The following is a 72,089-nucleotide window of genomic DNA, read 5'->3' on the forward strand; positions in this document are numbered from 1 at the left end:
AAAAAAAAACAGGAAACAGGAATTTTATTGCGTAAAAAAAAAGAAACTGCAACCTCACATGTCTTCATACGACTCAAAAAAACACCGCATCTTTTTGCTTCTCGTCATTGAGATTGGGTGAAACCTGTACGGCTTCAGTTGCTCTACCGTGGTCCGTTGTAAAGGCAGCAGCTGTTGCGCGTCCCGTTCTTCGATTACGAGAAAAGATAACGCCTGCACGGAATCTTGGGGTGCATGCGCTTCGTATCGTTTAAGCACATTGACGTGGAACATTTTTTTTAGCGTGGCCCAACTCAAACCAATAATTTTCCCGTTCTTCTTTCGTGATACCACAAAGGGACATATCCATTGCGAGATAATTATGGCTAGTGGTAAAGAAATGGGAGCTCGATTCCTAATTTTTAAATACCATTCTTACTGCTCCTGTTATAATATTTCTTTTGATACCGTTAAGCACGCATCAGATTTTGATGTGCTACCCGAACAGTTTGTTTTATACGTTCTCTTAGGTCGAGTACATAACCGTACACCGTATTCTATTATTCTTCCAGCTCTTGCATGGTCCAGAGCTCTCCGAAAACTGCGAGCGGTCCTCGTACGTGTAATGCAAAAAGTACCTTAGTAGGGAAAACCCCAAACTCGCCTGCGGTACCTCCCTGTAGGCGAACAGCAGTGGAGCGAGATATTGATCTCAAGTTTTGGGCTGCCCCTGGCTAAGCTTCTCCACCATCCCATTGCACATGAGTTATTAAGGAGTCGTGCGGAGGTGTTTCACTCACTCATTAAACGCTCCCTTCGTTTCAGAAGTGATACAGGAGCCCTGGTCATAAAGGATTTCTCTTCATTAAGCTATCCTTGAAAACATCACGAAATCTTCCACGGTTGCTGAATCCATCTTACGCAGAGCCATGGCGTCGGGATACCGGGTAGTGAAGTCGAGGAGAGTGCCAATAAATCTATACCCTCTCACCGATTTGGGCGACAGCGGCCCGACAATATCGACAGCGGTGCGTCGAAATGACGTCTCGATAAGAAGCTTGCTTCTCAGTGGAGATTTACCTACTTTGCCTCTCAGGAATGTCATTTAGCAGGTGCCGCAATGCCTTAAATATCTCTTAATCGCTCATTGCACTCCTGGGCAATACAATTTTTCATGAATTCAATCTTTAGTCGTCTTAACGCCTTGACACTCCACCCGCGGCCTATTATGGGCAAGGTTTAACACATGCTATCTGCAAAACTTTGGAAGTACCAGCTGTCGAACTTCTCTGGCTGAGGCGAGATGATAGTAGTGGTACTGCAAACCATTGTTGACCGAATACGAGTGAGCATTACTGCTCTTGCCATAGAATACCTTTACAACTTTAATCCAACACACCTTGATTTGAGAGCCCGTCTCGGCTGATTCGAAAACCGCCGCCGGACACTCACTGGTAAAATTGGGTGCAAGCGTCCCCTACCTTGCGCCTGGCTCTCACAGAGATGTGCGCTTGGAAGAGGTTCCGCAAACCGCTACTTTCATTCAGGTGCGAAATAGTAACGAACACTTCAGTTTGCAAGGGTGGTTCGATTTACCGTGTTTCTCTGGGTTCAAAACTGAAAACGAGTCGTGTCTTGCACATGTGAAAACTCAGATAAAGCATTTACGTTTCAGGTCAGAAACACTCTAAACCAGCGTGCCAAAAGACGTAAAGGTTCACTGTCACTGATGAAGTTTACTTCGGAAAGAATCACAGCAGTCGTGGGCAAGTCCGGATTTCTGGCTGTCTGACTGCAAAATAAGGGGCTCGGTCTGGGTGATTTCATGTAAGCCCGGGGATTCTGTTTGTTGAGCCGTAACTCTTCTTAAACCGAAGCGTGGCCTTGTGGTAGAGCATCCGCCCCGCATCCGGGAGGTACCAGGTTCGATCCCTGGTGCAGCCGGATACCCACCGGTTTTCAATGAGTACATGCTTTTCTCCTGCCTGCCTGTATGGCTTTTTGGAGTGAGCTTGGGAAAGGGGTCATAGGTCCCAAATAGTTGTGCCGATGGGTTTCGTCATCGGACAATATTAAGTCCTCCTCGCGCGGCAAAAGCCCATTATGTGGCCCTTTTTTTCATGTCAGCAGCCACCCTGCGTGCCTTCCACAGACACGCTCGTTAGAGCTTTCCCACTAGGCACTGAGTTCCGAACCCCGTGCAAAAACGGTGGCTCGAACCACCTCTAGAAGCGGCGGTGCTCGAAACTAGTGCACAGTGACGTAGGCGAGACCTCGTCCTAGCGTGCACCCCTGTGGACGCCGGGCGCGGGCCGAGGGACGCTTGTACACATTCTTACCGTTGGGTGTCCAGCATTGGTTTTCGTACCAACCAACTCCCCCAGCCGAGACGGGCGCCCAAGTCACTAGGCCATGACTGCGGCAACACTGGTGCATCATCATCATCATCAGCCTGACTATACTCACTGCAGGGCGAAGGCCTCTCCCATATTTCTCCAATTAACACGGTTCAGTGCTAGCTGCATCCACCTGACCCCTGCGAACTTCTTAATTTCATCCGCCTACCTAACTTTCTGCCGCCCCCTGCTACGCTTTCCTTCCCTTGGAATCCAGTTTGTTACCTTAAGCGACCATCGGTTATCCTCTCTTCGCACTACAAGTCCTGCCCATGTCCATTTCTTCTTCTTAATTTCCACTAGAATGTCAGTAATTTGAGTTATTTCTCTGACCCACTCTGCACGCTTCCTATCTCTTAATGTTACCCCTATCATTTTTCTTTCAGTAGCCCTCTAGTTGTCCTCAACTGAAGTAAAAGCCTCTTGGTTAGCCTCCACGTTCCATCCCCATAGGTGAGTACAGGTTAGATGCAACTGTTCTATACTTTCCTCTTGAGTGATACTGGTGAACTGCCTTGGATATCTTGGATAACTGTTATGTTGCAAAGGCGACCTTGGATCCGAAGTGAAATCACTCGGTCGTTTTCGGGGTTGTATCCTAGCACTGCTTTTCCCATTTTTCTGTTTACTATGAGAGCGACCCCAATCCTGGACTCGTGCCCACAATAAAAGACATAATGGTCGCCGGAATGAAATTCTCCCATTCCGGTTCACTTGCGCTCGCAGATACCCAAGGTATCAATGTTCAATCTGTCCATTTCTCGCTTGACGCCATCCAGTTTACCTTGCATCATAAATTTTACATTCCATTTTGCTATGTGATATATCTCCTTGCACCATCGGACTTTCCGGTCGCTTCCCAATACATCCACAACTGAGCGTCCTTTTGGCCCAGCCGCTTCATTCGTCCTGGAGCAACTAGGAATCGTCCTTTGTTCATCCCCAGTAACATGTGGGATGCCTTCCAACCTGGGGGCTCATCTTCCGGCGCCCTATCATTAATGCTATTGTGACTGGCCATAGGGTTTTCTTGGCAGGAAATACTGGAGTGGGTTGCCATTACCTTCTCCAGTGAATCACATTTGGTTACAACTCTATGCCGTGACCTGGCTATCTTGGGTGACCCTACACAGCAAAGCTCACGACTTCATCGAGTTTCGCAAGCCCCTCCGCCACTACAAGGCAGTGATCCATGAAGGGGCATAGCCACGGATGAAATCAAGGTAGTATCCGGCGAGCCCTAATAATGAATGATATTGCATCTTGGTCTTCAGGAACGGCACGTTTACGAGCTTTTCTTCCACCGTTTCCGACGGCCGGGTTGTCCCTTCTCCATGCTGGTGACCAAGAAAAGAGATGTTAATGGCCCCCATCTGACACTTCTGCGGTTTGATTGCGAAGCTAGCGTGGCGTATCCTGTTAAACAACGTGTTTAAAGTCGGATTACGCTTCTCTCCGGAAGATATCGCTGAGGGAACATCGTCGATGTAATGAATATTATTTTCTATTTCCTGCAACAAAATGCGCATGAGACATGTAAAGATAGCCGATGCTGTCCTAATGCCGAAGGTCATGTGGATGAAATGATCACCGAAATGGGTCGAAAGTACTGTTTTCGGTCTTAAGTCTTTATCTAATGGTAGTTGACAGTAGCCTTTAGCCAGGGCAAATTTGGAACGTACACTTTAGTATCCACCTCGCTAAATATTACATCAATTCTTGTACTGGTCCTGCATCTGGCAAGAGGACATCATCGATACGTCTAAAGTCGATGCAAGTGCGATAGGGATTGTCTTTCTTGTTGATCGAAACTAGGGGCGAATTACAGGGAGATGTTCTACGCTCGACGACTATCTTTTCGACTATCTATCTTTTTTTCAACCACGTCCTTCATGGCAAAAGGCAACGGGTACTGCGGGATACTCACGACTTCCGAAGTGGCAAGCTGCACTCAACGAGAATAGTCTTACCAGGAATCCCAGAAAATATCAATCAATTCATTTTATTTTTCCAGAAAACAAGTTGGATGGTGTCCTGGGCTGAAAGCTCCTCAAGAAGCTTGACTAAGGTCAAAGAGATCACTACGTGGCAGTAGCACACAAAAAGAAAACACAGCAGCTGGATATAGCACCAAAAATCGTTATATAGTTGGTTGATAAACAGTCGAAAAGTAGATATTTACATTGGACATTTAAAGGAAAGAACAAAAGTAAAACAATTTACTAATTACATCCTAAAACTGTAAACACGAAAGAGTTCAAAACACGAGATTCACATCCGGGATGAGAAAATAAAAAGAAAGTAGTGAAACAAATTCAGTAGCTTCATCGTAGAAAATGAGTTGTTTGATCTAAAAAAAATAAAAACGGCGGACAGGAATTTTATTGCTCTAAAAGCAAAGACCTTAGATGTCTTCATACTGATCAATAAAACTCCGTATCTCTTTGCTTCTCGTCATTGAGTTTGGGTGAAACCTGTACGGCATCAGTTGCTCTACCGTGGTCTGTTGTAAAGGTAGGCAGTTGTTGTGCGTCACGTTCTTCAATTACGACAAAAGATAACGCCTGCACTGAATCTTGTGGTGCATGCTCTTCGTATCGTTTAAGCATATTGATGTTGAACAGTTTTTTAGCGTGGCCCAACTCAATCCAATAATTTTTCTAGTTCTTTCGTGAGACCACAAAGGGACATTTCCACTGCATTACGAGATAATTACGGCTAGTCGTAAAAGAATGGGGGCTCGATTTCTAATTTTAAAATGCCGTTCTTTCTGCACCTGTCACAATATTTCTTTTGATACGGTTGAGCACTCATGAGATTTATGTGCTGCCCGAATAGTTTGTTCCATACGTTCTCTAGGTCGATTACATAACCGTACACCGTATTCTATTCTTCTCCCAGCTCTTCCATGGACCAAAGCTCTCTGAAAGCGGCAAGTGGTCCTCGTACGAGTCATACAAAAATTATCTTATGTAGGGAAAACCCCAAACTCGCCTGCGGTACCTCCCTGTAGGCGAACAGCAGTGGAGCGAGATATTGATCCCAAGTTTTGGGCTGCTCCTGACTAAGCTTCTCCACCATCCCATTGCACATGAGTTGTTAAGTAGTCGTGCGGAGGTGTTTCACTCACTCATTAAACTCTCTCATCAATTCAGAAGTGATACACGAGCCCTGGTTATAAAGGATTTCTCTTCATTAAGCTATCCTTGAAAACATCACGAAATCTTCTTCCACGGTTGCTGAATCCATCTTACGCAGAGCCATGGCGTCGGGATACCGGGTAGTGAAGTCGAGGAGAGTGCCAATAAATCTATACCCTCTCACCGATGTGGGCGACAGCGGCCCGACAATATCGACAGCGGTGCGTCGAAATGACGTCTCGATAAGAAGCTTGCTTCTCAGTGGAGATTTACCTACTTTGCCTCTCAGGAATGTCCTTTAGCAGGTGCCGCAATGCCTTAAATATCTCTTAATCGCTCATTGCACTCCTGGGCAATACAATTTTTCATGAATTCAATCTGTAGTCGTCTTAACGCCTTGACACTCCACCCGCGGCCTATTATGGGCAAGGTTTAACACATGCTATCTGCAAAACTTTGGAAATACTAGCTGTCGAACTTCTCTGGCTGAGGCGAGATGATAGTAGTGGTACTGCAATCCATTGTTGACCGAATACGAGTGAGCATTACTGCTCTTGCCATAGAATACCTTTATAACTTTAATCCCACCCGCCTTTGAGAGCCCGTCTCCGCTGCGGGGGGTGGTTCATTCGAAAACCGCCGCTGGACACCCACCAGTAAAAATGGGGGCAAGCCTGCCCGGCCTTGCGCCCGGCTCTCACAGAGATGTGCGCTTGGAAGAGGTTCCGCAAACAGCTGCTTTCATTCTGGTGCGACATAGTTAGGAACACTTCAGTCTGCAAGAGTGCTTCGATTTACCGTGTTTCACTGGGTTCAAAACTGAAAACGAGTCGTGTCTTGCACATATGAAAACTCAGATAAAGCATTTACGTTTCAGGTCAGAAACACTCTAAACCAGCGTGCCAAAAGACGTAAAGGTTCACTGTCACTGATGAAGTTTACTTCGGAAAGAATCACAGCAGTCGTGGGCAAGTCCGGATTTCTGGCTGTCTGACTGCGAAAAAAGGGGCTCGGCCTGGGTGATTCCATGTAAGCCCGGGGATTCCGTTTGGTGAGCCGTAACTCTTCTTAAACCGAAGCGTGGCCTTGTAGTAGAGCATCCGCCCCGCATCCGGGAGGTACCAGGTTCGATCCCTGGTGCCGCCGGATACCCACCGGTTTTCAATGAGTACATGCTTTTCCCCTGCCTGCTGTATGGCTCTTTGGAGTGAGCTGGGGAAAGGGGTCATAGGTACCAAATAGTTGTGCCGATGGGTCAGTGATCCGTTTCGTCATCGGACAATATTATGTCCTTCTCGCGCGGCAAAAGCCTATTATGTGGCCCTTTTTTTCATGTCAGCAGCCACCGTGCGTGCGTTCCACAGACACGCTCGTTAGAGCTTTCCCACTCGGCACTGAGTTCCGAACCCCGTGCAAAAACGGTGGCTCGAACCGCCTCTAGAAGAGACGATGCTCGAAACTAGTGCACAGTGAGGTAAGCGAGGCCTCGTCCTAGCGTGCACCCCTGTGGACGCCGGGCGCGGGCCGAGGGACGCTTGAACACATTTTTACCGTTGGGTGTCCAGCATTCGTTTTCGTACCAACCAACTCCCGCAGCCGAGACGGGTGCCCAAGTCACTAGGCCATGACTACGGAAACACGTAAACATGCCTTCAATGATCCATCCTCCCTTTGCTCTTTTTCTAGTATTGCCTTAAGGAATCGCATACGGCGTGCATGTAAAGCAGTCTTTCTAATTCTTAGCCCGGAAACTTCCTTTCTGGCCAACACCATTTGTATGCTTTGATCTTTTCGATTTAATGTGCCCACGTCGCCCTTCTCTGCGCTTGGAAATGATTTTCTTCAGATGTCTTCTAATCCGCTATCTGGATCTAACGGCTCACGGGCCTCCGGTATATATTCAATTATCACGTCGTACAATGACGTGTTCATGCATTTCGCAAGGACCGTGCCAGTAAAGTAAGGAGAAGCGATATACACTTCTGCTTCGGGAACTTCCATACTGCTACCTTCAACCAGGAACCCCGTGGATGTGGTGCCAGTGAGAGCTTCAGGAACTAGGGTTTTCCGCACAACCGCCGTATTGCTCTCCGTGTAGCATAAAACAGGTACCGGAAGATTTTAGAGCTCTCGCTATAGCAAAGCCATGCTTTGTGCTTTTGTAGACCTTTTGAGGACAAATCCGAACACAAGCTTCTCCTCATATGGTTCCAGCCTGCCTTCTGTTACGGATGCCCTCTTACGCGCAATAATCTCCGGCTGACTACAAAAGGACGACTGCTTCTGGTTTTCGTGCTTACGTGAACAGGAACTCATATCATGCCCTGCCTGTCTGCAATAACAGCAAAAAAGCTGTTTCGTCCTAGAAGGGCAATCAGCATCCTTATGGCCAGGTCGGTAGCACATGATGCACCTTCCTTGCTACGGTCGGGAACACCCTTCTCTCTTGGGATGCCCATTTCGATAAACTCTTTAAACGAAAACAAGTTCTTTTGCCGCTGAGCTTCTAGAATATTGCCTGCCGCCTTAGCCATTTATTCTAGCGTCTTACACTCTCTTTCCCGAAAGAAAGTCGCCAGACGACTATGCGAGATTTTCTGAACTGTTCGGCCACTACCAAATCACGTAAATCATTATACATCGTATACGTACCTGACATCACTGATCGATCGAAAATACTGAGCAAACGCGCCGCATTTTGTTTTCCAGTTTCTTTTTCAAGTGGTTCATTTTCAAAAATCCTTTCGCGAAAGTCTTCTGCTGCAAACCTGAAATGCTGGAGCAGGGCTAGCCTTGCCTTATCATAATCCATTGACTCTGTAGAGACAGTCGACTGAACACACTGAGACCCTCCCCAGTCAGCCACATACTCAGTGCTGTAGTCCATTTTCCCTTAGGCCAGGTTTGCACTTCTCCAATTCGCTCAAAACGTTTGAGGTGTACACCCAAGTCATCCTTGCGATCATCGAGAGGCGGTATCAACTTGTGTGGGCTAAACGGTGCTGAGGATCCCGCTGTGGGATTTCGAATGCCTTTACCAGATTCTGCGAGCCTTAACAGAAGCTGCAATCTATGCTCTTCCGTCTATGGTAGACTCAGCTTCGCCTCTGCTTGCAACCTCATATGTTGACGTACGGCATTCCGCGCAGCGCGTTCCAGCTGCAGTCTACGCTCCTCAGCTTGCTTGCAACTTCGCATGCTCACGTTCAGCGGCCTGTATAGCGCATTCAGCCTTTGCTTGCGAATTCGCATGCTCTGTTCGGCAGTCGGCGCGCCGGGTTCCTTCTCCTGCTTAGCGGGAACGCACAAACGCAGCTCGGTATCTCTGAACCGCAACTCTTTACACAACTTAATTAAATACTACAGTGTGCTCACTGTATTGCGTTTTCCTTACACAACCCTGAATTAAATATAGAAAGCTTCGTCCTTTCGCGGCCACCAAATTGTCGCGTATTAAGTAACACGTCCCCGAATGCAAAGCGGGGTGGGTGCTATAGCGAGCAGGTTCGATCAAGATCACAGTCAAATGAAAGAAAAGGAAACGAAGCCGGTTTCATAAATTAAAATTAGAACGCCAATACGAAACCACACTTAAAGCAAAACACACACAAAACACGCACAACACAAGTTAAATGAGAACGTTCACCTATGCGGAATGTCCAAGAAAAGGCAGGGCTCTCTTGTAGCCAGGGCAGACGCGGTTATGTGAGCTGCATGTCGGCGGCGGCGCAGCGTTCTGGAGTGCTCTCCGAAAAGCCAGGTGGACGCAAGAGCACAAAGGGGACCAAAAGGTGACACCACTGAATTTGCGTTGGTAGCCCCAGGAAGTTTGCAGCTGATAGCGAAACTAATATCCGAGACCAGCGCCAGATCCGTCGATGGCGCCCCGTCCCGCTGCAGGCTTAATAGGCGAGCTTGCCACTGGTGATCGACGAGAGGCAAGCTAGCAGAACAGAATAGACATCCTTCCTCTGTTAATCTCTACATTTGAATGCCACGCCTTGGTGTTCCTCTCTTTCTTGATACCTTGGTTTCCCGGCACGTCTCCTCTCCGCTCCTCGTCCACGACACGCACTTCGTCGTTCTCGCCACTCGTACGTGCGCTCACCCAACGTTGGTCCGGCACGTGAATCGCTCCGCCTTCGGCGCACAAACAAATCCAGCCTTTCATCCCACAACACTTCACCAATATGCCGCACATTAAAAGAGCTCATCACAAACAAAATGTATTATCTAGAATCATGATGAAGAAAAAGAACGCCGATTAACCACTCCAGTGCTTCACTGAACGCGTCGTTAGTTAAGAAGCCTTTTGTTTTTCGTGTGCGTCCGGAAGCCAATTATTTTACTTTTAAAAGGAAGTGGAGTTGCGCTATAGGAATTCACAATGCTTTTGGAAAGTTTGAAGTTGTGCGTTTCGCATCCCACCAGGCCTTGATGTATCTTCTGCACGAAGGTAGAAACGTCTTCGGGGCTTTTTTTCAGTACAATATTCACACTGAAGCAGTGATTGAACGTGTTTCCGACTAACGTCAAAGGCTTGCTGGTGGTATCCGAAAAAAAACAACCTTTCCTTATTCACGTTGGTTGTCAGTAATGACCCGAATCGAAGAGGTTTGCGCAAAGACGTCAACAGAAAATCCTAGCAACTTTCCTATTTTGCTTTTTCGACGAACTTTCTGACGACGCACCAGGCAGTGTAGAATATTAGTATCGTGTCACTTATTTTTGCTGTTATAGTGCAGTGGTCGAATTCATATAGCACTCAACGTTTCGTGCGCTCCTTGCAGGTTTCCAAAGTTAGTTTATCCATCTTTTCTGCCGTCTCAACATCTGTCCTCTGCATTGCCGACAGAGAGCAAGATGCTCAGTACATCAGAATACACGTTACTAGACTCGAGACTGTTCTAGATATATATTAATTTCATCATATTGATAGACAGTAGAAGTTGGATGGGCGTCGAATGATCACTGTTGCCAAACATCTAACGCAAAACTCGAAACAACCGTTCCAAAATGTCTTGAGGAACTGCCATCATTATAAGCACCTTAATCGCATTTCAACCGTCAGCTACTCAACGGGCCTGTGCATTTATAGCTGGACTTGTAGTTTGGTGGCAAACAAATGATATAGCGCATAGTGCTAGTCGGAAGCTGTTCCAGTTGACACGGAGTGCTGAAGGTGATTTTAAGCATTTTATATGTGTGCTTTGAAATTACATTCCTCAGTGTTTTCGCAAATATGCATCCTGAACATAGATCTGGTTGTATATTGTAGCGATTTCAAATTGAATATATGAAAAAAAAAATGAATTTCCGACTCCACAAAACAATGTTTTGTCCTAGGCAGCAATATTTTCTTTAGATCGGGTTACTTGTCAGGAAGTCTAATAATACTTTCAGGCGTTTATGCCATAAAATACCAATCAAACTTTCCTAAATATGTTCACTTCGTATGTGTTGTAAGAACTGTGCGGAAGCTAGAATTCGTCTGCAAACATTCATCATTACCTGTCATCCTGAGCTGTGCAGAAGAGGATGCCCAGCCGACTATTCCTGCCTAGCCGAAAAACAACCATTATTTGGGATTGTTGTGCCCATTTACCTTCCAGAGATCTCCGACCTGAACCCTTCCTTGGCACGTGGAGCGACGACTCAGACATCCAAGCACGTGCCGGCGCATGGGTCTGTATTGACTGGGGTAGTTCATGGCCTCAGAGGAACGTGCAGAACACCACCTTCCCTACACACGCCTGTGCTTTGCACAGTATAGTTTCGCTTGACCTGACTTAAGCCTCCATCTGTGACTTCTTTTCTCGCAGCTCATCTTGATGTCACTGTTATTTACCCTAATTTTCTTTATTGCTGGATTCGAGAAAAGAAGTTTTCAGGACACATATTTTTGTTGATCAAATACATGAATAAAGGGGCAACAGCAAAATGCGTGCCAAGAGGCCTGACAGAGACCTGCGCTCCTCGAAGGCCTTCACAGCTCCCGTCCTGTCTCTTTCCTGTGTTTCTTCCTTTGCGCGCTTTGCGTTTAAAGTTCATGCATCACCTATTGTGCCATAATATCACACACTCCTTCACACATATGTAGTCAAAATGCTTATCATGAATAGCTAATTCATTTTTCTTTATTTCTGTGCTTTGTGTGGTGATGCAACTTAATGTAGTTAATTTTTCACTCAAGTGTATTATTGAGCGACTATAAAAATAACAGATTTTTCCCGTAGTGCATAAAGAGTTTATTAAATTGCGCTGGTAATCTAGGCCTCACCTGTAAAGGGCTGGCTGTCACTGCTCGTGTGCGGTTTGTGACGCTTAGTCTTGCGGCGCTTTACTTGAAAATTTTCATTACGTGGTCCACTGGAAGTGCTTGGCCAGACGAAGCCCATTATTTTTATGTGATGTTTCAAATCTACACAACCTGTTTGTACCCCACTCGCAAAACCTAAAAGACCGTGTTAAAAATGCCACAAAATATTTTGCAGATTTATTGTGACAATGGCATTGTGTAGATTGCTTCTTTCGCAAATTGCTTTTTGTCTGTAGGAGATTTCTATGACAAGTACACATAATTCCATTGCTAAACAAAATCTTTGTCCTGACAACATGTTCCCTGTCAGAAAGCACACAAGAGTTCTGTGGTGACAACTGGAAGTTTTCTTCGGTGTTGTTTTCGAAAAAGACCTGGTAAATGGTATTGTCCGCTAGGAGGCGGCTTAGTTTTCGTATGGTTCTTCTAAAAGCAAAAGTCATCCATACGTACCACTCGTAAGGCAACAGCGACTGTTGCCTCGAGACGCTAGAAGGCGGGTCTTTTAGATGCCAATTTCGAAACACATGGTTTAGATGCGATAGTATTGGAGAATCATCTGAATGATCCCTCCAACACTATTCGCCTACAACCTAGTGCGAGTGAAATATCAAAAATGCAATTAATAATAAATTTTTAACGAAAACCATCGGGCTAATAACCACAACTACAAATAAAGCAGAACAAATAGTCTGGTGAAGGTTTTTCCCTTTCGATTTTTTAGATAAATATGTCTTATTCCGTTCTCCGCATTCTGCTGAGATGCAGTCAGAATTAAGCCTTGTTGCTATCCTTCAATAGTATATGATGTTTAGTTAGGGTAAAGACAGAAGCGTAGAAAAACGTGAAATTTATTTAATCTCTTTTTTTGCCGAATTTACTTCCACACAGTGCTTCCTCTGACGATGTCGGTACCTTGTGTCTTCAGTCATAGTGCTCTCATAGCCCGCACGGCGCGCAGTGCTTTCTTTACGGCTGTTATGCGGTCATAACGATGGCCGCACTGTCCCGAGTCCTCTGCTTCGTACTCCAAGCCGAAGAATGCCCAGCCGATGTTTTGTGTTGTCGCGTTCATAACTCGCCTCACCTTGTATACCTAGAGGTAAAAAAAAAGCACATACTCAAAGGCTTCTCGTGACTTTTTGAAAGTTCTCAACCCCTTTGATACTTTATTCGCCCGACTTATCGGCTGACGTAGTAATTTTTAGTCTCTGAGCCCAAGTGTAAATTATAGTGATGTTGCAGTTTTCATGTATAAGCTTGTGTTACGAACTCTATAAGGTGCACATGCTCGCATTATCTGGAAGCTCTCCTCAGATTCCCTTATAATAAAGATCTCAGCACCATAAAGCAGTGAGAACTGCGACCTATACAACAGCGAATGCTATGCGTGTATTTTGAGACTTCGCCCAGAAATATGCATATCCCCCTAGAGAAGATAATCACAATTTGTACTACTTGAGGCTAATGTTTATAAGGTTTGACTTCACAGAGTTACTCAGAGAATTATTAGGGACGCCATAGTTGGCGGTTCTTAACAACGCTGACAACTAGGAGCCATTTAACGTGCACCGACATCACACAGTACACATCAAACTTGCTTTTCGCTTTCAAGGAAACACGGCCTCGGCATTCAGAATAGACCTGGGGTCCCAGGGTACGTCTTTTGGGAGTTATTGGCGCGCACCATGTACAGCTAGAAAACAGGTTCGGCATTGAACAATGGAGCTGCTGGGCATTACCAAACAACCAACAATAAACTTTGATAGTTGTCAAGGAGATGATAAACAGTCAAGACTTTGGACGAAACGGTCCGCAATGTTTTGACCGGTCTATTTCTTTCAGCTAATATGACTGCACAAATGACCAATGCAAGACTTAGCTCACCGAAACGAGCTGTTCAATGCACAGAATATGTCTGTAAGTAGTAGTGAATCTCATGCAATGCTCATTTGGCCAGTACACGCTCAATTATATTGGAATATTTGCTTCGTATAACAGCTGTTAGGGGAGGTTTTCAGATATTCTTGTTTTTCGAGAAAACATTTGCACGTCCCCATCATCATCATCAGCCGGGCTATATATACTGCAGGGCGAAGGCCTCTCCCATGTTCCTCCAATTAAACCTGTCCTGAGCTAGCTGCATCCACGTCACTCTTGGGAACTTCTAAACCTCATCCGCCCGCCTAACTTTCTGCCGTACCCTGCTGCACTTTGCTTTCCTTAGAAACCATGTTTACATATGGAGAATATTTTCCCTTAGCGAGGAGAAATGTCATAGCTTACGAAGCAACCGGAAATATGGATACAAATTTTTTACTCAAAATTTTTACATTCATTACAAGTTTTCGCACACGTATTCAAACACGACTGTTTCAGGTTTAGAGAAAACACGGAACTATGCAATACAGCGCAAATAAAATTCTCGACTTGCAAGCCCTGTGCTTAGATAGTCATGTTTTCATTATAGCACCTTTCAAGTGATGTCGGATGGTTGGAAATTGGGCACTTGTATAGTGTTGCACCGCCAGATCTCAGGAGCAGAAACATTCAGACGTACAGCGACATTATTACGGGGGTACGGGGAGGGGGGGAGATGTGGGGAGGTAGACATTGTTTTGGCTTTAGCTTTTTACTTGTTGCCGATATTGCTATTCTGAATGGCTCTGCATTAAAGCGCTCCACTGAGGAAGCAAAAAAAAACACATAGTCCTGAGCTTTATTAGGCCATCTGGGTTGAACTAGACATTTCGGCGAGGAGATAATTAGAAAAGCCTTCTTATAATAACACGGATGAATACTGACCTTGTTTTGAAGTATTTCGACGTCTTCATAAACGTACACGCCGGCCATAGACTCCTCTTTGGCAAAGTACATGTCACTGATATTGTGGTACCTCCTGGGCTGACTGCACATCTATCAACCAGTGCAAAGAAACGGGAAATATCAGAGCAGTCATTCGCAAAAACAACAAGTTTGGAAGCATTTCAGTTATACAATCATTTTTAATGCTACAGACTCTCTCTCTACGATACTGCTTACTTTATTGTCAGAAAGGAGCTCCATATCAGGCGCATAGATAAGATTCCATATCTGCTGCGTTGTTGGCAGGATGTGCAAGCAAACATAATTCTTGGGCCCTGTGAGAGTGGTATGCTCTACCAGCGCCTCCTTGATATTTACAACGCCTTTTGAATATGGCCGATTTGACCGTTCGCGGTCCTCCTAAATTCCTACTCTCCTTGTTAGCTAGTGCTCGGTTCTGATCTACCTTTGTGGGGAAGACTACCTACGGTGGGTGTAGGTAATAACGTCCCTGAAGTCCCACTCCCCAGAAAAACATCCCCGGTAGGAAAGGACACTGAAAATGCGACCACTATTAAGAAACTTCCCCAAGATAAGAATTCGACCTAGAAATGAATTGTTTCGGAATTCACATAGCAAAAATGCCAATTTTGTTCCATGTTTTCTTAGCTTTGACATAAATGTAATCATCATTTGGCACCTGGGCCTTCTAGGTGCCTGAAGTGTTTACATGCAATGCGGAAAAGCATGGTAAAAAAGCTATGAACCTTTTATACGGTGCATAGATCCGAGCTCTGCAGCTCGTTCAGCAGTCACTAAGAGAGGTCTAATCGGCTCGGTAATATTATCCCCTGGGAGAGGTACAAGCGTTTCAGAATGTGGTAGCCTTGGGGAACCACCCAGAATAGAAGGCTTCTCTGGAGCTACCTCGAAGGCCTTCCTGTGGCAAGTTAGACCCTTTATTTTGATGATAGTGTACAATCCTTGCTGCGCTTCTGCTGGTGATGGAGGTGCTGTATTGGGAAAGGAAGGACGAGGCTTAACAGTCGTTGACCATTGTCAGCCTAACGCATTAGTCCAAGCTGGCAGTTAAATAAAGTCGGTGGTCAGCTGGCATTTTCCACGCAAATATGGCAAATACAATGTGCTGTCACATGTTACAATTTTCTTCATTTCTGTTTTTATGAACGTCCTGCATCCGTTGCATCTTCGGTCACATCCAAGCCGGTAGGTGGATCCGCTGTGGTGTACATCATTGAAGCTCGCCACGGACAACACAGTCTCCGCTTGGTGATATTATTTCCTATTTCGCGAATAGGGGCTTTGTTTCTGGGGACATTTCTTGCGCGGCCATTTTTTCGAGAGAGATTTACTATGGGGACATTATTTTCGGGATTTTTCTTACCGGAACCCACCTAGGGTGCCTCGATGCCAACGCACCACCGTTCAGGGTTCAGACAATCTACCATACAAAGTACACAGAATAAGCCGCTCAAGCGTTTGTAACGATGTCATTCATGCTCTCGGCGCACTTTAGAGGGGTTTGACTTGAACAACCCTTTTTTTCAGTACCGCACTGCGTATCGTGTTACTCTTAATAGCATTTTTAAACCCCAATTGCTACTGCGACCACTCCAACCGGCAGCTGTAATTCAAAATTGCTTCACCACAAGCAAGAGACAGAGTGGGCCGGTCAAAGGTTCAGAACAGCAGCGCTGGCATCGAGACAACCTAGAGATACCAACTGTGCGGTTTCACTGGGCGGAAAGTGGGAAAAGCATTGTTTCTTCAAGTTTTTTTCTTTCTTCGCGTTGGCGGAGCTCTACATTCCGCATTCGCTTCTCTTCCTAACCTAGAAGCGTTCCATCGCCAACTCATCACATTATATCACTGAGCCTTTATTTTGCCTTATTTGTCTTATATATACATTTTTATTAAATTTGTTGCAGCTGTGAAAATTTTTGATGGGTTTTATTTACTTGTGTTTGCCTATGTAATCTCTCCGGTTTTTTTTTCCTTACCTTTTTTTTTAAGCGCCATTCGGGGCACTGTGTGCCGCTTGCTTTTTATTGTGCTTAATCTGTGTGTGTACGATTGTGCTTTAATCTGTGTCGCGTATTTCTTTTTCTTAATGATATAATAATTTCCGCGTCGTACATTTTTGTTTGTTCATATATTAATTACTTTTGTATTTTTTGCCTGTTTCCTTACATTTTATGTATATATTGCACTGTATAGATTTTATGTCCCCCTTACACAATGCCTAATGGGCCTGTAAGGTATTTTCAAATAAATAAATAAATGAATAATCAGCGCGTTGCCTGTCAGGACCTGCTACAGAGCGTCATGTTCATGACGCTGCTTATAGAGCATCTACAGCAAGCGTCGGTTTTAAAAGTAGGCACAGATATTAGGGTGCAGCGGCATTAGCATCGCTATGAAAGGTTGAGTTGGTGGCGGCTTGTTGAGATCATGTTTGTCTTTTAGCGGAAATATTTCTGGAGTGGCACTAAAACTGCTCGGCGGAAATATGAAATCGGAGGATAAAGGTTGTCAGTAATAATCTAAGCTGTATTTCTTTTCGATTAGTCAAGTTTAGTAAGAAATTAGGACATGAAATAAAAAGGCAAGGTATACCTTCCTGAGCACACAATTTACCTGATAACAATAACTTTGCATGTCGAACCTCTATACTTTTTCTTGGATAAGCTTGCATCTTTACGACAAAGGTTTTTTTATGTGCGCGCCCGGATCCGCGGTTGTTCAAAGAAACAGAAAGTGGGCATTGTTCTCGAATACACGGCGATGTAGCTGATGGAAAATGTACTTACTGGCTGCCTATTATGAGTCTCGTGACATCTCGCGTGTAACTTCAGCGCTAAGAGGACTCGATTGTAGTGTTTTCGCATTATTTGGCGCATATTATATGCAAAGAAAGAACACACGAGAAAGAAGCTTTTCTGGGCGAAGCGAACAAACGCAACTACTTAGAATGCAAGAAATAGTAATAACCTAAGAAAACATCTCATAGAACGCCTCAATTCTGCCAGCCCCGATGTTCACTTCATAAGGAGAGCGAACGCCGACTCAGCTCTGCAAATCACGAGCATTGCTCCCGCTCTGGCCAATTAGCGAGTGAAAAAATTTCCTATGGTTTAGCTTCGATCAAACCTGGTGACGTGCAGTAGCTTCATGCGATTACGCCTAGCAAATCTTTGTTTCTCGGCTTGTTGACCTATCGCTGTTCCTTTGGACTTTGTCAGGTGTGGCCAGCCTCCAATGCTCTGCTCCACTTCCCCGCTTCGTATACAGCTGGCGGCGTGACCTCACGGCTAAAGCGTCGCCAGGACAAGTCGCGCTCAGTGGGTGTGCAAACCACCCTGTACCTATTAACCTTGCACGTAATCATTGATATTTGGCCTTGAACAGACATGTGACGTTTTTCTGGTTCTGATGCAGTGTTACTTTGACCTTGTAAGTAAGTTTGTAAGTTTTGTAAGTTTTACCTTGGTTCTGATGCAGTGTTACTTTGACCTTGTAAGTAAGTTTGTAAGTTTTGTAAGTTTGACCTTGGATAACTTTTAAGGTCATTCTGACACGACGACCTGACTTACTCCTGGAAGTGAAGTTACCGCTACAAAAGAAGCGTACCATGTATGAAGTAAGAGCTACAGCAGAAGAGGTACGAAACAAGTCTCACAAGCTTGGTGTGCGATTGGGAGCGAGCTATCATCGGGGCCCGTACTCCGAGCTTGGGTTTCATCCAAAGTCTCCCTGACCATGGGTCATATGAATCGTCAAAAGCCGGAACCAGAAATTGCAGCAGCTATCGGGCCCAGCGTCCTGGCGATTTCCCGTTCCTGCGTTTCCACTTAGAAATTTCTCTGGGATCGGAAGGGTCTAACTCTTCTAAGCAACTTGAGAGGAAATCACGAGAGGTAAACTTCCCACCCTTCAATGCTGCCAATATATATTGCCGCGTAGAAGACGACGCCAGAGATGATGACTGAGACCACAAGCGCGAGGCTGGAAGAGAAGGAAGTTTGAGCGCAAGACTCGTCCTGGTCGACCATAAAACTCGTCCTATCATTGGGCCCTCCTTGGCGTTCTATCGATACGTGACACTGGTGGAGCTCACTGGGGTATGCACAGCAGTCCTTCCGGCAGTCCACAGCGAATCCCAGACATCGACACGACTGTCCATTGCGCTAGCCGCAGCCTTCTAGGCCTAGCCCCGGAGTACAACCATCTGCCGAGCGACTCTTCAAACGCCCGAGTTTCTCAGGTCTCCCAAACCATGGCACATCCCAACACTACGCCGGTGACTCTCCAGAACACCAAGGTGCCAGAGTGCTTTCGCGGGGAAGCGTTTGAAGATGTGGAGGACTGGCTCGACCAATTTGAGCGAGTGGCCAAGATCAACCAGTGCAGCGCAGACCAGAAGCTTTGCAATCTTTATTTTGCCCTTCAGAATAATCCTAGAATGTGGCTTGAAAAGCACGAGGCCAGCTTATCCACATGGAATGACTTCCGTTGCCAGCTGGTCGACACTTTTGAGAGAACTGACCGACGAGACAATGCGCTGCGCCTGCTTGAAGGGCGCGTTCAAAAGCCGAATGAGAGCGTGGCTATGTTTGCGGAAGACCTGACTGTTTCGCGGTGCCGACCCTGATATGAGTGAGCCAAGGAAGTTATGGCATCTCAGGCATGGTGTCAAAGAGCAGGTGTTTGCGGGCTTGGTACGCAACCCACCTAAAACTGTGTGTGAGTTCATTAAGTACACTACGGCTATAGAGCGAGCCCTCCAAGACCGGTGCCGCCAGTACAACCGACCCGGTAACTGTGCTCCGACGACTGCGGCATCCCTGAATGCAACCGATAGGACCACTCTTCGAGACCTCATTAGAGAAATTGTCCTTGAGGAGCTGCAGCAGATTACGGCTACGAAGAGTCAGTCGTCAGAGGCCCTCGTGGAAGCTGTCTGGGATGAAATTCGGTATGCCTTATCACGGTCTACACAGTGCAGTGAGTCTCATTAAGTCGACAACACGGCAGCCATTTCCGAAAAATACCGCGTTCTACAACCGGTCAGCTTCACGGCCAACATTCCTGTAACTTACCACGAGCCGCATCCCGAGAGCTATGCCGCAGTCCTTCGTCGCGCGCCTCCAGACCACGCCCCACCGAGCTCACCAAGCCGTCAGGAGACGCGTTTCTTCCAGGTGCCTCAGCGGGCGCCTTCCAGGCGCTCTACACCACGCCGAACTGACAGGTGGCGCAGTTATGACAGCCGACCACTCTATTTTTTCGGCGGACAACCTGGCCACGTGTATCGGTACTGCCGCTACTGCGAAGAGGGGCAGGCCTTTCCGCCTGTTTCTGCTCGCCGCCGCTTCGACGCTGACACTGCCCAAACCGAGGACGACCCTACGGTCAGCAGGGAAACCAAATCCCCGGGCTTCCGCCGCCGCTCCTTCCCATCACCACAGCGTTATTCTTGGCCGATGCGTCGTAGCAATGCTGACGTTAGCGGACGGCGGTCCCCGAGCCCTCGCCGGGGAAACTAACCACCGCAACCTCGCGATGGGAGGTTGCAACCAGTCGAAAAGAGTCAAAACCCTCACCACCACCCCAACTGCCGACAAACCGTACTTCCGACGCCGCCGCAAATACCGAAAGAGACGAGTAACCCAGATGAAGTTGTCAGTGCTGACCTCGCCGTTTCTATTGACGGGCTGGAGGTACATGCTCTGGTGGATACCGGGGCGGATTGTTCAAATATTAGCCAGAAACTGGCTGATACGCTGCGCAAAGTAAAAACCCGAATGGACTGGGCCAGTAATTGGACGGGCTGGGGGTCAGCTACTGGCACCGACAGGGAAGTGCACTGCCCGGATAAGAATAGAAAACGCGGTGTTTGTTGGCAGCTTCGTTATTCTCCCTGACTGTTGTAAAGACCTTACAAAGACCTTATGTTGGGCATAGACTTTCTGCGTCTTCATGGGGCTGTAATCAGCCTTCGGGACACCGTCGTTGCCTTCACCAAGAATCACGGAGACTTTGGTTATGCGGAAGTACCCCTGATGCCCTTACGAGTCGCCAATGAGACGGTGACATTACCTCCGCGATCAGGCTCTATTGTTCAAGTGAAGTGCGACGTGGCGCATACCGGCGATGGTATTGCCGAAAGGGCAGTCACCCTGGTACTGAGCCGAGGTGTTTCTATAGCTCGAGGGCTAGTCAACTTTACCAATGGACAGACCGAAGTGCTACTGACAAACTTCAGCGATGAGCGTCAATAAATTCCGAAAGGCACTACTGTGGCCTTTCTCGACAGCCTCCTAAACGCGCCGCACTGCTTCTCATTGCAACAGGAAGGATCAGTGTGCAAGATGCTCGTAACCATAATCGATGTGGGTCCAAATTTGTCTTCTTCAGAACGGGACCGCCTTTTGGATCTCATAGATCAATTTCGAGACTGCTTTGCTTCGGAATCGCGGATCGGTCAACCGCCTTTGACAAAACATCGAATCATCACGGATGACTCGATTCGCCCGATTCGACAAAATCCTTACCGTGTCGCTCTGAAAGAACCTGAAGCCATTCAGCGCCAGGTGGCCAAAATGCTTAGAGACGACGTTATGCAGCCGTCACAAAGCCCCTGGGCTTCCCCCGTGGTACTTGTTAAAAAGAACGACGGCAGCTTACGATTTTGCAGACTACCGCAAGCACAACCAGGTGACTAAACAAGACGTGTACCCTCTTCCTCGCATCGACGACTCCCTTGATCGCCTGCAAAATGGATGTTACTTCTCATCAATGGACTTGAAAAGTGGATATTGGCAGATAGAAGTAGATGAGAGGGATCGGGAGAAGACAGCGTTCGTCACTTCCGACGGATTCTATGAGTTTAAGGTCCTTCCATTCAGTTTATTCTCGGCACCAGCAACATTTCAGAGGCAGATGGACACTGTGCTCTCGGGACGCAAGTGGCAAACATGTCTGGTTTATCTTTACGACGTGATGGTGTTTTCGGCCACATTTGAAGAGCATCTACGCCGTTTGCTAGCTGTGTTTCAGGCCATACGATCTGCAGGCCTCACGCTAAAACCCGAGAAGTGCCACTTTGGTTACGAGGAGCTGCAGTTCTTAAGTCACGTCGTTAGCCAAGAAGGTCTCCGGCCTGATCCTGAAATACTCTTCGCAGTCGCCAGGTTCCCAACGCCTACGGACAAAAATAGATTGCGGCGCTTCCTGGGTCTTTGCGCCTATTACCGCCGGTTTGTTGCTGCCCTTTCACGAATTTCCAGGCCATTAACTTTACTGACCCGTGACAACGCTGTCTTTCGCTGGGGTGAAGAACAGCAACACGCTTTTAATGAGCTGCAAGGCGTCTGAAGACACCACCTGTTCTGGCGCACTTTGATGACGACGCCCCTACACTGCTTCATACGGATGCCAGCAACGTGGGCTCAGGTGCTGTGCTGGTGTAGCGCCAGGATGGTGTAGAAAAAGCAATTGCTTACGTCAGCAGGACCCTATCTAAAGCAGGAGCGAACTACTCGCCAACCGAAAAAGAATGCCTTACAGTAGTATGGGCGGTTATGAAGTTCCGCCGTTATTTGTACGCTCGCCCATTTGAAGTCATTGGCGACCATCACTCTCTCTGTTGGCTGACGAACCTAAAAAGGACCCTTCAGGGAGACTCGCGCGTTGGAGCCTTCGATTACAAGAATTCGACATGGCAGTTATTTACAAATCTGGAAAGAAGCACACGGATGCTGATTGCCATTCGCGAGCGCCGGTCGAACCTTCCGCTATCACCGATGAAGACACTGCGTTTTTAGTTGTCATAGATGACGTAACGCATTCCCAACAGCAGCGAAAAGACCAGGAATTGCTCCCTCTTATTGATTTCTTGGAAAAGCGAACTACGGTTGTGCCTAAGATTTTCGCCCGAGTAATCTCTTCATTCTTTATTCGCAACAACGTACTTTACAGTTGCATCTTATCTGTACTCACCTATGGGGCTGAAACGTGGAGGCGAACCAATAGAGTTCTACTTAAGTTGAGGACAACCCAGAGGGCTATGGAACGAAAAATGGTAGCGGTAACATTAAGAGATAGGAAGCCTGCAGAGTGGGTCAGAGAAATAACTCAAGTTACCAACATTCTAGTGGAAATTAAGAAGAAGAAATGGGCATGGGCAGGACATGTAGGGCGAAGAGAGGACAACCGATGGTCGCTTAGGGTAACAAACTGGATCCCAAAGGAAGGAAAGCAAAGCAGGGGGCGGCAGAAAGTTAGGTGGGCGGATGAGGTTAAGAAGTTTGCAGGGGTCATGTGGATGCAGCTAGCACAGAACCGGGTTAAGTGGAGAAATATGGGAGAGGCCTTTGCCCTGCAGTGGGTATAGTCAAGCTTATGATGATGACATAGCAAGAAGAAATTCCGCCCTGGGAGAAACATTCATCTACTCTTCGTCCCATCTGCTCTCCGCAGTGAAGATTTGCAAGCGTGTCACGACGAGCCAACCGCCGGTCACCTAGGCTACACCCGCACTTTGGCTAGAGTACAGCACGGATACTACTGGCCAAAGCTGCCGGCGACAGTGAAACACTATGTACGTACGTGCATAGACTGCCAGCGCTGTAAATCCCTCCCTGTAAATCCAGCTGCACAAGAATGCTAAATTGGGCGAGTTGGTGCATTCGCATTTTAGGAAACGTAGCGCAAAGAAGACAAGGACAAAAAAAGAAGGAAACACGCACGAGCGCTTACTCACAACTGATTTTTTATTAGAAAAGCTAACAGAATATATAGAATACAAAAAATTATCAAATACATGTAATAAAGTGGTGAAATTGACAAAAATTGACAAAAATGTGGAGAAAGGCAAGTCTGCAAAGATACACACGTGAAAAAACTACTTGACCACTGATTCTAGGTATGTAATCTCTACTTTTGTTAAGTTAATAGAAGCTTCGCTAACACACTTATCCCCTCCTTTCACGATATGATATGCCTCTATAATTTCTCGTGTACGTTGATTGCGCGATGTGCCAAGAATGATAGTTTTATCGAAAATTGGGCGGCATTTACACTTCGTGCAATGTTTAGGTAAATTATCTTGTGTCCTTTTTTTGTCCTTGTCTTCTTTGCGCTACGTTTCCTAAAATGCAATCCAGCTGGCCTACTCCACCCTCCTCGAATGCCAACAACACCTTTTAAGCAAATCGACATGGACCTCCTGGCACCATTTTCGACGGCCACAGCCGGACATAAAGGGATAATTGTCGCCACCGATTATCTAACCCGCTAGGCGGAGACCAAGGCTCTTCCTAGGGGTACCATCGCCGAAGCAGCTAGGTTCTTCGTTGAGAACATTGTCCTGAGGCATGGCGCTCCGGCACTCATTATAACTGACCGAGGAACTGCATATTTACGGCCGAACTTTTGGAGACCGTTCTTCGCCTCAGTGGTACCAGTCACCGTAAAACTACAGGCTATCACCCCTAAACCAACGGGTTGACGGAACGCCTCAATAAGACCATCGCAGACATGCTTTGCGTGTACGTTGACGTGAACCACAAGAATTGGGATGAACTTCTCCCCTACGTGACGTTCGGCTACAATACGACACGCCAAGACACCACTCGTATGACACCACGGGCGACCAGTAACAACTATGCTGGATGCAATGTTGCTCCCGAATGCCGACATCGATGGTCTCGATCAGGACGCCGAGGAATTCGCTCAGCGTGCAGAGGAAGCTCGCCAACTAGCGCGTGTATGGATCAAAAATCAGCAAGAGCATGATGCACGACGCTACAATCATAGACACCGACATGTCATGTACGAACCTGGCGAAAAACTTAGGCTCAGAACGCGTATTCACTGCCGTGGACTCCCCTCAAAACTATTGCAACGATACTTCGGGCCCTATGTTGTTCAGCGGCGTTTAACCGACGTCACTTATGAAGTGGTACCAGACGGGGTGTCGACCTCAAAGCGACGCCAGCAACAAGCCGACGTCGTCCACGTTGTACATATCAAGCCGTACAACTTGGACTGACCTTGACCTCCTACTTCCTTTCATGCTCATCGGGACGATGCTTCCTGAGGAGGGGGGCAAATGCCGCATAGAAGACGACGCCAAAGATGATGACTGAGACCACAAACGCGAGGCTGGAAGAGAAAGAAGTTTAAGCGCAAGACTCGTCCTGGTCGACCATAAAACTAGTCCTATCTTTGGGCCCTCCTTGGCGTTCTATCGATACTTGTCAATATATGTTGTGAGCACTGTCTGGCGCTTCATCTTCCACATGGCTGAACGTGCTGCTTCATCTTCATCCTGCTCCCTCTTGTAGATACCCATCGTCATCGCGGAGTGTGGTTGGCCGCTGTATGCGACCAAGGCTTCCGGTCTCCAAAAAAACCTGATCCCCCAAGTCCGGCCTTCGCGTTACCTTACACGTGGTGGCGGTGCGCCTTGATTTTCCCGCTTCTTCGTCACCTGCATCCACCTGGAGCTCCGTTCTAGCCGCCGTTTGACCCCGACCACCGTCGTCATGACTCAAGAGGGCCACTCCGCTGTTCTGGCTTCTACCAACTCGACCCCAGCTCCCGTTGCCACTTGGACTGTCAATAGCCGTCAACGCGACCCGCAGATGTTCGCCGGTCTCCGCGGCAACGACGCTGATGACTGGCTCGACAGCTACGACCGGGTCAGTGCTTTCAACCGGTGGGACGATTCTCTTAAACTAATTAATGTGTCCTTTTATTTGACAGATGTGGCCAACACGTTGTTCCTAATTCATAAATCGATGATTCTGGACTAGGCTACCATTAAACAAAAGTTACGCCAGATTTTCTGCGCTCCTACTATTCACACGGAGTCCGCTAAGAAGAAGCTAGAAGCCCGACTTCAGCGGTCCAATAAGGCCTATACCTCTTATATACAAGATGTTCTTGAACTTCGTTGGCACATAAATGGCACCATGCCAGAGGCCGAGCGGGTTCGGCACGTCCTTAAAGGTATTGGGCCACTCGCCTATAACGCCCTGGCCGTGCAGAACCCTACCACAATCGACGCCATCATATCGACTTGTCAACGCCTTGACGAACTCCAGTCAATACGCCTGCAGCCTAATCCCACTTCATTTGGTTTCACTGCCGACGCTGACCTTCGTGCGCTTATTCGCGGATTAATTCCTGAAGACGAGATCCAGCAGACCAGATCAAATTGGCCGAGATATCAAAGCTAATCAATAAGCGCAAGGTGGCCAAAAAAAGGAAGTATAACATGGAGAAAATTGAGCATGCTGTAAAGAACGGGGGAAGCCTTAAAGCGTAAAGAAGAAATTGGGCATAGGCAAAAACCAGATGTATGCGATAAGGGACAAGGCAGGCAGCATCATCACGAATATGAACAAGGTAGTCAAAGTAGCCGAGGAGTTCTATACAGTAGCCAAAGTAGTCAGGACCGTAATGAGATTAGCGGCAAGTAAAAACAGTCAGGCGTTCCACCAATGACGAAGGACGAGGTCAAGAAAGCATTGCCTTGCTAAGCACCTCGGGGAATGAACTCAAAAGGATGATTGATGACCTAGACAGGAAAAGTAGAAAGGTAGGCTTGAAAATCAATATGCAGAAGACTAAGGTAATGTTCAACCACCTCGGGAAGGAACAGCAGTTTATATTAGGTAGCGAAGTACTGGAAGTAGTAGGCGAATATGTCTACTTAGGAGAGGTTGTAACCGCAGATTCGGACTAGGAAAAGGAGATAACAAGAAGAATAAAATTGTGATAGAGCGCATTTGGCAAGCACTCGCAGATTATGACTAGCAGCTTACCGGTATCGCCCAAGAGGAAAGTATACAACAGTTGCATCTTACCTGTACTCACCTATGGGGCTGAAACGTGGAGGCTAACCAAGAGAGTTCTACTTAAGTTGAGGACAACCCAGAGGGCTATGGAACGAAAAGTGGTAGGCGTAACATTAAGAGATAGGAAGCGTGCAGAGTGGGTCAGAGAAATAACTCAAGTTACCGGCATTCTAGTGGAAATTAAGAAGAAGAATTGGTCATGGGCAGGACATGTAGTGCGAAGAGAGGATAACCGATGGTCGCTTAGGATAACAAACTGGATTCCAATGGAAGGAAAGCGTAGCAGGGGGCGGCAGAAAGTTAGGTGGGCGGATGAGGTTAAGAAGTTCGCAGGGGTCAAGTGAATGCAGCTAGCACAGAACCGGGTTAAGTGGAGAAATATGGGAGAGGCCTTCGCTCTGCAGTGAGTGTAGTCAGGCTGATGATGATGATGATGATGGTGAATTCGTGAAGAGCTGTCGGCTCAAGGTAATTTGTGCCGCCCTGCATCTGAGCCACATCCTTCAAGTGCGGGCATGCGTAGCATTGTCAAAGAAGAGCAGGCCACAATGACCTTTTCCCCCCAACACCGGTCGCTCCTACCATCTGTCATGTGCCAACGTACGCCCAGGGCACGTCCTTGCCGCCTGCAGTTGGAGCGCCAACGCCACCGGCGCCTACCACTGCTCATGTCGCCGCATTGGGACCTCCTGCCCCGGCGCCGACATACGACCCCACCTGGCGCCCAGCCCGCCCTGTTTGTTATTACTGCGGGTACCGAGGCCATATTTCCCGGTTCTTGTCGTCGCAGGCTCCAGAATGAACGCCGCGGCTACTATTCATTTGAAGCAGACCACCCTCCTCGCTTCTCCGGCTCTAACCACCGTTCATTCCCTGATTATCCCCGACGCTCATCACTCCCGCCAGAAAGCCCCGCTCCGCCTGGTGGTTACAGGCCTTCAAGACGCCGTTCTCCTTCGCCTTTTCGCCGCTCAACCTCGCCTCTCCGCCAAGCTTCTGTGACGACCCCCCGCCTATCGGAAAACTGACGACTGCAGTTTTAGGAGGGAAAACTGCACTCTTCGGCCATTCAAAAAATCCTCCGGAACGTCCCCGGAATATTATTTTAGTTTGGGTTGAAGGTTTATCTGTTGAGGCTTTGGTTGACACGTGCGCCGCTGTTTCTGTGATACACATTGATTTGTGCTCCCGCTTGCGAAAAGTGAAAGCGCCTTACGATGGACCTGATATCCCGTGGAGCTAATGGTGCAATAATTCGCCCTTTTTCTAAGTGTACTGTGCGAGTTTTTGTTGACGGTGTCCGCCACCATGTACAATTTGCCCTGATGTCACCGTGCGCTCACCCAATTATTTTAGGGTGGGAGTTTCTGCCTGTCGCATTAGCCAGCATTTCGTGTCGTGACAGGGCCTTTACATGAACGAGAGCGATCCGTCTTCTGAACCTCCTGAGCCCCGCCAAAGCCTGCTTGCCGCTACGGACTCAGTGTTGACCCCTGGATGCGAACAACTTGTCGCGCTTGCTTCTACTGACATTGATAATGAAGATGTGCTAATCGTGCCCTCTGATCGCCATCTTACCCGTGGAATCGCGCTACCACCAAGTCTTTTTCGGTTTGAGCATGGCACAGCGCTTGTCGCTGCTTCGAACACTTCCCCAAAGCCCAATGTGCTGACAAAAGGGACATGTTTTCCTTGTGCCCTGGACATTCACCTGGTGTCCCTCACCACCCTCACCACCCCCTCTTCCTCACCAGCAGCTTCTTCCGATGCCTCTCTTTGTGCTCTCTTTGGCACCATCAATCCTGACCTTCCTGCGACACACCGCAAAACTTTGCAGGAATTGTTTCGAAAACACCAAGCCTCCTTTGATGTCACTTCTCCGACCTTGGGCCGAACTTCTGCACAGCAACGCATTATTACAGAAGGTACTTCTATTGTTAGCCGCCGTCCTTACCGTGTTTCCTTATGAGAACGTAAAATCATAGAAGATAATGTGAATGATATGCTCCAACGAGGCATTATCCGGCCCTCAGCTAGCCCCTGGTCATCTCCGGATGTCTTGGTCAAAAAAAGGATGAGGCCATACGTTTTTCCGTTGATTACCGTGCACTTAAGAAAGTCACTCACAAAGATGTTTACCCTATGCCACGAATTGACGACTCCCTCGACTGTCTTCAGGGCGCCGAATATTTCTCCACTTTGAATTTGCGTTCCGGTTACTAGCAGATTCTGATGCACGAAGCCGACAAAGAAAAAACCGCATTCGCTACTCCCGATGGACTTTACGAATTCGATGCCATGCCTTTTGGACTTTGTAATGCCCCCACTACGTTTGAGCGCACGATTGAAACTGTTCTTAGAGGACTTAAGTGGAAAACATGCTTGTGCTACCTGGAGGACATAGTAATTTTCTTTGCGACTTTTTATGAACATTTATGCCGCCTTGATCACGTATTAACGTGCCTGGCATCCGCCGGTCTCCAGCTGAACACAAAAAAGTGTAATTTCGCCAAGGAAGAAATCAAGATCCTGGGCCTCCTCCTCAGCCGCGATGGCATTCGACCCGACCCTGAAAGCTTGCTGCAGTTTTGAACTTTGCACGCCCTCAGTGGACTAAGGATCTACGCAGTTTCCTTGGCCTATATTCATACTTTCGCCGTTTCATTCGCAATTTCGCTACTATTGCTGCACCGCTCCACAACCTCCTTACCGACCCTACTACTTTCAATTGGTCCGAAGAATGCGAAAAAGCTTTTCAAACTCTGAAGAATTCCCTCACTTCGGACCCTGTTCTCGCTCACTTCGACGGCACTGCTGCCACCAATCTCCACACCGATGCCAGCAGCCTCGGTATCGGCGCCATACTTCCACAACGTAATACCGCTTATCGGGAAAAGGTAATTGCGTGGGCCAGTTGAACTCTATCACCAGCGAAACGCAACTACACCGTCAGTGAGCAAGAGTGCCTCGCCGTCGTTTGGGCAGTTCAGAAATTTCGCCCCTACCTCTACGGCCGCTATTTCACGATCGTTACCGATCACCACGCTCTGTGTTGGTTATCAACTCTCAAACATTTGGCGGGACGACTGGGCCGTTGGATTCTGCGTTTGCAGGGATATCACTTCGATGTCACAAACAAATCATTTCGCAAACATCGAGATGCCGATGCTCTTTCCCGTTGCCCGCTCCCAGAATCACCACAGTGCTTCTTTGCGCCTTCCTGAGTGCACCCTGGACGTCCCAATGTCGTCCAGAACTCCACACATCACCTTTGCTACTCTTGCCGGTGCTCCAGATCGCTACGTTATTATTTCACACCAGCGAGCAGATCCCTACTGTGTTTCCCTAATCAACCTTCTCACCGCTGCTTCTCACCCTCCTACCGCTAGGATGCGCAGGCAACTCCAAAAGTTCAAACTTAACAACGGCGTGCTCTCCCGTTATATGTATTGCTCTGAAGGCACCCGTTGGGTCCCCGTTATTCCGGGAGCGCTTCGCACCCGTATACTGGCGGCTTTCCACGATGGTGCTACAGCCGGTCACTTAGGCTTTCATAAAACTTACCACCGCATTAAAAAACCGTTTCTTCTGGCCAGGCCTCGCCTCAAGCGTGGCAAAATACGTCGCCTCTTGTCTGCCATGCCAGCGCCGCAAACGGCAGACTTCTTCTTATGCTGGCCTACTACAGCAGCTACGTTGCCCTGCTACTCCTTTCGCCGTTGTTGGCATATATTTATACGGGCCACTTCCATTATCCGCTCGAGGTAACTGCTGGATCGTCAGCGCCGTCGACCACCTAATCCGCTACGCTGAGACCTCTGCCCTGCCTAATGGCTCAGCACATGAGGTGGCGACCTTCTTTTTGGAATCGCTCGTACTGCGCCATGGGGCCCCTCAAGTGCTTCTCAGCGATCGTGGTCTGACATTTCTGTCGACGATTGTAGCCGAAGTTCTTCAGGTCTCAACCACACATCACAAATTGACCTCCAGCTATCACCCGCACATCAACGGGTTGACTGAGTGGTTCCACCGCACGCTTTCTGACATGTTGTCTATGTACGTCGACCAGGACCACCGAAACTGGGACGCAATACTTCCTTTCGTTACGTTCGTCTACATTACGGCTGTACGGCGGACCACAGGTTACACCCAGTTTTTCCTCCTTTACGGCCATTCTCCCGCTACCTTTCTTGATGCCTCTTTCCTTTCTACACATGCCAGTTCCTCATCCTCTCTTCCTGACCAATTCCTTTCCCGAGTGGCCAAATCTCGCCGGGTTGCTCGCGTCAACACGGAAGCTAGCCAGGAAGACTGCAAGTGCCGCTATGATGCAACCCATCGCCAAGTTTCGTTCCATCCCGGCGATTAGATGTTACTTTAGACCCCATTACGCACTCCTGGCCTTTGTGACAAGTTCCAGAACCGTTACATTGGTTCTTACACAGTTCTTGCAAAAACCTCCCCGGTCAACTATCGCGTTTTTCCTGTTTACCCTCCTCCGGACAGTCGTTACCGTGGCACTGAAGTTGTCCGCGTTTCAAGCATGAAACTTTTTATTCGGCGCAATCCTGCGGACTCATTGCGGCCAGGCTGGCCGCTTCAGCTGCCCGTGCGAAATAGTATGAGCACTGTGTGGCGCTTCATCGCTCTTCATCCTGCTCCCTCTTGTAGATACCCATCGTCATCGCGGAGTGTGGTTGGCTGCAGTGTGCGACCAAGGCTTCAGGTCTCCAATAAAACCTGATCCCCCCAAGTCCGACCTTCGCGTTACCTTACAATGTATATATATATATATATATATATATATATATATATATTGTAAAAGAAGGCTAGGTCGAGACGGCGAGGTCGTGACTGCAAGGACAGCGAAGCCTTGTCTAGCGTTTTAACCCGATCACGAACCCAGGCGCGCGCCGGAGCCGGTGCCGCGGGACGATGACGATGGTATGTACAAAAGAAAGAAGATTATGGTATGTTCAAATGAATGAAGATGCGTGGAAGGCTCACAATATATATATATATATATATATATATATATATATATATATATATATATATATATATATATATATATATATATGTATATATATATATATATATATATATTGAAAGGGGGTGTTTACTGTCCTTTAAAAGGGGTAATAGCTCTCTCCAAGTTTCACAGAGAACCACACAAGAGCACAGCCAGTCTAGGCCTCCACAAGCGAGCTCGAGCAGCGCAGCGGCACTTCGTCGTTCTTCTCCTTGTCATCGTGATATCCTCGCCTGGTTCATCTTCATCTTCATAATATTTTCGCAGAGTTCACTACAATTTCCCCCGGAGCGAAGAGGAGCCATCCTGGCGACTTAGGGTGAGGGCAAGAGGAGCGGATCGTAGTATGTTTTGAGGCGGCTCACGTGCACAGTTTCGCGGCCGCGATGACGCATGTCTGAAGAGGGAGTGAATGGCTCCACGATGTAATTCACAGGGGAGGTTTGGCGAACAATGCGGTGGGGCCGTGGTACTCGGTTCGAAATTTTGATGACAATCCCGGAGGGGTGGCAGGAACCCAGAGCCAAGCAAGGGATCCTGTAGGGAAAACGTGTGGCGTCTGATCTTTGTCGTGACGATACTTTTGGCGGCCTTGCGATTCCGATGTTAAACTGCGGGCTAACTGGCGGCATTCTTCCGCATGTTTGGCAACGTCTAAAAGGAGTGTCCACTCGGAGGAGTCAGGACGATATGGTAAAATAGTGTCCATCGTGGACGATGCCTCATGCCCATAAAGCAGGAAGAAAGGGCTAAATCCAGTGGTTGACTGCGTGGCGGTATTGTATGCGTACGTCACGAAAGGAAGAACAGCGTCCCAGTTGGTCTGATCAGCGGCAACGTACATTGTGAGCATATCTCCAAGAGTACGATTGAAGCGCTCAGTCAGCCCGTTAGTTTGAGGGTGGTAGGCTGTTGTGGTCCGATGTATGATGCGACATTCGGCCAGTAGAGCTTCAACGATGTTGGAAAGGAAGACGCGTCCTCGGTCACTCAGCAGCTCTCGCGGCGCGCCGTGGCGAAGAACAAAATGATGTAGTAAGAATAGGGCAACTTCACGGGCAGTAGCGGCGGGTAAAGCGGCGGTCTCGGCATACCGGGTGAGGTGGTCGATGCCGACGATAATCCACCGGTTCCCAGAGACCGTGCAGGGAAGTGGCCCGTAAAGGTCAACGCCAACGCGGTCAAAAGGGCGGGCCGGGCATGGAAGTGGTTGTAAGGGGCCAGAAGCACGAGGTGTTGGTGACTTGCGGCGCTGACAGGCGATGCAGGAGCGGACGTATTTGCGAATATAACCGTACATGCCACGCCAATAGTAGCGTTGAGAAATTCTCTGAAACGTCTTCACTACACCAGGATGGGCACACTGAGGGTCGGCATGGAAAGAGGCGCAAATTTCTTGTCGTAAATGACGGGGAATGACGAGAAGCCACCGTCGACCATCAGGCATATAATTGCGGCGGTAGAGAAGACCGTCTCGTAGGGCAAAGTGTGGTGCTTGACGGCGTAAAGTCCGAGAAGGCGCAGCGTTTGGAGAAGCGGACACGATGTCGATAAGAGATGCGAGCCACGGGTCTTTTCGCTGCTCTGCAGGCATATCAGCGATTGTTAGAGACGAGAGGACGGGATCAGCCGCCGAGGAGCAAATAGGTGCGATGGTTAGGGGAGAACGAGACAGAGCGTCGGCGTCCATGTGTTTACGGCCAGATCGATATATAACGCGGATGTAAAATTCCTGAAGGCGGAGAGCCCATCGTGCGAGGCGGCCGGACGGGTCTTTAAGAGAGGACAGCCAACATAACGCGTGGTGGTCCGTGACGACGTTAAACTGGCGACCATACAGGTAGGGTCGGAATTTGGTTAGTGCCCACACAATGCCCAAACACTCCTTCTCCGTAACTGAGTAGTTGCATTCAGTTTTGGAGAGGACGCGACTCGCGTACGCGACGACGTATTCTTGAAAGCCATTTTTCCGTTGAGCCAATACCGCTCCGAGGCCAACGCCACTCGCATCAGTATGGACCTCGGTAGGTGCTGTGGGGTCGTAGTGGCGAAGGATTGGTGGCGAAGTCAAAAGACGGCGCAATGCGGTGAACGCTTCGTCGCACTCGACCGACCACGCAGTTAAGTCACTGTTTCCCCCGAGTAGCTTCGTAAGGGGTGCAATTATAGAAGCGAAATTCCGCACGAAGCGCCGAAAATAGGAGCATAGACCAATGAAGCTTCGAAGTTGCTTGAGCGAGACCGGCTTAGGAAACTCCGCCACTGCGCGCAGCTTGGCCGGATCAGGGCGAACACCTTCCTTAGAGACGATGTGCCCCAAAATGGTCAACTCCCGGGCACCGAAGTGACACTTCTTAAGATTTAGTTGTAGGCCGGCGTCAGTAAGACAAACCAAAACTTGCCGCAAGCGCTCTAGGTGCGTGGCGAAGTCGGTGGAAAAGACAACAATGTCGTCCAGGTAGCAGAGGCAGATGTGCCACTTGAACTTCCGCAAGATGTTATCCATCATCCTCTCGAATGTGGCGGGCGCGTTGCACAAACCGAAGGGCATTACATTAAATTCATAGAGGCCATCCGGGGTCACAAATGCGGTCTTCTCTCTGTCACAGGCGGCCATTGGTACTTGCCAGTAACCGGAACGTAAATCAAGAGAGGAAAAGTACTCGGCACCTTGGAGGCAATCAAGAGCGTCGTCTATACGCGGCAGGGGGTAATTGTCCTTGTGGGTAATTTTGTTCAGGCGCCGGTAGTCAACACAAAAGCGAACTGAGCCATCTTTCTTCTTTACTAGCACCACTGGTGAAGACCAGGGGCTTTGAAATGGACGGATCACACCACGTTTTAGCATGTCCTCAACTTGCTCATTGATCACGCGACGCTCTGCCGCTGACACACGATAGGGGTGCTGTCGAAAAGGCGTGTTAGAGCCGGTCTGAATGTTATGCGCGACTGTGGAAGTGCGGCCGAGAGGAGTGTGGGCGGCGTCGAACGCGGAGCGAAACGTCTGTAAAAGGGCCACAAGCTGCGTCCGGTAGGTGGAAGGAAGGGCGTCATCGATGGCGGTTCGGAAGAAGTCTTCTGGCAACGAATCAGGCGTCGGATCGGACTGCAGAGCATCGATGTAGTTACCACGGTTGGTCTCGGAGGCCTCCAGGTCAGAGAGAAGGTGGGCTGGTTCAATAGAACCGGGAGATTCCCCACGTAGTAAAGTAATCGGGCGCGGAGACGGATTGTAGATGAGTAGCTTCGTGAAGCCACCGTGAACATCGAGAACAGCAGACGGCAGCGGCAGGTGCTTGCGGTAGATGAAGGATGCAGACGGCGTAAATAGAACACTAACGGCTGACACGGCAGGACACGAAAGAGGCACAAGGGCACAAGCTTCTGGAGCTACGTCGACATCTTCAGCGATGGCAAGCGTTTGAGGACACACTGAACGGTTGTCGTCGTGCAGTACGTCGCACAGTGCAGAAAATTCCACTTCAGCTCGGGCGCAATCGATCACGGCGTTATTTTTGGACAAGAAGTCCCATCCAAGGATCACATCGTGAGAACAAGACGACAAAACTACGAACTCTACACTGTACAAAAGACCTTCAATGACGACACGCGCTGTACATGCTGCTAAAGGTGCAATCCTCTCTTCGCTGGCAGTGCGGAGCGACAAACCGTTAAATGGCGTTGTAACTTTTCGTAATCGTCGGCAAAGTCGCTCATCAATCACAGACACTGCAGCACCTGTATCGACCAGCGCATGTACAGACAGACCATCGATAGAGATTGCTATAACGTTCGTGGGCAAAATATGAGGCCTTGAGCTTTTCGCAGAGCACGCAGTTCTCGCCTCATGAACCGCGGAACTTAGTTTCCCTCATCAGCAGGGGGTGGTCGCCGGCGCATTGGTGACAGTGACCTGCGACGTGGAGAAAGAGAACGTTGGGTCGTGTACGAACGCTGTTCGGCGGCGTATGCAGGCGAAGACGGTGCAGAACGAAGCAGCTGTGGGGAGTACTCCGAAGACGCAGGCTCGGGACGCGCAGCCATGCGGCGACGGCACCGACGGGCCACGTGTCCAGGGCAACCACAGTAGTAACAAATTGGGCGATTGTCAGAAGTGCGCCACGGGTTGTAATAGCGCGGAGTCACAGGATGAAGCGGAGCCGTTTGAGGAAGCGGTGCATGGCGTAGGACAGGCTGCACGGGTGGTAACGGCTCAGGCGGAGGCCGCGCAGCCACTGCCGCGTAGGTCAAAGGGGCTGGGACAGATGGTTGGCTATATTGTAGTGGTGCTCCGACGTATGTCAAGGGAGCAACGGCAGGAGCTTCCGGGAGCGTGGGAAGTGCTTCTGCGACTTGGTCGCGGATGACTTGCTGCAACTTTGGCGCCAAAGGAGAGGAAGCGTCAGTACGATGGGGAACGAGGGACAGTTGACGGGCAACTTCTTCTCGAACGAACTGCTTGATTTGTTGCAGCAAGGGGGACTGTTCTGCGTCAGCTGTTAAAGCTGCAAGAGGCTCCTGGTGTGAAAGCGAAGAACGAGTGATTTGACGGCGCTTGCGTAATTCCTCAAAGTTTTGGCATGCACTGATGACGTCGACTACGGTTGCTGGGTTTCTGGCCAGAAGCATCTGGCACGCGTCATCGTCGATTCCTTGTAAAATATGACCAATCTTGGCATGTTCTGTCATTGAAGCGTCCACGCGCTTGCACAGGTCTACAACATCTTCAATATAACTCATAAAATTTTCGCCGGGTAGCTGTGCACGGCGGCGCAAGCGTTGCTCAGCGCGCAGCTTGCGCACTGCAGGCCTGCCGAAGATATCGGAAAAAGTGGTCTTCAAAGCAGACCACGAGGAGATATCGGCCTCGTGGTTGCGGAACCACAGGTTAGCAACGTCCGTTAGGTAGAATATCACGTTATTTAATTTGAGACCGTCGTCCCATTTGTTGTGCGTACTGACCCGCTCATATTGTCACGTAGCGGTGACGAGGTTGACGACACAAATGAAGGGGGTCGATGATTGCACTAAAGAAACTCTTTATTTGGGCTGACTTGCGCCCGCAAAAGAACTAAGCAACTCGGCGGCGGCGATAGAAACAAACGTGCTCGTCGATCGTCGAACAAAGAATGGCCGTCACACTCGGCAACGCTCAATTTAAAGGCTGCACAGAACAATCTAGATAACGTCGCAAGCAGCTACCAGCACGGGCTGGGACATTGTGGAAAGACAAGCGAGTGGCCGGAACCTTCGAGACAGATCTCGGTGCGTCTTGCGCTACAACAAAACTGATAAAGGTGTGACTCGCGACATCGAGCAGTAACAAACAAAGATTACGGAACTGATACGCGGTCCAGAATCAGAGTGATAAGCCTGTATGCCGGCGGCTGTAAAAAACAACAAATACTGTTTTGAAGGTTTCGCGGCAATATGATGATAGCCAATCTTCCACGTCGTGGTCGCCGGTTCCGCTGAAGATTGGAGGGTCCCGTTGGCGCAAAGCTCCAGCACAGAAGACGGGGGACGAGGAGGCGGTTGGACTAGGAGTGGTAGCATCGGTCATGGCTGTTGTCGGTAGTGTGCGGCTGCGAAGCTCCAGGGCGGCAGGAAATCCTGACCTCCACCAAGTGAAAGGGGGTGTTTACTGTCCTTTAAAAGGGGTAATAGCCCTCTCCAAGTTTCACAGAGAACCACACAAGAGCACAGCCAGTCTAGGCCTCCACAAGCGAGCTCGAGCAGCGCAGCGGCACTTCGTCGTTCTTCTCCTTGTCATCGTGATATCCTCGCCTGGTTCATCTTCGTCTTCATAATATTTTCGCAGAGTTCACTACAATATATATATATATATATATATATATATATATATATATATATATATATATATATATATATATATATATATATATATATATATCACCCTCATTTCCCCTTGATTGATCTGCTTATATATATATATATATATATATATGAAGTCATTGCCTCTATTGTATTTGTCTTCCATGTTGTGTGCGGGTGTTGTCACGTGTGTTGTGTTTGCTGGCGGTGGGCTTGTTTCAAGGCTGATTTTTTAATGTCATGGTTTGAAATTCATTGCTTACCTTGGCCTCATGGTGGGAAGTAGCGAGACTGCTAGAATTAGGGCTTCTGCTGCCATCATCAGAGGCTCCAGTCTTTTGCCTCCCATCTATGTTCATTATATCATGGCGTATGAGCCATGATGCTATTGTTAGGATAGTGAACGCCATTCCAGCTAGTGAACGCAGCTCGTAAATTTAGGTTAGTGAATACCAGCCGAATTTTCGCCTCTCCGCAATATTATTGCACGGTCGAAAACGCGAGCAATAGTGTAAGCTGGGCTTTTAAATCAATTAAAAATATTCTATAGCATGCATTTATTCACCATTTGCCGATGAATAATCTTGCAGTGTCAATTTTTCATTGTTGGTGAAATCCATTAAGGTCAGGCGGAAGCGCTATTGAATACACGATATTATACGATACGTAGGTGTTTGAAGGCTTGTACACGTTATAGTGCCTAGTTAGTATCCTTTTTCGTGGTGCTTTGGTGTAGCTCAAAGCAGCGTCCATAAAACTCTTAACATATTCTCTATGGCGCTGTCCGTTAGAGCGATTGGAATTCCGCGTGTATAGTGAAACCATTGAGAACCACGCACCATTTTGTCGTACGGACTAAGGCTGAAGACAAAACAGCGTCTCGTGTCGTTCTTTGACTTCACCGTGGTTTCGGTGCTGCGGAGAAACTGCATTGCGGGTATGTATGAGGAGAACGCAACCGCTGTGTGCGTCGAAACAGGCCGCATGCCGGTCTCCGTCATCCATGACGCAGTAGCCTGCGAGCAAAAGTGGAATGGTTAAGAAAATATGGCTTGGCGCCGTAGTACGAGAACCAATGTTTTGCCTCTTGAAAAGTTGTAGCTGTGTAGCCACTGCCAAGCTCTTAATACTTACAGATATAGCCCCAAAATATTCTATGGTACTTTAGAAGCGCTCGCAATTATAAAAAAATCTTCACCCAAGTTATCAAGGTCAGGGTTAAATTTAGTTTTTTACATCAACTTAAGCACTGTTCAAATTTTGAACATTGAAGGTGTTAAACAGAGGAAGTCATTTAGGGTGCTTTTTCGCCTTGAATTCGCATTTTTTTAATTAAACTGTTAAGAGTAAAGCTCGGAAGGCAGCAACTATTTGTTTCTTGCAGCATTATAGAATTATACTATTACAGAACTGCAGAGTTTCATTGGCGCACGCCTTAGCGCACAACGTTTTTTTCGTTCACTTTCATCCCCACGAATAGTCGACGTTCTTCATCGCAATTTTTATTGGTCTGTTAGTAAGAAGACAAGTGGCGCGTCTGTAAACTTCTGCAGCTATAATTTAGATTAAGCATTCCAAACGTTTCTTGTAGATACAAGTGCAGTAGTAGCGTTAAGTGCTATTAGGCTTATCAAAAGTTATAACCAGCCGCTTTAAACACGTGCCTAACCGCGCGGAACGCATCGCATTTCAGCAAAACAGAAAAGACCAGCGATGTGTATATTTTCACAGCTGCAATCAACACTGTCAAGAACTGCGTTTTCAACCTATACGGTTCACAACACAAAAGTTAACGTTGTAACACCTTCTGAAAGCGCAAAACAATTAACTACGGGTAACATTTTCCAGGTTGCGCATGCTGATCATAATTTCTAGAATGGTCATTGTTTTCATTGCATTTTCAATGTTCCTTGTGGGGTTGATATGTTGCTGTACATCGTTTTCGTTATAAATGGGCTGTAGATGTCCACTACATGCCAGATTGTTTATTCAACTTGTGGAAGACAACCGAGCATAATGCACTTCAGCCGACCCCCTTGTATCGATCTCTAGAGCGGTCTCAAAATATTTCCAGCCATCAGTAATTTTATATAAGGTTATTTGAAGCCTGCCGGAAACAATTCGCGGCCAAAGTATTGACCATCTTCATGCTCTGTTGTGCCGTTGTGCTGTTGGCAGTGGACGGCTTTCATGGCTTCCGTAAGCCTACTTTGTGTCCCACAGAAGCTGCAGCGGATATTTCCCTGGAACTAAGTGGTGCTTACTAAGCACCACCTAGCATAGCTAATTGTGCCAGTTGATGCATGGTACGGGGAATAAACCACATATCTTACTACAAGGATTATACACTTTACTACAAGATTTCTAAGCCTGCCAAATCACTGTAAGCGAAATAATTGCTCGTTGCACATTTATAAAAGTTAGTTTGTGCAAGATTTTTACATATGAGGCAAACGAAGCACCCTTTTTGAGGGTTACTGCTAAACTTTTGTTATATTAGCTTCATCGAGTGACACCAATGTGGCGTACGAACTGAGCATTATAAAGATTTTGTACACCACGCTTAAGTAGAGACTACTTTCACCGCACCAATTTCTTTCACATCTAAATCAGAGCCCGTAGCCGAAACATCTTGTGCCAAAAAAGTATCGAGGATCGTCGTTAGCAGATAAGCCAGTTGCAGAAGCGAGACGCCCAGTTCAATATATAGAGTTACCGGTAAAACTGTTTTTCACTACAGAGACAATTCTAATCTTTTAGAAATGCTAAAGACTGGATTAGCTGGTTTGCTATTAATAATTATTTCAGCGCGCCAGCTAGGTACATGCGAACAAGCGCTTGTCTTTGAGTTTCGGTCAGTTGTCTTTCAGGTGTGATGCGTTGTAATTAATGATCCATTATTGGCGAATAATTTAGAAGCCGATAACTGGCGTATTTTATAGAGTCAGTATTTCAAAACTTGCTTGTTCGGTACGTTACGGCCTCACTATATCATTCGATGGCCAGTAGTTTGAAGTATACCTTCTCTTTCTGTAAGGACTCGCAGTTCTATCGAGTTATGTCAGGGATCATTAGAACAAATGTAGGTTTTCCGAGGCTTTCGAGCCATGCTTAAGATAATAAAAAATGTGTCATTGCCAACGTTTGGCAGCTAATGTACCCATATTGAAATACCTATGTTAGAACTTGGTTAATCGACCGCTGTGGCCCCAGATTTGACTTTGTCCATGCTCGCCAGCTCAATGCCGGCCGCGGCTGCTGTATGTTTAGTTAACGCGAAATAAAAAAAGAAGCACCTCTGTGATATGCGACGCCTGCGCTGAAGCGTTCATGTCTTACTAATCTGAAGACTCTATCTATGCGGTTTCTCACTTCCAGAGTCATTGCAGGTTGGTCAAATTCCGCGGCTTGCAATGTGCAATATTTTATTGTGGCTCGGAATCCGACAATATGGCTTATCGCATGTTAGAAACAATTAGCGATTGTTGCTGAGTTAACTCCGTGTTTTACTGGCGGGAAAGTCAAAAAGGAACGCCAGCACGCAACTAGGATGCCCAAAAACCTCAAAATGCTTTTTTTTTTATCCATTGACTGCGCTTGTTTCTTTTCCAAATTTCTGCAAATGTCTTGAAATGATATGCGTGGTATTGTTGGTTGCTGTATAACTTGCACTTCTATGAACGCAGCTTCCTCACACTGACGCCTAACATTGTCAAGGGATAGTGCACGTCATTGGTAATAATAGAACATCCGGGGATATAACTGAAATAACTCCTTTTTGGGCTGACTTGAGCCCGGAGAACTAGGCAATTCGGCGGCGGCGATAAAAGAGAGGGCTCGTCGGTCGTAGAACGAAGGATTTAAAGTATGCTCAATAGCATCGAGATAAGCAAGCTGAAGTATGCAGGAAAAGTATGGACTAATGCAGGAGCATGTGTACTTGCCTGCAATCATTCGAGGTTTGTCTCTGCGAATCTCACGTTACGAGGAAAGTAATAAAATCGTACTCTTCGGCACCGAATGCGAACAAACTAAAGATCGCTTCATGCGCTACAGTCACAGTGATAAAGCCGCTTGCTAGTGGCTGCTGAAAACTACAAAATAAAGATTTCAAAGGTTCATGACAGTGTACTGACCAAGAAAACCATCCACGATTTGCTTTTTAGCATCGAACATTGTCTGCCAATTCCTGACACGTTATGAGTATATGGCATACAAAAAGTGCGCCGGGAGTTCCTCGTGAGCAGGGCACTAAAAGGCTAAGCTTAACTATAAAGTGCTTTTCTTCGTGCCGCATGACAATATTACACAATCGCTTGTTGATCGAAAGCAACTAGGGAAGGTATGGTAACACAATATTGCTGCACAGTTATTACCTGCGCCTCGTCGAACGCGATGGTAGAGGCATTTTCCCAGGTGGTGATGGGGCTTCCCAAGCATGAATCATGCTTCAGCTGGTGGTTCTCAATAATCAATAGGTGCACCCTGCAATGCAATTTGCGACGGTTTGCAAAGTACAACTTGTAACAGCTTTACAAAAGCTTTACTTTCTGATAAAGAAATTAGAATATGCAACAAAAGAAGTGAAATTTATCGCCTATAAAAGGTTTATACGCCCATCCTTGGAGTACGCCTGTGTTTTTTGGAACCCCTACCAAAAAGTTTTGAAAGGTAAACTGGAACGTATTCAAAGAATGGCCGCTCGTTTTATTCTGTCAAGATACAGAAGAATTGCCTCAGTGACGGAAATACTAAACACGTGTGAAATCGAGTTACTTGAAATTCTGAGGCTGAAATTCAGACTAAAGTTTTTTTTTTTTTTTTTTTTTTTTTTTCAGGTACTCCAAGGGCATTTAAAGATAGAAAAAGATAGATATATTCACTCTCCGGAAAACGGAGCGCCAGAACGAATAACACTAGAGCAATCAAGCCTTATGACACACGTATTTTTCGCAACCCTTTTTCTCCGGATGTTATAAAATCTTAGAAAGCTTTGCCAGCTGATGTTGTTAATCAAATGGATGTACAAAAATTAGAAATGATCCACTGATATTTTCTATCTAGTGCGTCCAACTTAACGTTTATTAATCTGTTATGTATTGTACTGTGTACCCTCCCTGTATCGGCCCTAAAATGAGGATAACAGTATCAATAAAAAACAAACATACTTGTAGAATTAAATCATACCTGAATAGCTTGAATCTAGCCGATGTTTGTATTATAGGTGTGACGCTAGGTACCATGATCGAATGCAAATACAATCTCTCATGTACAACTGCAAGAAGACATAACTCGCAACAATGTGAAAGGCAATCCTGCAGATTTTGCGAATGGCTATTCACAGCAATTCAGTCATGACTCTCAGAATGGGCTCAGATGAGAAGAGACCTACTCGACAGTGGTGATGACTGCCTTGAAAGCAGCCGTAGCAATTTCATCGTGAAACGTGTGTTCCTCGGAGGTGATGCCCAGAAAGAGAGCGCTGTCTTGTACTTCCATATCTTTCAGCATGCTGTTCATATCCTGCGTAGATATATGTGAATATTACAGAGAGTACTTTGGTTGCAATTAGCTTCAAGTAACCGTATCACAAGGTACCTACTGCTTGTCTAAAATGACTGTGTTTAAATGGGCAGTGAGCAAATAACCAATAATGGTTAAATGTATCCACATACGGCTGGTAACGTATACAAAATCAAATGCCTGGGTTAAGTTTTCCTGTTTTTGTTTCCGAATAGCGTTCGTAAATGCAACGTACCCTCGAATTACTCCGTCTTTAGAAGCAGAACATCCACGCGCTGCTTTCTATAGCTGATGCTGAGCAGTCGCTGTTCTTCTCTCTGCCATGAAAGCTATAGTGCAACTCTCAGTTTGAAAATGAGTAGCCATAAATCCATGTTGTAAAGACATAATGATAAATGCCGCTTTGTCAAGAAAATCTGATGTCCGCCATGTGAGCGAAAATGATATGGAATGGCTACGGGAGGAGATAGCTGGCTGCAGACACAAACGGGCGCTGGTTAGTCGTGCCGTGCTTCGTCACACGACAATTTCGCATGGCCGATTAAGCATGAGCTGCCATCAAGATCTCATGTCAGGCGGTACGGCGAGGAGAACCGAAATTTCTCGGAACATCGCATTCGGAGTCAGACATGCTAGCCTTAGCCAGTGAAGGTATATTCGCCCAGCTTGCTGGAACGAGGCTTTTTATTTATTTTGGGAAGTTTTTCACATAATGTGGCTCGTAACTTCACGACTGTATACAGTAAAAAAATATTCGTGAGCTAACGACAAAAATTAATGAATTAGTGAACAAGCTAGTTAAAAATGGAAAATAGGTGAACGGGTATCCGCGGAGCGAGCCACCCATGCTGTTGCATCATCCCGTTAAAGGTGGAACTCAAATCTCCCATCCTCCTGGATTTCTATACAAATTACCTGTCTCGCAAGCTTTGCACTTTGTGACTGCTTTCCGAGGATTAGCGTTAGATTAGAGACAACTTGGACTGCTGGAAAATTTTGAATTTCTGAAAAAAAAAGTTGAGTTTGCAAGAAGAAATATTTATGTAAACAACCGCATTTTTAGCTCCGCCTTGTCCGCAGTTGCCATCCCTATGGCGCGTTTTTCGACGTGGCTAAACTTCGGCTATCCCTTGTTCGTGGATTAGTGAATTGAAGCAAACCTCACTGAGCTTCCCGTCTTGTGCAAGACCTCACCTCGACCTGACTGCGGAGCAGCTTCGTGTGCTGGCGTAGCATCTCTCCCTGAGTGCTCTGCACCCGGATGCCCAGGTAGCCGAACCCACGCACGTGGTGCTTTGTACGCAGCGCGTCCAGGCTGGGCGCTGCAGGGACGTACTCGTACAGGTTGAAATGCCGGTCCGTGGACACCATGTACGCTGTCAGGCGGGATTGGCTAGCAGCATTCAGGAACTCCACGTACGTGTGGTTCTCTGCAACGGTGCATACATCCTGAGTTGTTAGAAATGAACTGAAGGCGTTGGCAATTTGAGTTTTGATGATGGCTTTGAACATGGCATGCTCGAATTTCTTCTTTCAAGAAACAAATAGTGGACGTTCAGCTTTGAATGTTTTGTGTTTTGAGGAATTGGGGATGGCTTCAAGTTGGGCGAACCCCCAAAACGTGTTTCTGTCTCAGCAGTTGCAGAGTTTCGTCGCACTGTGGAAGTGCATTATAGCGCCAAGGAGTAATATGAACCTATTATACCGGTAAATGCATCAACCGCATTTTCTCAGCATGTCGATAATCTTCTAAAAGCACCGCGAAAAAAATTAGCTCCTTTCACATTTTTTTATGAAATACAGCTTTCATAAATATATTGATGTCATTGTGAAAATTGTGCCAATGCTCACGTGAACAAAATGTTATTTATAATATACTTATTTACAATATACTGTAGCCCGAGGACCAAGCAGAGCGGACAATATACAGGAACAACCAAACATACAGTGGCCAGCACCTCACAACCGAAACAAATAACACTTCTTAGAAAGAGGCTCAGAAAGGTAAGTTGTGCGAGTAAGACTCCTAAATTTTAAATGTCTCATTATGTTTAGTTTAGTTTAGTTTAGTGGGGTTTAACGTCCCAAAGCAACTCAGGCTATGAGAGTCTCATTATAGCTAGATTTATTGCGCTATCCCGGAGCCTTCACATATTCGACAAAACAGTATATACCTATAAGTACAGTGGCTTTCTATCAGTGGGTGCTTATCGGAATGTCAGACAAAAAATATGCATGCTTAGAACGCTCAAAGGGAAGTAGCGCTAGGTTTTGCGCGCAATATCACACAGAATATCATATCGTAACCATGTTCAAGGTACCATTTACCGAGCTAGGCTGGTCGTAGCCGGGGAGCAATCCCTTTAGGGGATCTCATTTGCATTGCATACTTAGTGAATTAGCATGACATCAACATGGTTCCGGATTGCCAACTTCAGACCAAACTCACATACCGTCGCGGCATGATTCTGCGCAGTATTTCACTCCAAACTGCAGCATTCGCTTTTTTGTCGCGTACTCTCTCTCTCTCATGCCACGGGCGCTCAATGAAAGCGCGCTAGTGCGCTTTCCTTTGAGCTGCCGTGCTCGCATTTTAAAGTACAAGTGACCTTCACTAGCTTTTTTGTCCTTCATAAATTAGTGAATTTTAAGGTGTTCAAGCCGACATAACGCCGTGCACAGCTACAAATGCAGCTGTTGATGGTTATGTCGACTTGAAAATTACCATCTATTTTCATAATTTTCGTCCGTACAAAATATAAAGCTGCTCAAACAGTCACTCTTGTTTTTAAATTGGAAAAAAAGGGTTTACCAAATCATAGCTGAAACGATTTGACTGTCTCTCGGTTTGGTTTGGGTTGTTGTATGAGGTGTTACGTCCTAAATGGACATAGGCTATGAGATGAGCCCTAGTGGACGGCTCCGGAAATTTCGACCACCTAAAGTTTACATCCTTCACCATGCTAACAGTTTCTACTTTTCACAGTACAGGTAGGATACGCAGAAGGGTAGGCTTACGGAAATATTAAGAAAACAAAACGCAGCTGTTAGCTAGCGCGGACGATCGGAGGTGAGGAATAATAATGTGCATGCAGGATCTCATGGCCGAGAAATATGTTCAATGTTTTCTCATTTATATTTTAAATAAATGGCGTAGAATAGGCCATGACCCACCAGTATTTTTCTCCTTACGGTAAGCTATATAGAATACAACAGCTTCTGGCCTTTCGCACCGCTAGCGGTAAATTTCGCACTCCGATAGCGGGGTAAAAGTTAATGGTTGGTTTGTGGGGTTTAACGTCCCAAAGCGACTCAGGCTGTGAGAGACGACGTAGTGGAGGACTCCGGAAATATCGACCACCTGGGGCTCTTTAACGTGCACTGACAACGCACAGCACACGGGCCCCTTGCTTTTCACTGCCATTGAAAAGCGGCCGCCGAGGCTGGGATTCGATCGCGCATCCTTGGGAACTGTAGTCGCGCCGTAACCACTGCGCCACCCCGGCGGGGTGTGGTAAAACTTACTGCGAATACGGAAACGGTATGATATAACTATATATTTCGAAGTTATCGACTTGTCTTTTCAGTGAAGAATTTAAACATCGCTGTGTAATTCGAAGCGAGAGCCAACAGCTTCCTAAATTTAAAAAGCCGCCTAAGACGAGGCTGACAGCATTAGCAGTCAGTGGTTTTCAAAGAATGCTGAGTTGCTTATCACGAATGATGAAAAACTGTAATCTCATCGAGTTTTCAGACACCTTCGATTCTGGTACCCGAATCGTAATTTCATCATCATCATCATCATCATCAGCCTGATCATACCCACTGCAGGGCGAAGGCCTCTCCCATATTTCTCCACTTAACCCGGTTCTGTGCTAGCTGCATCCACTTGACCGCTGCAAACTTCTTAATCTCATCCACCCACCTAACTTTCTGCCGCCCCCTGCTACGCTTTGCTTCCCTTGGAATCCAGTTTGTTACCCTCAACGACCATCGGTTATCCTTTCTTCGCACTACATGTCCTGCCCATGTCCATTTCTTCTTCTTAATTTCTACTAGAATGTCGGTAACTTGAGTTATTTCTCTGACCCACTCTGCACGCTTTCTATCTCTTAATGTTACCCCTACCATTTTTCGTTCCATAGCCCTCTGGGTTGTCCTCAACCTAAGTAGAACTCTCTTGGTTAGCCTCCACGTTTCAGCCCCATAGGTGAGTACAGGCAAGGTGGAACTGTTGTATACTTTCCTCTTGAGCGATACCGGTAAGCTGCTAGTCATAATCTGCGAGTGCTTGCCAAATGCGCTCCATCCCAATCGTATTCTTCTTGTTATTTCCTTTTCGTCGTCCGGATCTGCGGTTACTACCTGTCCTAAGTAGACATATTCGCCTACTACTTCCAGTACTTCGCTACCTAATGTAAACTGCTGTTCCTTCCCGAGGCTGTTGAACATTGCCTTAGTCTTCTGCATATTGATTTTCAAGTCTACCTTTCTACTTTTCCTGTCTAGGTCATCAATCATTATTTCAGTCCATCCCCCGAGTTGCTTAGCAAGGCAATGTCATCAGCAAATCGCAGATTACTGAGGTATTTTCCATCTACCCTTATCCCTAACTGCTCCCATTCCGAGTCTCTGAATGCTTCCTCTAAACAAGCTGTGAATAGTACTGGTGAGATTCTGTCTCCTTGCCTAACATCTTTCTTTATGGGAATTTTTTTTTCATAATTTTGTTCGTAATTTCAGCTCTGCTGCAAGTGCTCAGAGCACAAAAGAATGTACAGGGATTTGCTACCGTGTTTTATATGTGTCACTATTTGCTAAGTGGTTTATTTGAAATTTACAAGAGTATTTAGGCGAGGGTATGGAGAGCATTCTTCTTTGAGAAGTTCATACATGGCCGCTCCTCGACCGTACTGACCCAAATGAGTTTATATTATTTCACGTACTTGTAACCGCAGGGATAAATTTGAGCATTATGCTCGCCTTATAGGTTGCTTATAGATAAGAAACGACCTTGGCATAGTATTGGCACATCAATGGCACCGGCTGCAGTTATACAGTGGCCTCCCTCATCCGCATAATTTGTTTCCGTTAAGCGCCAGGCTTTCAAAACTTCCGGAGTTCTCAGTTACACAGTCCCTCAGAAACGGAGTACCTTCGCGTCGTTAATAACTCAGCCAATATCGGTTTTCGAAAGCTATAACTTAAGCTTTGAATGGACATATGTTATATTGACGTACTTTTCGTTACGTGCGCCGTGACATTAATTCTGTACGTAGGCTCTCTATTGGGGTGCGATAAGCCAAAAAAGAATGTGTGGCGTGGCTAACACTCGGTATATAGGTGTCTAGCATTGGCACAGCCTTCGCAGTCATGCATGTGGGAGAAAAATGTTCCACATAATTTAATCTACGTTGCGCATGTATGGTACCCCTAAGCAACGTCAGTTCATCCATATAAAATTGTCGATGAAATAACTTTACCCCTATCTTGTAAGGATGCAGTGGTTTTCCGTACAACTAACGCCGGAATGTATCACACATGCAGGCTCTCGATCGCCGAAGTCTTATGGGCGATAGCTGAGAGGCACAACCATACCGCGGTTTGATCGTCACCTGCTTTTCCGACCGACAACTGGCCGCTGTGGTAGAAGACTTTGCTGAAAATGACGGCATCGCAGAGCCCGTCCTGCGGGTAGGAGACCTCTTTGGTGGCTTCACTGTTCATGATGCACACGACTGGATGCTCGGGTAGCACGTCGGTCGGCTCCAGGAGTGAACCTTTTGTTTCGAAGGAGCCCTTTACTTCACCTGTGCGCGTTCACAAAAAAAGTATGGCAAGTTAGGTGACTCAAACCTTACTGGTGTTAAACTGACGTATTTGAAAACAGTACTCAAAATAGGTGCTTTTTATACGTGGTGTGTATTTCTGATAACGCCCATATCGTGTAAAATAGTGCTGCTCGCAGGTTGCTCACACACGTGTTTTATTACAAAGTATAACCGTTTCGACCATAAACAAGTAGAAACGAAGCTAGTTCACTATGTTCATGATACTGGAGCATCTGGCACGACGTAAGATAACTCTTTAGAAGATAAGTCTTAAACACACAGCCCGCGATGCGCATGCAGCGTTCTGAACTGATGATACAGCCCACCTGCTCCATAAATGCTGAGCTCTCGTTTCAAAAGCATGTGGAAGCTTCAGGAGTTATTACGTGGTGGATTTCGTGCAACTTGCTACCCGGAGGTAGTCATCCTTTGTAGAATAGGAAAGAGGCATTCTCACCTTATTTCGCATAAATTTATTTATTTTACTTTATTTGCACTATACTGGGGACCCTCATTTGTGTTCAGGCAGGGAGGGCAGAAAAATGCATCCTCTCATTACAAGAGTAGATGCTTAATAAAACAAATAACAATATCTAAAAACGCTCACAAATTGCATGGTCAAAATCAACAGCCGATATCACCTATACATGCAGAACATTCCAATCATCAATTGTTGTCGAAAACAAAAAAGAAAATTTAAACGTTAGTAGGTGCGAAGTATGGTGTTAAAGTATGAATATGATGACGAGAAGTTCTAAGCGTATCTGAAAACTGCACATAGGAGGCTAGAGAGATGCCTATAGTTTTTCATGAATTAGTAATGGTGATGGAAGGATAGGCGGGCTATCTTATATATTACGTGGAGAGGATTGACATCATTTGCTGTCATTAACGAAGATGGGGAATCCGTTCTGCTGTACCTATTAAATACAAAACTCATTGCGCACCTCTGCATTTTTCTAATTCCCTTATGTCTTTTTTTAATGGCGGTCCCAACCAATAGCGGCATATTCAAGTTTTGGCCTTATGAACCTGTTGTAGGCTAATAGCTTGCAGCTGCTAGATGCGCCTCTAAGTTTAAGGCAAAGAAAACCAAGATTACGCAAAGCTGAGGATTTAACGGGGTTTATATGGCATTGTATTTCAGTTGCAAGTTTGGTACAATGCCAATGCCTATACCTTGGCACTTCTGGAACTGAAATGTCGTTAATACAGTAATTGAAGGAAAACCGGTTTTTGTTCCTTCTTATCCGCAAGATCACAGTCTTCTAAGTACTAATTTCCATGCCCCAATTCTCCCTCCTAGGAAGGACACTAAGCAGCGCATTATCTAAATGTTCCTGGTCAGAAACGCAAGATATTGGAGCATACATCATGCAGTCATCGGCAACTAGAGCAATCTTGACAGCTTGATTAATATTGAAAACTAAATAATTTACATCAAATAAAAACGTAGGGGGCCAAGCACACTTCCCTGAGGGACACCAGATGTGGTGGAGAACTACTGCCAATCTCAACAAACTGCGTTCAATGTTGCAGATCAGCTGCAATCCAAGCAATGAGCAGAGATGGTACGTCAATGGGTTTAACTTAAAAAAAAAAGCTTGCTATGCGGCACGTTGTCAAAGGCTTTTGCGAAATCTAAAAATAAAACATCAATTTGGCCTGACTTTTCTAATGCTCTGCTTAAATTACGAGTGGCTATTATCAGTTGGGTAGTGAAACAAAATCCCTTCCTAAAGCCATGCTGAGCAGGGTTTAGAGCATTATTACTGTTCAATATTACAAGTATATAATTGGCATAATATGTTCGATAAGCTTACAACAGGATAACATTAGAGGATCCGGCGGTAGTTGTTTACACAGAGTTGATTGTCATTCCTATAAAGAGGAATAACCTTCCCTATAAGCCTCTCAGGCGGCAAGGGGCAAGAATATAGGGAAGCACGAAGTATGTTGGACAAAAGAAAACAACGAAACAGATTCACCATAGCGCCGCAAAAATGTATTAGGAATGCCATTTAGGCCGGCAGAACATTTCGTATCTATCCAGAGTAGGGTTTCGATGACACCTTCATCAGATACAATGTCTAAATGTTCAAAGGAATTGCAAATAAAACCTTCAATATTTTCATTGTCATCAGTTGAGAATACAGACTGGAAATAATTATTAAAAGCTGTGGGGAATGTCCTTTCGGCACTTAACAGCACATCCAGTCATGACAATTTGTTCGATAGGCTTATGGGACTCTGTGATATGATTCTAAAGCTTACTAGGATTGCTTTTTATACATTCCGGGAGACGCTTTGTGAAGTACCGATTGCTGATAATTCTAATATTTGAAGAAAGTTAAGCTGCAAGTGATGCTAAAAGGTCTATGTTCACCCGTTTCGAACGCTTCAGGCACTTATCTTTACGTTTCAGATGAATAATGACCGACAAATTCACAGATTATTTTTATTTACGCGTTTTTCCTTGTCTGGAATGAAGTTCAGTAGACACAATTTACAGTGCTCCTTGAAAGTCTCCTCAAAAACTGAAACATCGTCACCCACAAATCTGTCAAAAGCATTGTCTAAATATTCCAGTACTGGTTCATCATGTGCACGTGAAAAATCTTTTATAACTTTAAGCAAACTTTCGCGTGGTTTATCACAAGAAGAAATATTAGAGAAACAAGTACCAGTCTGTGATCTGATATTCCTTTCAATACAGATGAAATGTCCACAGAAAACAATTGGCTGACAATTACTAAGTCTAGGACGGAACGGCACATCTTTCGCACTCGCGTTGACTTAGTTCAAACTTGTTCAAGATCATGAAAATCATAAGTTCTTGAATTATATTTGTATTTTCAGAAGGTTAAAAAGATGCAGTAAACCAATTCCTATTTAGAATAATAAAGTCTTCAGAAATAACGATTTCATAGTTCCGAAATGAATAGGTACATTTGATCCTGCAACTTGTACATACAGTCAGGATAACAATCTGGTGGCCTCTACAGCGCGTCCAGAATGAAAGCGTGGCCAACGTTTCCGCAATGTTTCCTGAGAGTAGTCGTTCTGAATGTAAATGTCAATGCCTTTTAATTTACCCATTTTTTAAAACACGCCGTTCTTTTCATCAATATCTTGAAACGAAATTTTATAGGCTTCTTGTTATTGGTTGATTTAGCAAGTCTGTACAAACGGTGAACTGATGAAGCAAAGACCAAAAGCTGCTTGGAAAATACGTCATTAAAAACGGTTTTCTTTAGATCCTTTCCCCTTTCTACTTCTATTTCAGATACTCCTAAATAAGTAATTTTGCGCGTCTGCTACGATCTTCCAAACAGGCCAATTTTCGGTTTTGGTAGTGAAGAGGCTGAGGAACTGAATTTAAGTGCTTATGTATATGGGTGAATGTTTCATGAATGTCGCTAAAGAGAGGGGCAGTTTTTTCTACTTTAATTACTCGGTCAGGCAGGGAAATGACAGCTCGTATTTATCTTTTCGTACGGAATTTTTAGATCAGATAAGTCTTCCTGTATGGACCTCTGGTTTTCCAAAATCTTACTTATCGGAGCTTGGAGATGTACTGTACTACTTTTGCATTAATGAAAATCACCTCGTGTCTGCACCTGGCGAACCGATGCTCGTGTACTATTTTTTTTTTGTTCATGAGTGAAAAGGTAGCAGAAAATCAAAAAGCGTCACTTGGAGAGTTTCTGAAGCATTTTATCCTGAAATCAACAGAATTTCAGTGGCGCGAATTCAAAAAGCGCTCTTAAGAAACACATGGGCCACTATTCCGAAAGAGCTCAACACGTGGTCAATACGACACCTTCAAAGATGTCGAATTTCAATAGCGTATGTTGACACATCTGGTCCGAATTTCTATAGACACCCAACATGCATTTTTATAAGGGATGTATAGGGTTTCACGCTCTCTGTGGGTTGGAGTTGCCTGGAAAGCTCAAAATTTACTCTTCATTTCGACTAATAATGTTCAATATTTGTTATTTATCGCCGTAATTGGCATTGATCGCCTGTAATATTTTGCTAGTTTTGTAAGAAATGCGCTACAGAAAGCAACGTGTATCTACATCAGTTTCCTTGAATTCTTCCCCAGTCAATTGCATTCAAGAATCATGATTTTGTGCCGTGTGCATTGATAGGTAGCTTTAGTGTATTGTTTACGCGCCACGCAATATTTAGTTTTTGTTTGCGATCTGTTAGCCCCTTGTACACACCAATAATCAATACTTTATGCTTGTCTCGCAGGCGTCTCATGAAGGCGGCGTACCCGATGTTTTTATTTCATTATAATCAAGAGAGCGTTCATAAGCCATACAACACAACCGTCGCACTCCTTTTAATTGCATTTAATAGATGATAGCGTAACTACTAGGAGCCAGGGGAACTTTTAAGTATCCTATAATAAGAAGGGAATAAAACATCGCGATGCAAGACGGGACAGACACATGCGTTGACTAGTAACGAAAATCTTAGGTTGCCATTTTTTTTGGAAGCCACGCAGTTATGTGACTCGCCGAGCTCGCCTTCGTTTTATATTCCTTCTGTTACACTCAGTTCCGTCTTCCTGTTTCGTATTTGGACCATCAGATCGTGGCCGGTAGTTCTGGTCACAAACACACAAAAGCATTCATGGGGCCCCAGCCGTTAGATTTACCTGAGATGCCTACGCCGCGATGCACAGGTATATTTTGTCGGTTGTCCACAATTCGTTTGCAATGCGCTAATACGCTATATTTATTACGACTAGGGACGTTGTAAATGTGTTTGGCTGTACAAGCATTGTTTGAAGCTTGCTGTTTAGGGCCTGTTCATAGACCGCGCATGCCTACTCAATGCGTTCGATGCTTCGATGCTTTTTCAGTTTTCTTGGGTTTGTTTTCCAGGCATCTGGTTGAGTTCGGCACTACCGAGAGGCTTTGCAAATACTACCGAATGTTTACTCGGTTAAGAAAGTTGAAAGCGGCCGGACTGATATCTAGAGGTGATTAGAGGGATGAATGCGAATTTAAGAGTCTGGTCAGGCGCCATCACTTCCGAATTAAGCAATACAAATCACCAGCGTTAGTTTCTTTGAATTTCGGCGTTTTTCGCGTGCTATGTGAAAATCCCTTTCGAATGTTTATTTGTTTTAAGTACCACGGCCAGAAATGAGGCGCTATTTTTATCCCAATAGCTCCGGAGTGCACATGTTGGTACCATGACAAATGCTGGTCTTGTTTTTAAGATATATCTGTCCACCTAGTTGAAAAGTTCATGTCTGAGTACATAAGCATAATTCCAAAGCCTCTAGCTACCACATGACGATGTGTTTACTTTTTATTACTCTGGCTACGTTCGGTAGACTATAATCCACAGGGGACGAGCCTAAACACGTATTTCATTTATTTATAATGTTGAAACCTGAGTCTGAACGATACCAGGTTAGATTTATTTCACCTAAGCTCAATATTACTCTTTAGGAATGCAAATGATGCAGCAGTAACAGAAATGCAAAAGCACGACGTTACATACGTGTCTAAAGGACGTTTCATTATCACATCTATGAAGAAATAACCTACACATACGTACACATTGCCCAGCACCGCGCAAAGCTTACTGAGCAAGGTGATTTCTTGTTGTATTCAAAATGGTGTATATTCGTTTCACACCGTATAAATGTCACAGATGTTGCAATGTTTAGCGCTGATTGGTTACGACACGTGTAGCAACAATCTCTGAACATTCTCGTATCAATCAGCATACCTGAAATGCCCCTTCAGTAAGCCTACAAGAGCGCAGACTATGTCCGCAGAAATTCCAATAAGGTTAGCAAAGCAGCCGAAGTACTTTAATACCGAGTTGTCACGACATACTTGCGTGGCCGCCCTCAAATTTCGGCTGGCGTTCCTCTTCCTTTTCCTCTGCGTGAAGAAGGAATAGTTATTTGAGCATCCAATGAAGCGGTAAAACGTTAAAAATAATTAAACGCATATTCAAGCTCTTGAAATACCAGGCCATACCTAGGCAATGCTGAAGCGCCTCACTTATATAGTAATCTATATTAGACCTTTATTGTAATAGTTCACTTCAATAACTCGCTTAAAAGGGTTTAGAATATACGTAGGTGTATGAGAGGTTCAAATATGCGCGAAGTGACGCTAGAAATATGACGGGCTTTGTTATGCGCTTTGTGGCATCGAACAGAAGCTTAAAACATTACGCTTTTCAAAAACAAAAACTATAAAATAAAATTTACCCTCCGTGATGGGCATCCGTTTAAAAACGTTCACAATGATCCACTGTGCCTACTTTTTCAAACTGTACTCTTCTAACACTCGAACTGACATTTCCCCCTGGTACTGGCGCTTCGAATTTTAGGCTTAATGAATTGTCCTTTACCTCATTCCTTTATTCCTGTATTTTCATTCATAAAACACCCTTAACAATTTTAAACAGGATATCTACTAACCACAAGAAGAAGAAAAAATATTCGTATTAACAGGTATTACATAAATCCGACCGAAGGAGGCCTAAGAGCTCAAGCTGTATCGGGATCTCCTATAGATGAAAGTATAAACTGAAGAATAATATTATTGGTACAGCAAGTGCAGTCAAAGAAGGCAAAACCGGCGAATACAATATGGTAAGAAAGAAAGCGTAAGGATCAAAACAAGTTCAAAAGTCTATACGTGGCCGTTACTGTTCAAATAAAGTAACATGAAAATACCACAGAGCCAAGCGGACAAAATTAGGCTGTTACTAAACACCGAGACTGTGTTTCTTTATTTCAGTCATATTAAATAACACGAAGATCGAAATATAGAGTCAATACCTGTGGTGTGCCCTTCATATGGGATGCCAATTTGTTTTGAGTGCCACCCATACATACGTGCCGTCAAAAAGCTGCACCGTGATTCTGACAACTTAAAAAAAAAACATTAAGGCTCGGGCTAAACGTATGTTAAAGCAGGGTACGAGTAAGCATAAGAATATAAAATAATGGCCATTTTTCATGTGTTCATTTATTTCTTTGTTTATTTTATTTCTTTACAATACTGCTAACCGCAACAAAGGAGCTGTTGCAGGGTGGGAAAAGACAATAATATTGACATTAGAAAGAGTTAAAAAGAAAAAAAAAATGCAAGTCAGTCGCATGTTTTCGCATGTCAGTCTGAATGACTGACATGCGAAAAAGAACTGAAGCCACAAATAACTTACTTGTCAATGCTAATGAAACACATTTGTCTGTCGAGTCCTTATTTTAGCTGTAATGCCTGATGTCGTATCGCGCTGGGCTATTTCACTAAGCACCTTGGGGATTATTGTTATTCTAAAGAAAAGGTATCTTCCTCTGGCGCATACACAACTTATAGTTACGCGTAACATCATTCATTTCCGTTATGCGGATGAGTGCCCTTGCTTCATTGTGTTCAATTACTAGACCTGTGACTTTTATTTGCACATGAAGTTGAAGAAAGGTTAAGCAAATGTTGTTGAAAACCAGCGATGAGCCGCTCTCTTTGGTATAGGTATGTCTAGCATTGAACCACCAGCTGTTATTCGTTTGCTGAGCAATTTATTACTAATATTGTCATATTTTATTTCTCTATCTACATGCATTTAACGTTAGAGTTGCCTTAGTGTGAGTATGTTCAATAATATTTTCCACTTTCGGCTAGCTTATACACCAGAGATAGTTATTTTATCTTGAAGCACTCTCCATATAGAATGAACGCAATGTTTTAATGTATATAGACTATGTTGCAAATACTGTGCTACGAATAGCCTGTATCCAGTTACGTTTACCAAACAAGTAAATGCAGAATGAAATGTAAAGTGTTGCAGTGCGCATTAAAAGTGTCGATATCGACATGTGTTATTCGCATAAAATTTGAAATTAGCCGTCATGCATTGGAGCATACTTTCTTCCACAAGAGTACGATGTCGAATATTTTCTCACCGCTTTTCCCACATATATTCTCCTATTTGCAAAAATGCATTTCCCGGTGCATTCTATAGTCGCCTTAATAACTCATCCATTTATCCGTCATAGGTCTGGATACTATGGGATCACAAATCAACATTCGTTTCTCGACCATTTTTCATAAATTAATATATGCACAATTGCCTCTACACTTATCACAAACCTTACGGTCACCAACATTGTTTTTTGTATTCCGCGTTTGCTAGAACTGGACAGAATTAAAAACAAACAAAAGCTAAAGAAACGCTTAAACCCGTCTTTAAGGGTATGAATCGCCAGCCACTTGTTCGCATTCATGAACTCGGCAGCAAAGAACACTGAACAAATGATTCTTATTCCACCTCTTAACCTCGAATGAGGAACTAGAGCTGACAGCTCCTCCCAACTTTCTGTTATTATGTGCTGTCGTTAAGAACAATAAGCGACCAAGAAGTCAGCGCTCGCTCACGTATACCCTCAAGTCAACTACCTGCCAGTCACAATGCTATAGACTAAAATTTTCGCAAACAAATTTCACAATGACGAGAGAAGAGTTTCTGCGTAAATAGTCTTTCAATGCTGTCGCAGTAAAATTCAATTGTATAGAAACGCAGCGTTTATTTTTTTAAAAGTATGTTCTTCACGACCGTTCTTTTAGCTCTTTATTATCAGGCTATTTCCTAAGCTCAGAAGCATGAGAGTGCGCTCTTGGGCCCGTGTTCGGAGTTTGCGTCGTTTTCCAAGTTTCGCTATCTCACGTGATCTCGAGTCATTTGATTAGTCGAAACGCCGGAACCGGGTGTTGCCACTATGTAACCGGATGAGGTGCCAACATCATGTCCCGGCGTTTCCACGATCAGATGACCCGCGGTCAGGAAGATTGCGACACTTTCGATAACGACGCAAACCTGGAATACGAACCCTGGCTGAGATCATGCCTGCAGAGACGCCTCAGTAAGGACTCAGTAAACCGATAACAATTCAAGGTAAATACTGCCAAACAAAAGTCGCCTATCAGTGCGGAAGGCTTCGCATACAGAATTCTGTACGCCAGCATTCTGCACGTGACTTCACCCTCACTGTGTAATGTCTGTTTTAGTCGGCCGCTTTTACCTTGCATCACGAGCCAAATGGATCAGAAAGAAGTCCGATAGCGATTGATGCGTTCATAGCAGCATGGTAAAAGACGGCGCCCTTGTATTCTATCCTCGATAAATTTGCAGGGACGCTGAGAGATATAGCTTGGAATGTGTACCCTTAACGTACAGCATTTGTCACCCTTCTGTAAGGCTTTAGACCAGCGCATAAGGTTAGAGTAGCGCGAAAATGTAGAAATCAGTTTCCTGAAGCGATCATACCATTCAGGGAAGCGGTATTAACTTAAACGGGGAAAACATTATCATGTTGCTCCAACGTCGCCGAATAAATGAATATTTGTGCTCATTATTTCTTTCGCACTCCTGAGTCGCTCTCATAGAGCGTGATGCAGATTGTTGTCCACTGGGCAGTGACCTCATGGGACGGCAAGATAGAAAGCGGATATCCGATTGAAAGACGCCTACACAGCGTTCTGCTTTGAATTGCGAGACATACCTTTTAACTGCTAATAAAGCTCACAAAAGTTCACTCACTGGCTAATTGGCCTTTTTTATGCAGTACCGGTTCTTTCAACGTAGCAATGCATGCCTAGTATTTGCCGTCTAGCAGCTTCCACTTTACATGCTTTGCCGGAAAGCCCATACGCATACATCGATCGGCCTACTTGTCGTTTTTAGCGTGCTTTGTGAGCTAGAAAATCATTTCAATGCCTTTGATTTTATCAATTCTTGGGGTCAACCATGCTACGAAACAATTAGGAGCTCCAGGGAGCCCCTAAGGAGCCCTATTGCGTTTCTTGCCTCGCGACCTGGTTCTAATATGGTTGTTTCGGAATTCTAATACGAGAATAAGCACGCCTTCGTTCGTTGTAGCCTAATGGTTTGGACACGGCTGTTGGTTTCTCAACGCCACAGGCGCAGTGGCATATTCGTAATACGTATTTTGACTTTAGCTCCAAGCCCGTTTTTACTAAGCGACAGTTTCATCTATCTTCGCGCCGACACAATTCGGCTGTATTGTATATATTACTAACTGGCAAGGAATAATTCATATTCTGGACTGTGAGACGTAAAACGTAAAGTTTAATATTACGACAGCCGTTCGTGTTGGCTGAAGTTGGCATTTAAGCTTCCAGGTGTTATGCTAATGTTATTTTGTATATAATACATAACTCAGCTTGTGTTTTCAAGAAAATAGGTGGGGCTGTTTTCACGCGCGTTAAAGATGACTCCCCCCCCCCCCCTACTCTCAGTACTGCTCTAAAATAACATAGACGGTTTATAACTCAGCTCAACCAGAACACTTTTCCTTTAATATTAAACGATGTTAATTATCAGTGTTCCAAGCTTAGAGGAGGAAAAAATGGGATATCTACAAATAAATAAGTGTTAAAACGCTAGAGCAGATTATTGTACACAAATATTGTATTGTTTAGGGAAGAAAGCGTCGTAAATCACCAGTTCTATGAGCAGCATTCATTTTCTTCTGCCATCGATTCGATAGTAATGTTACTTACCGCTTTCCTCTTCATCAGTACGTGCTGGAAAAAAACATTGCAGTGATCACTGCAATACCCAAGAATGACAGACTTTTATGACTACCGATCTATGATTGTACACCCTTGTCTAATCTACGTGAAGCAACTCAATTGTTTCTTTTTGTAATTACAGTCAAAACTCGATTTAACGAAACCCGATTTAACGAAAATCTCGATTTAACGAAGGTATCCTAATTCCCCCTCAGACGCCCATAGGGTTCAATGCTTTGACTAACCCGAAATAACGAAACCGATTCCGTGATCTGTCCCGATTTAACGAACCTTTTTAGTGAAATAAAGGTGAAAAGTGTTAATTTTTGGTCTATTTTGTAGACAGCACCCCAAAATATATTGATTGCGTGTCAGCGGTAACAGCGCGGAGCATCTTCATCCCGTCGCTTTTTTCAAACTGCGCGCGGCGCCGGTCGTAGTGTTGGCGCTACCCACTCGAAAGTAGCGCGGGGGGTCATGACGATGACCATACGGACCCCCAAAGATTGCGCTAGTTGTATGATTACCATCTTTGGCGCCAATTTGTCATTACCTGTGTGGCTTGCCGTCCCGTCGGTGGTATTTAGGGAAAATTGTTGCGCCGCTAGCCGAACCGTCCTTTGGGTCGGTGCTACCGGCGTGAATTCGTCACGCGCGAGTGCGACGAAAAGTGAAAATGGTACGTGCTAACCGATACGACCGCGATAAGCTGGTACGGTTTATGCGGATGCAAAATGCATTATGTTCAATGGGTGCTCAGTCGGGGACTTGACTTTACTACTTTTAAAACGAAAGTACTGTTTAAGCGGGTACGTTTTAACGAGGTTTTACTGTAATCGAATGTACTGAATAATGTGCCCAAGAAATGCCTCATTCAATTTAACGAAGTTCTCGATTTAACGAAATAATTCACGGCTCCCCTCAACTTCGTTAAATCGAGTTTTAACTGTACTTTCTTTCGCTTACATGTACTTTGCCACCCACGTAAACGCTAATCACTTAATTTGTGCCTCTTGTATCTCACAAAGACTGCTTGGCATACAGCCATGTGCTGTCATATGCAAAAAGCTGCCCGATGTAGGTGTAGCTATAAAGTACGGCTTGACTAATTCGTACAAATGTGTGTGCGTGGCCTAAGGTAGCATGTATGACACCAAATAAAAGGGTTCTAGAGGGTTTGATAAACATCACTCTCTGATGTTACTTACTTCAGAAGCATGAATGTGCGTCTACGGCCAAATTGGCCATCTCACATGTTCAGGCGACGTCGCACAACCTTACTACCAATCCCGGCACGGCCATTTCAGCGCCCAGGTAACACCTGCTGAAGCCATGCGCATAATATTGTGTTCACAAAGGAGAAAGCTCAGTGCGGGACTTATTGAATTACAGGGCGTTTAACTCTGTCGTGGTAAAAAAAAAGAGAGGTTCCTTGGTTTTCGAAACTGGGAAACCGGAGCAGTCTAGCCACTTGAATTACAGCGTTTTTCATTCGCAAAAATATGCTCCGCTCTAATAAGGTATAAACGAACACATCAGATATCATCAAACCAACCCTGGGCCCATGAATAAAGCAGAAGAGGAAAAGTTGGACAACGTTGCTCTTGCGGTTCAACGTATGGAAACTAGCCATACTACTATCTTGGAATCTTTGAATAAGGTCCTTAACATTCACATCAGCTTGAAGAATGACTTGGATGCACTAACAAAGCGTGTGGTTGAATTGGAGTCCAAAATCGAATTGGCGCCGTCTGCACAGTCCTCGTTAGCCCCAAACCTAGAAATATCTAGAATTCAAGACAAAATTGATGACTTAGAAAACCGGTCTAGGCGGTCAAATGTTCTTTTTTACGGAATCAAAGATACAGACGATGAAACGTGGGCTACTTCGGAGCAAATTATAGGTGAATTTTGTTCGGTTAAGCTTGGTGTGGTGCCAACTTCGATCGTGAGAGCACATCGTTTGGGTCGTTTTCCGACCGAAAAGACGCGACCTATCATTGCTAACTTCTATAATGATAAAGACGTAGAATCGGTGCTGAGCAACGGTTCCAAGCTGAAGGACACAGACTACAGCATCTCTCGTGATTACTCTGAGGCCGTCCGACAAAAGCGCCGTATTCTCTGGCAGTACGCGAAATCTGTAAAAAAAGGAAGGTGACCGCATTCGTCTCGCTTTTAATAAGCTGCACGTCAATTATGACGTCTATGTGTGGGACACTCAGGCTGCCCGCGTAGTCGGCGTTTTTCGCCAATCCACGGAAGAGTGACGTTTTTCTTTTATCCCAGATAAAGCACCAGCTTCCCATTTTTCACAAAGATCATCATCTAATACCAATATAACCATTGCTTTTCTTTACACTAACATCAGAAGTGTTGTATCAAGGGTTTTTGAAATATCTTCGCTGATCGACTGATGCTCCGCAACAGTAATAGCACTAACTGAAACATGGCTCACTGACTTAGTTCCTGATAACACCATTTTTGTCACAGAAACACGTTTTAGTATCTTTCGAAATGACAGACAAAATCGTAGAGGAGGTGGTGTACTCTTAGAGGTAAAAGACGATTTGTTGGCTGTACCTCTGTTGGTTAGTTCTTTTCTTGAATGTGTATGGGTTTCTTTAAAGTGCTTTTCAATTGATGTAATCATTGGTTCTATCTACCGTCCTCCTAATATGACTGTTTGCTTTTCCGCTGAATTTAATTAAATCCTGTGTGAAAGTTGTACGCGTTTCCCTAACTCTACGCTGTTCATATTTGGAGACATGAACTTCCCTAGCATAAACTGGTTTACACAATCCGCCACAGCGAGTGAAACCAAAGCTGATACGTTTCTTCAACCATGTCTTGATTTTTCGCTGTCGCAACTTATCACCAATCCCACACGTCGCACATCGAGCACCGCCAACATTCTTCATTTATTACTAACGAATAATCCTGATATTTGTTCAGACATAATTCATTTAAACGGCATTTCAGATCACGACGTAATAACAGGACGCATTACTGGTTCTTTAACGAAATGAAAACTGCTGTTAAGCAAATCAGATGTTACAACAGAGCTAAGTATGAAATAATTAACACTGAATTAGATTATTTCGTTGTTCAGTTCAAAAATCAATATTTATTGCGTACTGTTGAGTAAAATTGGTATTTATTCAAAACTACCTTTACTAACCTTAACGACAACTTTGTGCCTCTTACGTACATTAGATGTAGCAGCAATACACCATGGTTTAATCCCAAACTGCGGCGTATGAATAACAAAAAAAAGCGACTTTATAGGCAGGCCAAAAAGAAATGGTAGTTTAGGCACGTGGGAAAAATATAAGAAATGCGACAGAGAATACCAATAATTATTAAAATTCACTCGACGTCAGTGTTTCAATCATGACTTGTCCTCTCTGTTAACCAACAACCCTCGTAAATTTTGGCGCATCATAAATCCTAGCTTTCATCCTGACATTTTGCTTTCCGACAGTAACGACGTCATAATCAATGAATCCGATTGTGCTCAGGTTCTTAACGTTGCCTTCTCATCAGTTTTTACCAACGAAGACATTAGCCCATCTCCTATCTTAAATAAATTTCATGACATCTGCATGCCTGACATAGTTATTAACGAAGCAGGTATTTAAGCTTTATTAAACAATATCAAACTTACAAGTAGTCGGATGAATGAATGAATGAATGAATGAATGAATGAATGAATGAATGAATGAATGAATGAATGAATGAATGTTTATTCCGCTTTTGTCGTACAAAAAGCGCGGGTGACGAAAAAAAAAGCAGTTCGCAATGACCGCTTGAAGGGCTTCGCCACCCGTAAAGTCGACGATGAACAGCAGCAGCAGTTTGTGCGATATAAAATGAACAATTCACGCGTTACAAAAAGAGACAGTGCTTTGAAACAGAAGAAAAATCATACAATGCAATTATGCGTTTGGGAGAAGCTCCGTAAACCGTAAACCTTGGCTTTAACAATACGATACTAAAACATACATCCAGAAGCATATCCGCTATCTTGTCCTGTTTATTCTCGCAGTCGTTATAGAACGGGCTAATTCCTAATGACTGGTGTGTAGCAAAGGTAATACCTATATTCAAATCAGGTGATCGTTCCTCCCCACTTAACTATCGACCCATCTCGTTAACCAGAAACTTTTGCAAACTTCTAGAGCATATCATTCATAGCCAAGTCATTAACTACCTCGAAGATCATAACATTATTTTCTAATATCAGCACGGTTTTCGCAAGGGTTTTTCATGTGACACTCAACTAGCTGGCTTTGTTAATGACTTACAATCATCACTTAACACAGGCTTTCAGGTCGACGCAGTTTTTCTCGATTTTTCAAAAGCATTCGATCGGGTCCCTCATCTGTGATGAGGGACCCGATCGAATGCTTTTGAAACTAGCACAGCTTAACATCCACCCTAATGTGCTCGCCTGGATTAAGGACTTTCTTTCTTCTAGATCTCAGTGTACCGCAGTGAATAATTCTAACTCTTCTTCGACTTATGTGATATCTGGTGTACCCCAAGGAAGCGTGCTTGGTCCTTTGTGTTTTCTAATCTATATTAATGATTTGCCTGCCTGTGTAACATCTGGAGTTCGTCTTTTCGCAGATGACGGCGTAATTTACATTAACATTAAATAATGACAGTGACCGCCAATTCCTACAATCTGACCTGAACGCAGTAAGCATGGTGCTCATCCTGGTTAATGACTTTAAGCGTTTCTAAAACTAAACAGATATCTTTCACCCGTTGTACAGCTTGCTTTTCAACCACTTACATGCTCAATGACAATGCTGTTGAACTAACAAACATCTAACATGGCATCACCATATCAACCTAACCCTAGCTGCTGCTAACCGTTCACTTGGTTTTCTTAAACGTACTCTCAAACACGCTCCTATCCGTGTTAAAAAACTTGCTTATATCACTCTAATACGCCCTAAAATTGAATATGCTGCGGCTATTTGGGACCCTGATCCAGCCTATGTTATGACTAACATCGAATCCTTGCAGAACCGTGCTGTGCGTTTTATTTTTTCAGACTACTCACCATTCACTAGCGTCACAGCATTAAAACAACGTGCTGAACTGGAAGACTTACCATGTCGTCGTAAACACGCTCGGTTAACACTTTTTCATAATCATTATCACCATCCACTACTGCGCAGTGATTTGTTTCAGTCATTTGATGTCATTTTTCCACGACTTGATCATGCCTTCAAAGTTAAACGCGCTAAGTGTCATTTATCATCTTATGCCAATTTATTCATACCTCGCACTATCATTGAATGGAATAACTTGCCATCGCACATCGTTACAGAAACTAACATAAACAAATTCGAAGAGCTACTTCGCTGTGACGGAAATGTATAGAAAATGTTGGTGTTGTTTTTCTTTCCTCTTTTGATGTTATAATATGTTGCTTCTTATTGTAATTGCTGCTAATTGCATCGTGTTTTTTTACAACTGTATCCCCCCCCCCCTATGTAATAACCTTCTTTGGACGGCCTTTAGGGGTATAATAAATAAATAAATAAATAAAATAAATAATAAATAAAGGACGGCCTGAATAAATAAATATGAAGCAGTGCTTCAAATTTGTAGCATAAAGCTGCATGATCCAGCACCGACGTCGGCGCAAGACATTTACGATATAAAGCACTACACGGAGCAGGATTAATTATCGGTAAGCATTAAGTGGGTATGCCGGCAGGTTCATGTCATCACAGGATCGTCCGCACGATTACGTTCAAACGAAACGAGTTATAAGAAAATGGTTACATTATATAGCGGACAAAAGAAATCTCTCTGGGAACAATTGATGCGTGTCGGATAATTAGGTAATTAATTAAAACCAACAGTATCAATCAGACGTCCAGATAGCCAATAGGTGTATGACGACGTCGGAATGGGGTCAGTAGTAGACGACTTCCAGTAACGTAGGCTTAAGTTCGATTGGAGGGAAATTTGAAATGGTTGAGTGTGAATAAGCTGGAAAGGGCGTTGTTTGCGTTCAGAAATGAATGGAAATACTATAAAATGTGTAAAGATAGGTAATCAACCAACTTTAGTTTGAAAAAAATTAGTATGCACCACCCCGGCGGGGCGTGAGCACTGCAGAATGTGTAATGGAGAAATGCGAAAACCTGAGCGTTGATACCGTACACGGTACATCACGTGCCTCTTGTCGAATACTGGCAGCATTCCGATGAACGCATCTAAGTTCACTGGCGTTCTATAATTGCTTAACAGGAAATGAAAGGCGCAGTATCTGTCACTCGCGGAATTCCGCTGACACATGTCGTGGACAAAACAGCAACGCTCAGGCTTACGCATTTCTCCAGTGCAGATTCGGTAAATTTCCCGTAAATTTTATTTGCGTTCATTCTGGACCCGAAGAATTCTGTTCCATGCTAAAATGGCGACCATAAAACACAAGGGCATACAGATAACAGGACGTAAAAGAGCGCACTAGCAACCGATGCCTGGTCAAAGAAACAGCTCTCACCTAGAATGCGCCAGGAAATTCAGCAGTATCAATAACATAAAAACAAATCAAACTATGGGGTAGCTGTAAAATGAACGCACGAAAGATACCAAGACAAAAATGTTGGCTGTAGTTTAGCTCTGCTTAATCCTAGTTGAATTGCGAAAGCAACGGCTGCATGGCTGCGCTTGCGTCCAAATGAAGAGTCGCATGCATAAGTTCACTCATCGGTGTTAGATCATTTTTATTGCACAACCGGTCGCACACAGAACTCACACTTCCAAAGGGGTTGCTCGTGAAGCGGCGGTAAAACTCTCGCGTGGCCGACTCTTGCTCCCACTCTTTGTGCAAAGTCTACGCGCCGGCCACCTTCGACGTCTTCAGGCTCAACGATTAAACCGGCCATAGCCTTCTTTCTTTTTTTCTGGAGACGTGCAGAGCGCTAGCCGTCCGTTTCTTCTGCACGCCGTCTCCTGAAGGGTTCATTGTGCCTGCCACTTGTGGCTACGGCATACGAGTGTGGAGGGAGAGCTTTGGCTGCGAGCGACCGAACGTTGCATCGAACACAGCCAACATTTCGTTGAACGCATCAAATTTGACCGGCGTTTCAGGTGGTGGTGGTAAAGGTGTTTATTGCATCTAAATATGGGGGACACTTAAGCTCTGCCTTCAAGAGTATGACGCGATAGCGTAGGCTACCAGCCCACATATAAAGCCCTGCTTTAATCAAGCCGTATGAACGTACCTTAGTGGCCTATAGGGGTAACGTGAATACCAGGGACCTACGAGACTGACTCTATGAAATGAGTGACCGAATTAGGTAGTTCCTGTCATCAGCGCTAATGCATACGAGCGTACACGACGAGCCGAGGTGACTGGCGTAGTGTTGCTTCCGCAACAAAACTAAAACTACTGCACTGCTAGTTCACACACCGATAAACATACAGGGCGTTCTTAGAAGAAAATAAAATTCACTCAATTTATCTCAGCACTTGGGCTATTGGGGGCTACACCGGACAGCAAAAGGCTAGAAATATTTAGCTGATTAACAAAATACGTTGTTAAGTTGTAATTTTTGTTTTAGATGGTGTGTTGTATTTGCATTACTGGAGCTTGGTGTGTAAATAATATAGCCGCAAAAAACAGTTCTTTCAATATTGTAGAGTGCATTACAAGGCTCAAAAAGGTCACCATTACACCATGATTCGCAGAGTAGCACGGCTCTATTCGGCACATCCAGCGTAGTTCGCTCGCTCAATGCACGCTTTGAAGCTGGATTCAAAGAGCATTGACTGCAAGCATAGGGTACCGATGCGGAGACTATCAGCGAGGCCGCGGCCAAAAGGAAAATTGGCGATGAGCCACCGCGTACAGATCTGATTCTCAGGTGACGCGAGCAGACTGACGAAACCTTTCAGTGGATTGATTTACGTTTCAAACGCTTTGTTGCTGTGTTATCCGCCTATCAGGGTGGCGTTTGTAAGCCTCGTAATTCGTGCTACAATTATTTGACAAACGGTTTTGCCGATATATATGCAGATTATTACCTCCACTTCTGCAAATATCACATACCCTCTCAAATGAAAATCAAAATATTGATAAGCGCGCTCGGTTCATGAGGGAACTAACTGAAGCATACTTCCATAGCTAATAATATAGCCAGAGGACTAAAATAATTATAATGGCAGTTGGCTGTCTTAGAAAGTTTGACCGTATTAAACCAGAAACAACCGATGTAGCAAAATAGAAAAAAATGGGTGGGGTTTGGAAGCGATAGCTCCGGCAGAGGCGCGCGTCAGCTTTCATGTGTATTGCCACGCAGCTGTTTACGCGTTAAGCTATTTCACACGTTTAATCGGCCTTTGACCTTGATTTTGACCTTGCCCTTTGGCGGGAACATAGCTACCGGGAGTGGTTGAGGCTTATGTTTCAATTTGACCTCGAAGCTGTTTGAAGGTTGTTGACCTGGAGTTGTCTAGAAATTGAACAGTTTGCGCCAAACGGACTGAAATATGGGAATAATGGCTGGTTGCTGCAGGACAGAGGGATGCGTGCGCGTTGGTACCCTTGTTCACTAGCCGGCATCCCGGGTTCGAAGAAGTGTTTCAGTCGCGCGCACGTGTTCGCAGCAACGACACGGTGCCCCTTCCTTTGCGGCCCAGACGCCGCCTGCGCACCCCCCTTTGGTCCGGAAGCGGCCGGCGCCCCTTTTGCGATCACGCAACTACCGCCACGCTCTCGGTCAGGAGATACTACTCGCGGACCTCTGCCCTGGGAATCGGCGGCTGCGTCAAAATAAATGAGGCGACAGAACCGGGGAAGCGGAGGCCCCTAAATCGGCAGTCCGCGGAGACGAGGCCGTTTGGACGGTCAAGTTCACACAAGGCTGACAGCGGGGCTGACAGCGGACGAGCATAGATCAGCTTCGTCGGCTCCGAAGAATTCCCATTCCAAGGACATGATACATGAATCGATCAGTGTAGTGGTGGAGGACTGGCGAGGGGGTGTAGGTGCCGCCTTCTGGTGCGCGGGTTTCGTCAACGAATGTGATTGGTTAATTAGGAAACAGCATCGTTTCTTCTCACAGTTCGGAAGGCTTAAAATGGGAACTCATGTAATTATAGAATCATTTTGACCCTCGATCTTGATCCTGACTGTACGTAAAAAATTCGACCATCTCTTCTACCTTCGATAAACTAACCTCATCTTATTCAGCACTTCGTTGGGGAACCAGAGAACTTCGGAAACCACTGCGAAATACGTACCATAACATTCCATCTACGATTATTGAAACGATCCGGTGACTTTATCGTAAAAAAATGTGCTATGGTAATACGAAAGTTTGGTATGGTTCATCTGGTTTGTCACAAAACGACTCAGGATAGAAGAGGCGCTCATTTAGGGTTCAGAAATTGTGACCACCTGGGGTCGGTTAAAGTGCACTGAGATCACACAGCACACATGCACCTTGCTTTTCGTCTCTATCAAAAAGCGGCCGCCGCGTCCGGGATTCGTTCTCACATTCCAGGCCACAGCAGTCAAGTGACGTAACCCCTGCGCCACCGTGGCGGGATGGAAGCAAAACTATGTCTACGTTTAAAAATGTTTATTGACATATCGGACAAGGGACAGACTTTTAGAATATTTCTCAATTCATATCAATGCACTAAATAGATAGGTAATTGAGCAATAAAACCTATGAAATACTATACATCAAGATAAAAAAAGAAAAGAGGTCTATGATGTGGCTGCAGTATGATACTTTGTGACTATGCCTGTCGCAAGTCTTGCGAAGCGAAATGAAGTGCCTTGTATCTTTATAGTTGCACAAAACGACAAAACGGCGGCAGCATATAAACTTGAGAACACGGGATAATTGACTGTCACTTCGTCGGCCACATAAGAATCCTTAAAGGCATTGAACCAACCCGGAAAATCGTACATTTGTATTGCATACGAAAGACCCGGTAATGGAACGCCAAATAGAAGGGTCAACGTTTTGCTGCAGCCTAAAAAGATCCATCAGTGCAACACCTATGGTTCTCCCTAAACATTCAGTAGAATAAAATTAAACATAGCGGTGCACAGAGATGCGATCGTGCGATGGTACTGAGCGAAGAAATGAATAACACAACGCTAACAAAGATGATGATTTTCGTGGAAACTAAAACAATGACAGGCAGCTAAACTTTGCGATGCTTGAATTCAAACCTGAGGACACAACATCAAAACTATTGCAGCGAAAAGACCGCCTAAATTAACGGCCATGAGTAGTCCTGAAGCTAGATACAGGAATATATAGCTGAAATCTCACCAAATGAGTGACCGGGAAGCTGAACATGCCTTGACACGGAAATGTTTGGAAGGGGTTGAACATCTGCTCTCGGTTTATTGCACAGTGATCCAAGAGAATATTCATTGGGACTACATTATGTCATAAAGGAGTGATATAGCCGTTAGAGGAGATTGCACTGAAATCAAGTTTCTTCAAATATACGTCACAGAATAATGTCACCCAGGCTACTTTTACCGGTTTTATGTTGATTACGGGTGTGTAATTAGTTAATTAGTGTGTAAATAATTTACAGGGCTATGGAACGAAAAATAGTAGGGGTAACATTAAGAGATAGAAAGCGTGCAGAGTGGGTCAGAGAAATAACTCAAATTACCGACATTCTAGTGGAAATTAAGAAGAAATGGGCGTGAGCAGGACATGTAGTGCGAAGAGAGGATAACCGATGGTCGCTGAGGGTAACAAATTGGATTCCAAGGGAAGGAAAGCGTAGCAGGGGGCGGCAGAAAGTTAGGTGGGAGGATGAGATTAAGAAGTTCGCAAGGGTCAAGTGGATGCAGCTAGCACAGAACCGGGTTTAGTGGAGAAATATGGGAGAGGATTTCGCCCTGCAGTGGGTATAATCAGGCTGATGATGATGAATTAGTTTTAGTGCCAGTTAACATTTCCAGATAACATTGCGTAACATGTAGGTTTTTCTGGGCACACGTTTCCCATGAATAAGCTTTGAAACTTTCTGAAGAGGGAGGCGCTCCATGCCACAATTTCAACACAGAATGCCAAAACTAACCAAAAAGTCACATATAACATCCTAATAGGATGAAAAGTTTGAACTGATAAGTTTACATTTTCCAGATCCCAAGACGATTCACATGAAAGTTGTGTAATGCATTACAAATGTGGCCAAAATGTCATTCAGTTTGGGGTAGATGTATCGAAACCTAGAGGCTTAGAGCGCTGCCCAATCTGTCCATTCCGGTAACCTTGATGACGTTTTATCGTGCGTGTCTTAAAATTACTGACATAAAATTGGGTGATTTCTGAACGTTCTTTTGAAATGAAATAAACGATAATTGCACCGTATTAAAGCTTTTCCTCCAGAGCTAGATGTGACGTCGTTACGGCCAACATTAAGGATGAAGATAAATATGAAGAACTTTGTCGTAGCGATTCACTGAATTGGTATGGGCCCGAACGTCGTCGACTAAAGCCCAGCACTGCGAAATTATGACTGGCGTTCCCATGAGGTGTGCATAAAAGTAATGAAGAAGGTTTTCCGAAAAAATCACAGATTATGGTTTGGAGGCTGCCTACTATAGAAATTACTTTCACCACACAAGCGTTATTCTTCTTTTGTGCTTTTTTATTCGTTCTTTCCTTCACTGTCTTCGCACGTTCTCATTGGAATGTGGTTTTAGCTTGTTACAATTCGCTGAATATAAGGACAAAAACGAGACGAATAAGATTATCAGGTGTCTTTCAGGTAGCAGCAAGACGTTGACCATTCCATTTTTCTTTCCGTCGGCGCCTTGTTTATTCCTTGAAAATATATAAATAAATTGTTTTACAGGAATGGAAAGGCACAGTAGTTGTCACAATTTTTTATCTGGACACCTAATTCATGCCTTAAAGAATAGGAAGGAAAGTAAGAGTGAAATCGGCGGCCAAGTACTTCCCCTTGTTTCTATCTTTTTTTTTTTATTACGTCTTTATTTCTGCTTACGGTAAGCGTTTACCTTGCGGCAGAACTAAGTTGCTTCATGGATGTAGGGGTGGGGGAGCGGGTAAGGGTGGGGGTGAGGGTATGGGGGGGGGGGGGGTGGGGGTGAAGGTTGGGACAGATATGAGGGACCGGTCATGTATTATTTCTGTTCCATCTCGCTTAACTACAAAGCTTTACTTGCACGTCGATTCATGTGTACATCCCATTACACAAGACGTAATTGGAAGAAGTATCGTATCCTGTGAAAGGAGCCACCCTACATCTAACGTCAAGACATTTTTTGAAGCCATTGAGAGAAGAATGGATAATAAATGACTACTCAGTCGCAGACTGCACAAACTCCATTTCTTTACGAATAATTGCTATTACAAAATAAAAGCAGTAAAGAACAAGGCTTCACCAGCTTCACTCTAGTGATCTTTTTGACCTCATTGAAATAACATTTAAGATGCTGGGAAAAAATCAGCAGAGGTTTAGCAGATTCAAAATGTGGTGTATAGCCAAAGCTATACATCAAGGCTACAGCATTTCAAGCCCAATTTAACTGGCATCGGTAAGACGTGTTAAGCGCAGCATCATCGCCACTGGCGTTCGTGGCTGGCTCTGAGTCGAGTTGCGGTTGCTCCTCGTTCAGAAGCCCATAGAGCCACGCTATGGCGCGACGTGACGTCACCTACGCGATTAATCACGTATTTCATCCCCTTCCATTCTGAACTCAGCTCCGAAAT

At 45.3% G+C, this 72,089-nt stretch overlaps 1 protein-coding gene across 1 annotated transcript; it reads right to left on the reverse strand.

Moving 5' to 3' along the window:
• Positions 1-12,710: 12,710 nt before the first annotated feature.
• LOC146177569 (uncharacterized) lies at positions 12,711-54,661 on the reverse strand. The gene is made up of 8 exons (XM_084581148.1): positions 54,619-54,661; positions 48,533-48,727; positions 44,112-44,347; positions 42,787-42,917; positions 41,771-41,879; positions 38,234-38,410; positions 14,640-14,750; positions 12,711-12,930 (listed from the first exon to the last, which is right to left on the reverse strand). The coding sequence occupies exons 2-8, from the start codon at positions 48,642-48,644 to the stop codon at positions 12,763-12,765; spliced, it is 1,044 nt and encodes a 347-aa protein (XP_084437274.1). The 5' UTR covers positions 48,645-48,727; positions 54,619-54,661; the 3' UTR covers positions 12,711-12,762.
• Between the last annotated feature and the right edge of the window lie 17,428 nt (positions 54,662-72,089).

This window comes from Amblyomma maculatum, chromosome 10, assembly GCF_055883805.1.
Source record: "Amblyomma maculatum isolate TAMU_Amacu chromosome 10, ASM5588380v1, whole genome shotgun sequence".
NCBI classification, from domain to species: domain Eukaryota; kingdom Metazoa; phylum Arthropoda; class Arachnida; order Ixodida; family Ixodidae; genus Amblyomma; species Amblyomma maculatum.

Coding starts and splice junctions, on each gene's coding strand:
- LOC146177569 (XM_084581148.1), bottom strand. CDS start 48,644: ATGAACAGTGAAGCCACCAAAGAGGTCTCCTACCCGCAGGACGGGCTC. Junction 42,918..44,111: donor TGCTCCGCAGTCAGGTCGAG/GTGAGGTCTTGC, acceptor ATATCTACGCAG/GATATGAACAGCATGCTGAA. Junction 14,751..38,233: donor TTAGTCCGTACGACAAAATG/GTGCGTGGTTCT, acceptor ACTGGTTGATAG/ATGTGCAGTCAGCCCAGGAG.